The sequence below is a fragment of the Equus quagga genome, chromosome 22 (assembly GCF_021613505.1).
Source record: "Equus quagga isolate Etosha38 chromosome 22, UCLA_HA_Equagga_1.0, whole genome shotgun sequence".
Lineage (NCBI taxonomy): Eukaryota > Metazoa > Chordata > Mammalia > Perissodactyla > Equidae > Equus > Equus quagga.
The window spans coordinates 26,518,575-26,590,663 of NC_060288.1; positions in this window are offsets into that span (position 1 = coordinate 26,518,575).

Sequence of the window (72,089 nt, forward strand, 5' to 3'; positions counted from 1 at the left end):
AGGTGGAGACATTTAGTTTAGGGCTCCTGTCTGCCTAAATGATCTCTGACATTGTTTTTCAGATTGAAATCTGAACAATTGACTTTGGCCAAAATGCTAAAGTTATTAGGAAGCTTTGACATTGTGTGTCTTTGCAGGCTTTATCCTAGTCTTTACAAAGTCTTACATTCATTTTTTTTCTTAGCTGTTTAAAGGACGACTTCTACGTCCACCTCTAGTTAAACATAGTTCACAACAGTGTGGACCACACCAAGGTACGTCCCTACCACCTCCACAGTGGAAGTCATCTCACCCAACGTATTTTTGTTGCCCAGGCCACACTAGACTATTAATGGCAAAACCAAGACTAGAACTGAGAAATTCCAGTCTCTAGTCATCCCTGGTTCTTCAAGCAGATGTGCTCCTTTATATTTGACAGTCTCTAACCTCCTCTACAAACCCCTCTGTTCATTTATACCAGCACTCAAAACCCATAATTAGTCAGTCCATGTGTTTACTGCTGACCTGCTTATTGTCTTCCTGTGAGGGCGGGGACGTTGCCTATCTGGTTCTTTAATATTCGTCCAGTGTTTGTGCAGTTCCTGCAGTATAACAGGTGTTCAGTAATATGTGTTGCTATAGCTCTCTGTATTAACATATGTGTATATATATATATGCACGTGTGACAGATATATGTATGTGTGATTTATACATATGTATATACTCTACACATTTATACGTATATTCACATATATATACATACACATAGAGAAAAAATATATATCACACATATGTATACATATTTATACACACATATACACATATGTGTGTGTTTGTGCATGTGTGTGTATACTGCATATAAGTGTCTATATGGTATCAGGGAAGAGGAAGCATATAATGTTCCTTAATCCCAACTCCCACAAAAATGGCCCAGTGTGTTCTTTCCTGTCTGTGACCCCTCCCTTATGATGTTACCTCTCTGAGGATGTCTTAACTCCATCCACATGCCTATGTTATCACAGTGCTTTGCAATGGTTTTTTTTTTTTTTTTTTTTTAAAGCTCTAGAATCCTTTCTTCAGAGGAAATCCTACAAAGACTAATATACAAAACAGGTCAAAGGAGAATGGCTGCTCCAGCTTAAAGCAGAAGTGGTAAACCTTGGTCCCATCTGCTCCTGCCCACTCCACCCCGACAGACCCTAGAATCTCCCAAGGTAGGAGTTCACAGGCTCCCTGAGGCCAGTTTGAAAACCTCTGTGCTATGGAAGGAATCCCCCGGAGGGGCTGTGTGGGGAATGAGAACAGTGAAACTCGACGGCGGGTACCCACACTTCTGATGTAGGTAAGACCCTTGGGCACTGGATGCATCTCAGCAAAACAGCATTGAATCATTTCTCCTACCTCAGTATCAGCACAGATTGGGATAGCCTCATACACTCAACTTGATCAGTTGATGTAAATCGAGTCCTGATGTCCCCCATGAAGATGGATTAATTTTCAACCCCACCTTTAGATATGATTAGTAAATTAGTGTTTATTTTCACTGTGGAGTAAACAGTATATTTATAGCCAAAATTAGCTGAACTAGTATTAAGGCACAATATTAATTATGTAACAACTACAATAAAAAACTTACGTCACATTTACTTTTCAGCATTCTCCTTTGCTGTGCCCACATACATCCCTTCTGCTGATGCAGAGGAAATTTTGACGTGAAATCCCATCAGAATTAATGTGACTTACTCTCGTACCTCTCATGAGCACAAATACGAAATAAACAACCTTATTTCCAAAGATGACTCTCACAATATTTGTATGTCTGCTAGTAGAATACATATATTTTTCTTTCCTGATAAAGCCAATAGAAGATGAAAAAAGAGTGTTGAATAATAGGATAGATTTTTCACAAAAGGGTGCATGCAAGATATTTATTTTAAAGTATAACAAGTAACTTATTAATAAATTTCAAAAATGAAAATGGAAAATACTCTGGATATTCAGATTTTATGCTAAACAAAAAATTGTCAACAGCCATGACTAGATTGTTTTGTGAAAATCAGAGAAGATTCTAGTAACAAGATTCATTAAGGAAATGGCCATATTAATTTAAAGTGATTGAAATTTTGGTGTAAATTATGGATCATCCATTAGAGATGAGCAGAGGCTTTTAGCACATTAATCTGAAAGAGCAATAGAAGGATATCTTATTTCCTACGAGACTTACAATATATGTATCTTTAGCTTCCTCACAAGATCAATCATTTGGGGAGTACGGTACTAGCAACACAAAATACATAGGAAAACAGATAACATATGGTTTGCATTTGCAAGGTATGCTGTGTGAAAAAAAGCATTTCACACCTTTTCCCTCAATTATAAATGCTATAAAAGAAATAGCATTGCCAAAAAAATGAATTTAACAAAAGAATCAAACGGACATATATATTGAAAACAGATCCTTTGGAGAGACAGAATATTTTTCATAGGATTGAAAAGACAAGGCCACGTTTGTTACTTCAATATTTCTTATCCAGGGTGAACTTTCAAAGAGTAAATGGCAAATGTTTACAGCCCCATAAGGCCAGCGACGATAAAAGGGAAATTTACAGCTGGCAAAGGCAAATATGTAAATAAGGTTTATAGCTCCTCCAAACATCAGGCATTCTAAATTGTGACAAGATAGAATATCTGTTAACTGAATGTGATCATTGCCAAATGCTACCTACCATCAGCCTGGTAGACTGAGGCTATCAACGTGGCTGAACTGAAGAAGGAAGTCACTTTTTTCCCTTGAGAGCAAACCATAAATATGGAAAAAAGTAAAAGAAAAAAGATATTATCTACTTTCTCTGGCTTAAATGGTAGCATGACCTTAAATATAAACTAGCACATTGCATAAAGGAATTGACAAAGAACATTGGTTTGGTGCCTTGTAGAGGTTAACATAAACCAATTTAGCATCCCACAATGAAGAACTGCATGGTTTGCTGAACATGGTTGTAGGTGGGAAGAAAAGTTCCTGAACCAAATTTCTGTTCCATGTGTTAAAGCATCCCAGATATAAATTTCTGAAACCAATCCCAGAGCATCTTTGGAATCTCTTGAGAAAATGGAGATATTAAAAGTGCCTTCAGACGTTGGTTCTGAGTCTACAGAATCTCCTTTTCCCCCCAAAATCCACAAATAGTTGTAACTTCAAGCCCTGGACCAAACCAGATGAAGAGACACATTTTTTATGACCTCTGAACTATGATAATTTCATAACTATTATTTAGGGTTTAGGCTCCTTCCATTTCATCCTCCGGAAAAACACCAGAGACACTAATATTTCCGGAAGTATCTCCACTTTCAGGAGTGTGACTCCTCCAGGGACCTCATGTTTGCACCTGACTGTGGAAGAAGAGAAAAGTCAAAGTCAGGTGCAATATCACCCAGCCATATAAATGCTCAAGTCCACTGTAACTCATTTTCAGCCGAGATAAAAAATAGCTGCAAAATAGATTATTACCACAGACTATGCAAGCTCTCTTACCTTTGGTGGTTTCCCTTGAATAATTTGCCTTTGAATTTTTTAATACTAATCAGTGAATCAACGAAATTTGCTGTGAGTCCACCATGGTAAGAGTTTCTGAGGGGAATGCATAGAGAGAGAACTGCCAGGTCTTTGTCCTCAATGACCACACAAGATTAATAACCACACGGTGTAAATGGAATGGGTTCACTCTGAGGGTCTCCCCAGGGAAGAGGAAGTGGGCTAGTTCTTGAAGGATAATGAAGTTTCAGAGAGGAATCTGAAGGCACTTTCTGCGATGGAGAGAACCCTCATCTAATGTTATTTAGCACTCCAATTACCTCTTAAGTCAGAGAAAGAGAACAAACCCAAGACGACACTTAATCTAATCAGTTCTAGGAATATTACTGGAGATTTATCTTCCTGAAGTTGTTTGGTTTAAGATTTACATCCCAGAAGAGTGCCCGCTGGGGCACGATGTAGTCATGGCCTGAGCGGCTTCCTTTTAGATGAAGGAGGCCTCCGTTAGGCACCAGGCAGGGGATCAGGAAGGTAAAGTCCACAGATGAGGCAACCCAAAGATATTATACTACCCCAGATAAATGTCCACTAAAGTAGAGCTCAAGCATAATTTATCCTGGGGCACAGTCCCAGATCCTATGGAGACGATCCATTAAAAATCTTGGGACTCACGGATAAGTTCAAGAAAGATTCTGACTTTTCATAGGATATAGATCTCATTTCATTTTCCCATATTTCTGTACACCCAATGGAGTATTGAAAAACATTTTACTTCACATGCTCAAAGATCCTTGGAAGCTCCAGGCAGTTGATGTGGAATGCAACAGCCCATATTTATGTAAAATATACCCAGACCTCACCTTCAGCAAATGGTGGCAACTTAGATTTGGGTCATAATGAGAAGTTTCACTTATTCTGTAAAACAATGCATTTTTGTTCTCTAATTATTTTAGAATTTGCTTTTCTCCCCAACTCCTACCTGATCATAGAGATTAGATAGTAAGCTCTCAGAGACAGTTACCTAGTTTATACATGAAAGCAGAGAAGACTACACTTTTTTAATATTGCCCCCATGGTAGCCAGAATTCTGAGATGGCTGCCAAGATCCCTGCCCCTGGTGTGCGTACCAAGTACAATCCCATTCCCTTGACTGGGTGAGAGTGTGAACATGATGCTTACATTACATTATACAGCAAAGGTGAAGGGATTTTGCAGATGTGATTAAGGATACCAATTTAGTTGATTTTGAACTAATCAAACTGGAGACTTCTCTGGGGGGGCCAGAGCTAATCAAGTGAGCCTTTAAAAGGAACTGGGCCCATCCAAAGGAAGAGATTGCAAGTATGAGACAGCCTATGTGGGAGCTCAGAAAGGACTTAAGATTGGCCTCCAGGAGCTGAAAGTGGTCTTCTGCCATTTGCCAGCTGGACAAAGGACTGAGGACTGAGGTCTTCCATTCACAAGGACATGGACTCGGCCAACAACCTGAGGGAGCTTGGGAGTGAATCTTTCCCTCATTAAGCCTCTAGTTGAGGACACAGCAGGCTAACCCCTTGATTTCAGCCTGTTGAGGTCCTGATCAGAGAACCCAATTAACCTGTCCCTGGACTTCTGTCCTATGAAACTGTGAGCTAATAGACGGGTGTTGTTTTAAGCCACTGTGTCTACCGTAATTTGCTATGCAACAATAGAAAACTAATACAACACCCCATCCATAAAAAGTTTGTGAATACAGGGGCCAGCCCAGTGGTGCAGTGGTTAAGTGTGCACACTTTGTTTCAATGGCCCGGGGTTCGCCAGTTCGGATCCCAGGTGCAGACCTACACAGCACTTATTGAGCCACGCTGTGGCAGGCGTCCCACATATAAAGTAGAGGAAGATGGGCACGGTTGTTAGCTCAGGGGCAATCTTCCTCAGCAAAAAGAGGAGGATTGGCAGGGGATGTTAGCTTAGGACTAATCTTCCTCAAAAAATAAATAAATTAATTAATTAACTAAAAAAATTGTGAGTACACATTTCCGTACATTAGTATTTATAGCATATTACTATCAATCTTAATATTCAAGATTAAAAGATCTTGTTTTCTTATATTTTTAGTAAAATACAATAAATAATTGCTCTAATACTTTTTCTTGCATCCCAGTGTATTCAGCACTCTGGGGTGAAGACATCCCAATTTGTAAACCCTTTCACTACCTTAGAAGATTATGAATTTCCTCTCTCTTTAGAAAATTCCTCGTGCTTGGCCCTTCTTAAATACCCAATAAAATCAGAAACCTCCACGTTCCTCCTACAGGCAGTCATCCCTGAGATCTTCTCGTTCTCTCACCCCACATTTATTTGTTATAAAGTCCTGCAACTGCTGCCATTTGTCTAGTCCAGGCACCAACATCTCTCCCCTGGACTGTGGGAATAGACTCGCTCTGCTTCCATCTTGCCCTGGCCTCATCACTTTTTTGCACAACACTTATAGTGATCTGTAAATGCATATCTGATTATGTCACTTTCTAGCACAAATGTTTTCAGCATAAAATCTCAGGGTGAAATCCAAAACTTGTCTGAAAGGTCCCTATCTCTCTTACTATTTGCAGCTCCTGTCACTCTCATTGGCCCGTGCCCTCCAGCCACACTGGCCTCTCCTTTTATTTGACTGTGCTATGATGCTTCCTAACTGAGCATCTTGATGTATACCATGCCCTCTACCACTGCACTCTTCTCCCACTCCCTTTGCCTGGCTCTGCTCCTCCATCCTTCCAGTTTATTTTTCTATCATTTGCTCAGAAAAACTTCCTCTGATGCCCACTTCCAGATCTTACTTAGGTGTCCAAGTTAGCAGCTCTCATCTCACTCATTACTTGTGTTCAGAGAACTTTTCATAATTAATAATCCCATATTTATTTTCACCAGTAATTTATCCAATGGATGGAAGCTTCCAGGACAAAGGCTCTCTGTTCTGTTCAACCACTGTGACACTAGTGCCAGCAGGCTCCCAGGCACATCAAGGACTCTCAACCAATACTTGCCAAATGAATAAGTGAAACTGTCAATTATTAATTAACTGGTTATTTATTTGATATTGAATAACTGAAGTTTTCCAAAGATAAAAAGAAAGTCACATTAAAAAGTAAAGTTTACCAATCGTGACAGGACCAGGTGTGATCAGAAGATGGAATGAATTCAGTTGGCAAAGATCTGCAAAGACTGCTTTGACTTTCCTGTTTCTCTATCGCACAAAGTCAGAAAGATGAGTGTGGTTATTCCCATCTCTGCTGCTCATGTAGATCTTAGAAAAGAAGGAAACGCAGTAAAAATCCTCGAAATAGGTGGCTGATCACCGTACCAGTGGCGAAGATTATATTCACACTCTACTTTTACAAAATTTTTGACATGGTTTTGCCATAGGAAATAAATCCAATATCATTACAAAGGGAAAACAGAATAAGCAAAGGCCAAGGGCAGATGACTCATGCTCCAGGAGAAGGCGGTGGAGTTGCTGTGGTCTGATGGCAGGATGGATAAAAACAATCAAGTGAAAAGCTCCTCATTTCCCACCAAGAGAAGCTGCATTTTTCAGTTATTTCCCAGACTGCAGTCCCTTTGTAACAGAAACAAACCTGAAAAAGAGGAGATCAGTTACTGTTGCAGTCCTGAGGCTGGTCTCTAATTTTTCCAGTTCTTTCTCTTCTCTGCTTCTTCAAAGTTAGGTGTGGCTGTGGGATTCACTTTGGCCTTTGAAATTTGAGCGGAAGCCCTAAGAACTGTTGTGTATAGACACCGTTCACCCTTCTCTTTTCATATACACAGTGAGCCGCCAGGGTCCCGAGGGTGGTTCCATCTGCCTGGATTCTGTAGTGAACATAAGCCAGTCTCCAGCTGTCCGAGATGAACACGTAGCAGAAAGTGGGCTTGTTACTGTGGTGTGAACTCTCCCATCTTGCCAGATAGAGATGCTTGCTCACACAGTAGATCCTAGGCTGTTTATGTGTGATGGATATTTATTTTACCGGAAGTGTTGCCCCCCAAAATGTTGCCCAGAATTTTTAAGAGGCAAATTCATTCCTCTTTGAATGCTTATTCTCAAAAAGGAGAAAAGGCAATCGTTTTGTTGAAAAGAATAAAAGAACAACACTAAATTACAGGTATTTCATCACTCTGTCCTATGAAATCTTGCATAGATATTAAGACTGTAGACATTTTTCTGTGCATGATATTTCACTTTTAGGCTAACTTTATATCTCAAATATAAAATTGCTTAACATCTAAGTGAAGATTTCTGTATCCTGGAGTCATCAGAATTATTGCTTGTACATGAAATCTTCTTGCTGATAACTTCATATTTTAATATCTAAGGAATATAACAAATAACTGTTTACAAAGTATAAGAAAGCCCATAGCACTGAATAATTTTAACAATGGCTCCTAAACATGAGAGTTGGTGACTTGAAACTACGATTCTGCAGATGGTTAAGAATGATTTTCACATCAGGTGTCTTAATAAAGAGGCTGAGTTTCATGAGTCATTACTCTGAGGGGCCCTGTGAACCACTGCCTATTTTAGAAAGTGAGAACAGAATAGTTTTCTGAAACAGGAAAAAAGGCAAATACTTGATTTTCACACAAGCAAACATTAGCCTAACCTTCTTCCCTGCTCCTTTAGCTTTTGTCACTCCTCCTATTAGAGAACTACTCCCACTGTTCTATGAAATAAATCTGTTCCTCCATTTGACTGAGGGACCTTTCTGGGTATAAACACAGCCCATATGCTGCTAAGGACTTTTTATGTAATAACTTACAATTACATCGTGAACATATGAGGTAGATGTTATATTTCCCCATCTTACAGATGAGGCACAGAGAGGTTAAGTGGCTTTTCTAATGTCACATAATGTGTAAGAAGCAGAGCTGATATTCAAACCAAAGACTGGTGCTTTCCAGAGCCTGAATTTATTCATCAATGTGGTATAATTTAAGTGGCATCAGAAATGTTTTCTTTGCCTCCAAACATATACCCACAATGATTTATGAACCACAGTGCCTAAACTTTTACTATCAGAAATAAGTTCATTAGGATTTATCATTGTCCTTTCTATTGGTTCTTTTTAAGTAATGTAATGCTGCTGGAAGGAGTAACATATTGAGTTACTAATGTGTATTACATTATTAAAATCATTAAGGTGTACTTATTTATAGATTAATTTTGGGAGAGTTAGAGGCAGAAGAGGTCACAAGGTACCAAAAAGCCAGGACTCAACAAAATGGGAAAGTACCAGAGAATGGGCATGTGGAAGGCAGGCACCACAGGCTAACCTAATTTCTATGACCATTATCTCAGAGCTTGCTCTCTTTTTAAAGAAAACACCTCCTCCAATATCATAGAAGGGCCATATTTTCTATATTATTTATTATAAGTAGAAGGACTAAAGGAACACGTTTCGACTCTTGATATTTTACTGATTGAATGATTGTAGGGTTTTCTTTGGTAAGTGCAATCCAAGAGCAGCAAGAGTAAGGGAGAGAGAAATGAGCCAGGAAGGAGGGGACTGCACACACAGTGACCCTTCACCCTGTGGGCCACTATTGCATGGCTAGTTTCTAGATAGCCAGTGGACCATGTAAGACATCTCTGGAAAGGCTGATATGGAGAAATCACCATCTTAGAAAAGCCCCTTGGAGGCAGGAATGGAGAGAGAATTCATCCCAGGTCTAAAGCTGATCAAAGTTTACCTCAGAGGGGATATGATTCCCAGTGAGTGATATTTTTCATCCAGATAGATGCATTGTCGTTGCGATTTTACTGTAAATTCATGTCTACATATGCTAGCTGAATTAACTTGGAAGGTATTGAGTGTTTGATTGGAAATGTGAGAATGGGAGAAAAACCCGCTTGGTCTTTGGGGCTGCCTAACAGATGCTTGACTTTATAACCACAACTCACAGAACTTATAACCTTTGGCTCTCTTAGTTTAGTACCAACTTAGGAGTCAATGGAACATGCAGTTTGTTGCTTGGGCAATGAGAGTTCATTTTAGTGTTGTTGGATCCATTCCATTCTTGACTCCATGAGTCTCTCTTTAATATCCAGTTATAAATGATAAGATTCTGACTTTTGAGAATATTGGAGAAATGAGACAGCATACAGAATATACTAAATGATTTTTTTTGTGAGACCCTGGACAGAAATTGTAGAATGAGTTATAGACCTCGAGAGGTTTGCGCCATCAGGAGGCTATTCATAAAAGCACACAGCTTACAATGGCAGGTATCTGAGGACGCGAGCCAGAGGGTAATTAAAGTTAATTGATATGTTATTGTTCTCTGTGTTGTAGCATTAAAGTAGAGGAAAAAAATGAGTGTTAACTTGTCAAATGGCTCTTCTATGTAACAAAACTGGAAACGAACAAAGACAGTCATGAAGGAGGTATTAAATGAATATTTTCATTGACCTTGAACTTCGCCGCCTCCCCAAACAGAATGGCAAAGCATAAAGACAATTGTCTGTTCATCTAACATGCATTTTTAAAGGGTACAGATTTACTTAAAGGGTGGTTTCTGATTATGGAAGCAGTCATTTAATTGAAAAACATTTGCGTCTTTTGTTAATAATTTCATCCACATTAAGGTTCAACCATAGTTCCTTAACTATATTAGCAATTTGACCTCTTTGATTATTATGAATTGGGTTCATTTTTTTCTTCTCTCCACTCTTTCCATCTACCCAACATGCACACACAGAGAAAAATCTGCTTAAAATAATTCAAGTTTAGTCTATGCCAAAAGAGTTAACTAATTACAGAAATCAAGAGGACAGTTGAGTTCTATTTATTCTGCAGGTGCAACATCCATCCATAACTTACTAAGGCATCCCTACATGTTTTCTGCTTTCTCATAAATGGTAATATATAAATTTCCATTGGATAAATCAGTAAAATAATCAATTAGGGTAAACAACAGCAACTAACATTTACTGAAATATATGCGTCCCAGGCACACATTGCTCATTTTTCATTCTCATAATTTTATATTAGGAATTATCATTATTCCTACTTCAATGATGAAATTTAGTCTTAGACGTTCAGTTGCTATAAACTGTTTCTTTTCTCCTCAAGCATTATCTGTTTGATGTCAGGAATCTATTCCTGAAAAACAGACTTTCTGCATGGAAACAGTAAGAGCTCATTTTCACCTATTTTAAATGATAAAAATGGTAATGTGTTACGTCAAATCAAAACCTTGAATCAAGTTCCTCAACAGTAACTAAAACAAGTAAAATACTTAGAGATAGGTAAGAAAGTATCAGGTTAGGATGTCAAATGCCTAAAGCTTTATTTCCTGACCGACACAGTGAATACGGCTGTTGACAGTGATTTTGAATGAGTAATATGACTGCTCTTAGAGCCGGCAGTATCCAAGGTGGACATGCCCTAGGCTGGGGCTCCTCTCATTTTCCAAAGGACTCTCAGAGTCTACCAGTTGTATTTGGAACGTAACTTGAGGTGGACATGCACACTGATTTGTTTAAAATGACTACAGAGTTTTGAGGTTTTGAACATAAATTTTTTTCTTTGTAAAAATTAGCCACAGATTATTTTGATGAGAATTATCTATATACATGAGAAATACAAATAACACAAACAGTAATTGAAGAGTTTAATAAAGGACTATTCATAAAGGTATGGGGAGGGCTGAGGGAAACGCACCCTAGGCCTGAAAAGTTGAGGGGAGTCTTAGAGATACCTAGAGAAAGTAGCTACAAGTGTTGAAGAGGCCACCTGGAGGAAGCTGTGGCCTTAGCAGAGGGACAGTGCCACCCCACAGCTCACCTGGGAGGGCCCTTGGGAATAACTATCCCAACCACATTCTCCTCCTTTTCTCTGATCTCCTGCTGGTCTCCCATTGGCCAAACCCAAGTGGAAGCCAGAGACCAAGGGAGCCTGTTGATGGAGTCCATAAAGGTCAACCTTCCAGGGCATCAAGTAGGGTGTAGAAAGTGGATCTGAAGGGACAATTTGAAAATATCCATCACAACAAGCAGTTTTATTGTGCCTTGAATTCTCTGGCTTTATCCTCTTTGAGTTGGTATCTACAAACGATATCAACCCTCTCCTTTTCCCCTATCTGCCAGAAGCAAAACATTGAAGTGGGAACCTGGCTCACCCCAAAACCCATAACAAATTTCTTATTGTAGAGATTTCTCACGTAAAAATTGCATCCAAAAAACTCTAGTCAGACCAATGAGTAAATTATTACGTGTTCCAGACAAGGAAACCCCAAGAGATATAGGTTTTAGGCCTTTCCTTTGCAATGAAAATATTTGTAGATGGGGTCTATCTATAGAAATTGATTCAACTCAAATCCCCTGAATTTTCCAAATTGGCTTAGAAGCCTTAGGCCTTTCAAAACTACCACTGCCTCCAAAATCTTTGGCCAGAAATAGACTCCTACTTCAATACAGCAGCTGCAGACATCAGCAACTTGAAGGAAGTTAAAACCGACACTGCCAGAGAGCTAAATCACCCTCTGGTCAACAGCTGATGGGCAAACAGCCCCTAACCCCCTTTTCCAGCAGCATTCAAGCAGAGGGATGGTTATATCTGCCGATGAGTTCCATCTCCATGGAGCTCTTTCAGTCTTGGAAAGTTTTTGCCTCGTTACCTGAATGAAGTGCTGCTGAGAAGACACAGCTAATTGCTTGCTAGCTGTCTAAGTCAGTCAAAGATGCATGATGGAACCCAAATTGGAGTAAGTCATCACTGTTGATGACTTGGCTCCCAACTCACCCTACACCGCCTGCGGGAACTCATAAGTGTTACACTCAGGGGAAGTAAATGTCAAAACCAAGCCAGTGGCTACAAGCTTTATATTGTTGTACTCAGTTTTCAAAGGTGACACCACTGATGGTGATCATGCCGTGAATGTGTAGGGAGGCTGGAAACTCTGATACAGAACTTCAGATTCAATCATACTAGCTCTCTTAAAGGCTGCCCTTCAGCCTGGGGCTGCTGCCACTAGTTACAGAACCACAGAAGATTTATTTCCCCAGTCCACCAAATGAGCTATCGCTTGCTGATGTATATGTTTTCATAGACATCCTTTCCAATGGTGATATTGGCTTCTCTGATGGAAGTCTGCAGGGTATCTGGTTTACTCTTGATGGTTCCACAGGCCCACAAATAAGCTACAGGGTAGAAGGAGAGATTCCTCTTTAGAGTGATTAGTACAATTGTAATTAGGTGCTCCATATTTTTAATCATTGTTCACTAGCTCATTGACAATCATGTCACTCCCAGCTTAAACCTTTCAAAGACTTTTTATTGTAAACAGAATAAATCACCAACTCACAACCATGCAGATCAAGGTGAGGTCTTGTGTCTTTGACAGCTCTCACATTCTGTCCAGCCAGAGTTCTTTCCCATCCTGGCTCTATGCTCACTCTTCTCACTGCAGGAAGACATCCCCCTGATTCATTCTCAATCATCTAGTCTCTGCTGAAGTATCACCTCTTCAGAGCTAGTCTAGATTAATTGCCTGCCTCCCACTCACTCCGTGTTACACCACCCTATATATTTACTTCCTAACACCTACTAAAATTGAAATAAGCTTTAAAAAAATTTGTTTGTTTGTTATTGTCTACCACCACTATTTTGTTCCCTATAGAATCCCCAGTTCCTACGACAATTCTTAACAAATAGTAAGTATGGAATAAACATTTGTTGAATGAATTTCTCTAAATCTAAATTTCACTGGACCATCCAGCATCTGCCTATCAATCAGTTTGCAATACCTATGTGCAAAATTTTGTGAATATGGGTGCGTTAGTGTATGTGTGATGGTGGGTGCATGGGTAGCGAGATGATGGGAATATAGATAAAACATGTCCCTGTTTGCAGAAAGAGGGGTTCTACCACCTTCTCAGGTTTCAGAAATATTAGCATCTAAAATATACTGATTCCCCCTTAAGCACACGTATATACTCATTTTTAAATAAAGTGACATCATAGTAGATGTTACCTAAATGATTAAATCAACTTGGAAATTGTCACTAGGGATATTTCTTTTTCATGTTCTTATTTAGATTTAATTGCCAAAGGAAAAGGGGAAAACAAGTCTTCATTCTCTCTCTCACGCTCTCTCTTAGCCTAAATCAAGAAGACTTGCTCTAATAACCATGAAACTAACACAGGAAATGGGACTCTTAGTTACCATTGGTTATTAAAAAACCACTTAAAATTTTCCTGCCTCAATTTTCTCACAGTAAACTTCCTTCTTTATGTGGGGAATAAAATGACTTTCTAAAGTAAGAAGTATTAGTCCCTAGCAGATGGTAAAATATCTTCCCTACAGGCAGATTGATCAAAATTTCTCATTCTTGTGTCTTCTCATTGCCACAATCACTATGAACACAATCACCTAACATATTTGGCTCATGAGGTACCCTCTGACCTCATAGAATTAATGCTATATTTTAAAGTAGGGCAAAAATTCTCTCTAAGCCTTAGTGGGAGCATGGCTGGTATAGAAAGCCCTTATAATGTATTCTGAGCTGTTGGGAGTTCCTTATATTGGATGTTTGATGTACCCATTCTGTTTTGCTTTCCTCTGAAATAATTCATTTGCCTTCTAAATGGAATCATGAAAATACTTAATAAAAATGGTAATACATCCAAGGGCACATGGTTATAACTGAAGGATTGATGTAAAGAAAATTCCAGTGAGTGAAGGTAGGGGGTGGTGGGTGGCAGCTGAAGGAGGGGTGGGGGTATTCATTAAGAGACAGGAGGCATCAAGACATTTTTCTTCTGAAAGATATTGAGTTGTGGTCGGGACTCTTTTTGCAAATTTTACCTGGGGTTATTGTGTCTTTCTCTGGAGGATCATTCATGAGCAGTCACAAATCAGATTACAGTGAAGAACTGCTAGTTAGAAAATTAGACCAGAGAACAGTTTTGAAGGCATAGACTCTCACACCCCAGGTCTGGTGAGTCTTGAAAACATAAGCATTACAGATGAACCTCTCTGATCAGAGAGAAGTCATTTAAGGAAGATAAATATAAATTTCTACACATGATCAACAGTCAAAAAGCTGGGAACATGATCCCAGCAGCAAGCTTTGGATTCTATGTTTTCTTACCCCTGCCCTCCATCTCCAAAAGATAAATAAAAGTCTGATCAAGAGGACCTTAGGGCAGGAGCATGATTCAACTCTGTCTACAAGCTAGTTGAGTCCGTACTCACCTTTCCCCCACCCTTAGTCCATGGCCTGCCCTTTCTCAATAGCTTTACTTGCACTCCTATAATCCTTACAGTTTAATTAGCTCCTAGAAAATCACAATTGAAGGAGCTACTTATGGCCCCAAAGTTAATTATTGCTGAGCTATGCAGAGGCCTAGAAAACTGGTGAATAGTTTTTTCAACGCTCAAAGTTGCAAACCACCGCCAGGAGTCCGTGAGACACCCACTGATCATCTTGATGGCGTCTTACAGCCAGGAAGACCACAGATTCCGTTGACCTTCACTGAAAAAAAAGTGATAAGCCCACACAGGGAGAGGAAAAGCTGAAAGCGGAGACTGTGCTAAATTCGAGGACATTAAAAAGGAGTTCCTTGGGCAATATTGCCCTTAAAATGTGGTGACATTTCAGAATTACTTAGAGGTTAAACATCTGGATTCTTGGGTCTCACCCAACTTTTGGAATCAGAATTTCTTGAGGTGGGGCCCAGGAATCAGCATTGTAAATGAATTTGGTTGGTTGTGTCTAGTGATTGCCAAAAACAAACAAAAGAAATCATTCCAAAAAAAGAAGAAGGACAGCATTCCACTAGGCTCCAGGAGGTCTGCAGGCTAAAACCCAAGATGAAGAGGATGGGGAAGCTGATAGTAACGGTAGCTCATGTCAGTGGTTCTTAAATAGTTTGGTTTCAGAACTCCTTAAGTTGAAAAAAATTTAAAGACTCCAAAGAGCTTTTGTTTATGTGGGTTATATCCATCAATATCATATTAGAAATTTAAAATGAGAAACTTTAAAAAATTCATTTATGAATTCATTTAAAATAACAATAATTGACACATTATATGTTAACAAAAGTAACAAATTTTAATGAAAAATAACTATACTTTTCAAAGCAAAACTATAGTGACAAGAATGGCATCATTTTATATTTTTGTGAATCTCTACACTTACAAATTTGCAGGTGTAGCTTTCCAAAAGACAGAGATTCTCCTACCTGCTTCTGCATTCAATCTATTTTGAAATTGCAGGTCATGTGGCTTCTGTACACTCTTAGCTCACTCATGAGAGAATAAGAGTAAAGAAGTCAAATAATATCTTAGCATCATTATGAAAAGAATTTTGATCTAATGGACCCAAGGAAAGGATCTCAAGGATTCTCCTAGCATCCTCTTACCCTGACCACAGTTTGAGAACAGACAGCTTATGTTAATAAGCCAACACGGTTCTGAGCTCTTTATGTCATTTAACCCTCACAACAACCCTGTGAGGGACACACTATTATCATTATCCCCATTTTACAAGTGAGGAAATAGAGGCAGAGAATAACTATATGAAGCCAGTGGCACAGCTGGACTTACACTCAATAGTCTAATTCCAGCACCCTAGACCTTGACCCTGACACTATACTGCCTCCAGGTTTAGAAAGCTGAGGGCAGGCGTATTCCCAGGACCTTCGAAATAAGAATACAGACAATTAGCAAAGGGTTTGCAAGGTGGCTCTGGGACTTGAACAGCCAAGCTCCTCTGACCCTTCCATACGTCCCCAGCCCGTGGCTCCTGGGCTCCCAGTGGATCAGCTCAGCTTTGCTAGCGTGGCCTCAGCTCTGAGGTGAAGGGATCCTTTAAAAGACGGAAGCATGCCATAAATACTTAAAACAGGGAATTGCAAATCTGGGGACAACAAGGAGAGGTCCCTCTTCTATTTGTCAGTCAGGCTAGAGGCAGGGTGCTCTCCACAATTAATTTCTCTTTTTGCAATAGTGACCCTTCCTAGAGAAACAGAGCCCATCAGTAGACCAGCATCCACAAATACACGAATTCTCTCAGTCTTTCCCAACCTATCAAACAGCGCCATAGGAATTAGGACAACTCTACTTTTACAAAAAATAAAATGTCATAAACTTTTAAAAGTTGCTGTGCAGCAAAATTTAAAATTTATTAAAAATGTAATAAAATATATGGCTGTAATATTTTTGGATATAAATATTTTCTTGATCTTGACAAAATAGGATTTAACCTCCCTGAAATGGGTGTCTAAACAGTGTTCTTTTTTATTCAACCAAGTAATGTGCCGCTTGTTGCACAATATTTTTAAAAATCTTTATCTTTAGGATATCTAGGCTTAAACTGAAGTAATATTATGACTTTCAGCTAAGGAAAAATTAATTAGTGTGTTAGGCCTTTGAGCAAAGTCTTCTCTTCTTGCTATCCGGTGTTTTAACAGACTGCCCATTCTATCAAATAAGAAGAGAAAAAGAAAACACACACACACAAACTCCTTAAAGTTGGCAAGGACACAGTGAGGTACAGCCTGGCCATTGGTTGTAAAGACCCCATTGGCACTGAAGGAGTTAACTACTCTGATCTCTCTTCTCTCTGGCTCACTTCTTAACCAAAGAATCATTTCGATCTCTAAGCTGTTTCTAATTAGGTGTTAATGACCTCAGAGTTGTGTGAGTTTACCATGTTCTGTACCTCATTTGATTTCCCCCCTGGGCTAAAACAATACCAAGAGGATTGAAATGAAGATAAAATACACCTCTATGGTCCCCATGGTTATTGGATCAGAGATGTATAAATACAGAGAAGTCTGGAGGGAAAGATTATTATTAACACTAGTTCCATGACCTATGCTAACCAAGAAAGGAAAGTAATTACAGTGCTTTGGTGTGCTGGGTGAGGGGGTCCTCATACTCCGAAATCATGAATGAAACTAAGGTACAGAGTACCACTGGCACTTCAGAGTCCTAGAGGTCTGAGGACTAATGGCTACTCTGTACAGAAGGAATGTAACAAAATGACACACAGTCCCCGAGAAGGGTCAGAAAAAGAGCATTTTTTCCTGAGGTAAAAGAGCCACACTTATCATTCACCTCCTTAACAAGGACTAAGTCAATAAGAAAATAATCGAGTAGAAGAAAAATAGACGTATTATACATGGTGTCTGATAGCAAAAGGCAACACTATCAAGAGCTTTCCAGAGTGATTTTATACAGACTTTACAGTGAATGCCAAATGACAAAATTTGTCTTTTAATTGGTGAATTAAATGACTCTTACAGGCATATGTACCTGCCCTCTATCTACCGCAGCTTCCTGTTTGTGAATGAATGAGGATGAGGTAAATCTTTAGTCTCTACCCATCCTCAGTGCAACACTTTATTTATTTGCGTTTTAAAGTTTGCACTCATTATAACTCTGTAATTGGCAATGCCTCTTACTAAGGACTCATTCAGTTGTTAAAAAAAAAAATTCTCAACAGATTTTAGCCAAGGAATAAGAGGAAAAAGAGTTACCCAACAAAATTTCGAATGTTGTACAACAAGATGAGTCATTTTGAAGTGCTGTTAAGTCCATAAATCTTGAACAGACTCGAAAATATGCCTGAAAATAAAGTGACCAGGGTATTGTTTAAAGAGGAAAAAAGAAAAAAAAAGAAGAGAGTGGAAATAAAAGCTTGCCAAGGTGCCACTGCAGCATATTGACCGAGCTGGTAAAGTCACCATGATTAAAATGGAGTAATTCACTTTGAACTAACTCTAGTTGACTCATCTCACGTGCCTGAGGATTGTCTGTGGCGAGCCCAGACGAAAGCTTTTGTGCTTCGGTTAGCCATAAAGCTTGGAAATCATTATTCTTTCAAAGATGAACATGGATAACAGAGGAAACCAGAAATATCTGTGCTCTTGTATTGTCCTTTCAGCCTACAAGTAGTCTAGCTGTGCGGCTTCAACACGGGTGAGGTTGTTATAGGTGTACCAGTTTAAAGCTCATAAAACCTTCTTCACATCAAACCTCCATCAGTCAATGAATCGAGCTTATTAACACGGCAAAACACCTTGTTTAGGACGGGTACAAAATGTAATCAATAGTGATGAAGGTAACTCCCTGGCTCTTGAAACCTACAAATTTGGCTAAGATTATTGTTAGTAACCAAAGCATGAGATTGGTTGACCTTTTTGGACTTTTCTAGTGGGCTGGCCACATGACAGTGTAACCCATTTTGTTTTGTTTTGTAGAAAAACTGAACAATCTGTTAAGAACAGATGTTTTGCAATTTTTGGTGGGAGTGCAGTGGTGGGATTAAGAAACCCTTGTGACTGTTGCACTTCTTGCTCTGCCCTGAGAAACACGTAGCTTCCATTTCAGGGGCCGCTTGATGTCTGCATATCTGAGTACCTACAGTATATTATAATCCAAAAAAAAAAAGAAAAAAATCTGCTAAACACCCTGTTTTCCCTTCCCCTACAGTTATTTATGAGGCAAATTTACAACATATTTTTACGGGTTAGTTATAACGTCACATCACTCATTTCTACAATTTTTGATGCAGAAATGAATTGTCTCTCCTTTCTTCAGTGGGTTAAACACCTCTTTTTGGATGCTGTTATGCCACTGTGTAAAAGACAGTGAAGGGAGGTACAGGAAACTGGGTTAAAAAGCTTAATATAACCATACTAGGTTGACAAAGCTTAGGATTAAAATTCAGTCACGCATGCAAAAAATGTAATAAATGAATGAAAATGTATGTTATGGGTCATTTCTGCTTTAATAGTACCTTTGTGCTATGGAATCCAAATAGCAACAGTCATCTTATACACGCCTCACAAATGAAATGACATTAGGTTTCGAGGAACCTAATGACACACAGCTAGCACAGAATGAGGCTGGTGCCCACGGATTTATTTCGTGCAAACACGCAGGGCATGTAGAGACAACTTATCCGTCTAGGATAGGGCGCCATTTAAAGCTGCTGCAACATTCTTGTTGTGGTTCGTCTCCATTTTTCTGCTAAATAGAGGTTTTCTTTTTCACTCCACATGAAGTCTTCAACCATCTCAAGCCTTCTAATAAATTGCAAACTCTGTAACAATATATCTTCTATTATGCTGCTTGTTACTTTACTAAGACAGGAAATTAAAGCGATAAAACACTTTCAAAATGATAAGGTACACTCAGGCAGTCATTTTTCTTATGTTCCAGTATTATTCTTCAAAAGACCTTTTACGATACTAATATTAAATTCTTTGAAGTCTGAAGAATCTGTTGAAAGTGTTGAATTTCTAAGATATAGAGCTCAAATATTGCATCTACTCATGCATTTATTAAAATGGAATATGTGGGAGAAAAGTTTAAAAGACAAAATACAATACGGTTGAATAATATATGACCAGATACATTTCAAGTCCACATTAGAGAGTCCATTGTGTGGAACTTTGATTGAATGCTCAGGAAAATCTATTCTGCTTTTTCTCACCTTATGTGGCCAAATGCACAACATATGTGGTCATTCATAGGAAAGGCTGGTAAGCGAAAGCGAAGCATGGGAAACCAGACAAATACCATAATGGTCACTTATGCAGCATGTTCACATAAAGGAAATTGAATCAGGCTTATGAGGCTGTGCATTCTTTATTAACCTCCTAGAAAAAGGTCAGACAACTGTTCTTTTAATGGTAAGAACGCTGCGTGAAAAGGGCTAAAAGAGAAATGCAAAAAACTGCAATATATTCGAGGCAGTATATGAGGCAGTTGTATTAAAAAGCTTAGAGTAATGTGGAAAAAAGCCCTCTTCATTGACTATTATGAACAAAAGTGTCTTATTTTCTTTTCAGCAATAAGCATTTCCACTCAAACTTATGGAAAAAGAAGTAGAAAGAAGGTAAACGGAGACGAGGAAAACCGTTGAAAGTGTAAATTTAGAAGAAACAAGAGCTTATAGAAAAAGGAGTAAAGGGGCGTATGTGTATGGTGATGGATGAAAACTAGACTATTGGTGGGAAACACGATGCAGTCTATACAGAAACTGATACATAATAATGTACACCTGAATTTTACACCATGTTTTAAGCCAATATGATCTCAATAAAATAATTTTAAAAAATGATCGAATAAACAAAATTCTCCTCTCTCCTCTGCTTTCAGCACTTCATTCACACGCGCATTCCTAGCCACTTCCCTCCCTCCCTCCTTCCTTCCTCCTCTTTGCAAAGGTTTGCAAAAAAAGCAGGCTGAAGGATGAGCATTCTTTCCCCCAAGACGAGCAAAACCCCAACTTCCCATTAGGTAAATTTGCAGAGTTGCTTGAGCAGTGCGGGAATTTTCTTCTTCTTTGGAAACCCCAAAACGGCTGATCTCTTTCTCGATGTGTCATTTTAAACAACTGCTATTTAGCAGGTGTGAATGTTCCAATTAAATAGCAAATGCTTTTTTGAGGCTACCTAAGAGCCTTTGCCACGTCAGGCTCCATCCCAATCCACTACCTTTCCTCGCTCAGCTGATCAGGGTCAGCTCTTTAAAATAAGAAAATGAAGCCCTTGAACCCCTTGTCACGCAATATACACACTTGCCAACATTAAAGACTCTTCCACACACCAAAGGGAAGTCAAACTGGGCTGGCACGCTGCTAATTTGCTTCAGTTCTTTACCAATTCCTATTCCTGTCTCAGAAATATCTTTTTGATATTTTTTTGAAACATTGTCCTGAATTCCCAGTGATAAAATTAGCTGGTCCAATCGGAGGCATTAGTCCTCAATAACTTATGTTTCTCTTCTCATCTGACACAGTTCTTCTCGGCTGGAATTCCAAAGCAATCAACTACCTGGGGATACTTTCCCTCGAGACCTTTCTTAGCACACTATATCAATTAACGCGAAAGCAATTTTGGACCCCCTCCAATACACTGCACTACCATCTGGTCTCCCGGGGACCTTGTGGAGAGGGGAGATTTCAATTTGTCAAAACAATGCAAATTCCCCAAATTATTTTCAAATTATGCTTGTTTACTTTAATGTTGCACCCATTCATCTCTTAAAAGGTATTTTGCAAATTCCTCTAAATTGATTCTCCAGCTGGCATGCACTCTCTCTCTCTCTCTTAGGCAAGTAGAAATTGGGGTGATAAAGGCTAAAATTTAACTCAAAAGAAATAAGAGTGTAAAATCTAAGCAGCTTACTAACGAAGGGTAATAACAAATTATTTGATGTATTCACACCCCACAAGCCCGCTTGCCAGTTCCCCACTGATTAATTTGGGAATATAATTTTTAGGCAGCAAAACATCTGATATTATTTGAGAGGTACCAAGAAGACTTTTGCACCTAAGAAAAATGTTCCAAATGTCACCATTTGTCACTCTTTTCCTTTAAGACTTTGAAAATTCCTGATAGAATACAAGCAATTAATTTGAAGGTATTAATAAATTAAGTCATTTTTCACGCATTATAATGAATTGACTCGGCAGATTAGTTTGGCTGCTACCTTGAAAAATTTTGATGTGAGGACGGATGGCAGGAAAGATCTAGAGCTGTGCTAGCCAATGCAGTAGCCACTGGCCACATGTGGCTATTTAATTTTAAATGTAAATTAATTAAAACCCAATGCAATTTTAGAAACTCGGCTCCTCAGTCATACTAGCCACCTTTTAAGAGCTCAATAACCACATATGGCTAGCGACTACCTATTGGACCGTACAGATAGAGAACATCTCCATCATCGAAGAGTGTCCCATTGGATAGCACTGAGGTTCCAGAGCATGGGATGCTCCAAATGAAGGGGTGGCTGCTAGCATACATGCAGAAATATTCGTGGTATAAAAGATGGAAAATGGCTCCCAAAACAGGCATGACAAATGCCAAAAACCAAATTGCAACTGTTCTTACTTTTGCTGAGAGTAGGCCCTTTCCATTAGCATGAAGCATAAATGAAAGGCGAGAACATCTTTGTTTGCTTGGTTGTCTGTAATTGGACAGATTTATTTCATTTTATTCATGCTTTTGGATGACTACCATCCATTCTTCCTCTGCTGGTAGCAATCATCCTTCTACTGTGTCGAGCCAAGTGTTCTACGTCCAGCTGGTTCTCCCCCTGGCCCCCGGAAAGGACCCAGGGCAGGCCAACTAGAATCTCGCAACTCCCTAGCCACAGTAATAGATTAAAACTGTTCGCCCCCTGAAGCCTACCCAATCAGGTCTCATTTGAGGTCCTTCTGCTTGAGTTACTAGGAAGAAAATGCTCCTTCCCCCACTGCTAGAGTTGCTGAGAAGAAGACACATCAGATTAACTTGCTCCCTGTTACTACAGTGTGACCAATGGCTACAGAGAGGATGGCAGAGGAGGTGAGAAACAAGGTTCTGGGGATCACATGTCAAGTACTGGATCCATTCATGCTCAAAGCCAGGTTTTTACCAGATTACTACAATTCTCTCCATCTCCATATGGGCCAAATTCTCTCATCAGTGAGTATATATACACACACATAGACTTGCACACAGTACATAGCAGACATAGAGTAATATAGAGTGGATTAAAAAGCATTCCTGGCAGAGGGAGAAACATCTGTAAAGGCCCTGGGGCCAGACAGAGCCTGACAAATTGAAGGAACAAAAGAAAGGCAGTGTGACTGAAGCATCACAGGCTGGGTTGGTTGGAATGCAAGAGGCAGAGAGATGATGTGGAATGTGAGGTTTATTTCACAAGCAATGAGAGAACATTAAATGATGCTGTTTTGACAGGTGACATCCCTTTGGCTGCTCCAATAGATTGGAGAGAGACAAGACTGGAAACATAGTGTCTAGTTAGGAAACTCAGGTGGGAGATTGTGGTGCAACTGGACCAGGAGGATGACAGGAGGATGGGGAAAAGCCGGTAGACATGGGATGTAATTTGAGGGTGGAAAATCAAAAGGACTTGAAATCACCACTTTTGGCTGGAGCACCTGAGTGGGTGGTGATAGCATTTACCAAGATGAGGGACTGAGGAAGGAAGAGAAAAGAGTGAGTAGAACTCACAGCAGCAGCCCCCAAGTCATCGGATGAAAAGGATAATGTGGACTGTCCAAATGAAATCCAAACTTACAAATGAATTCTACACTCTTAGAGTCGGAAATTGCCCTGAGGAAACATCGAGTCAAAATTCAACTTATGCTTAAATCCCATAGGCCCAATACTATCAAAAGATTTAACTGCTAACTTGTTTTTGGACAATTAGGGTACCGCTTATTAGATTATAATAATGTTCCAAAAATACCATTTCTAAGATGAGAGTTGGATTCTATTCTAGTACTTTTTTAGCATTCTTGCTTTACATTCTTTCTTTTACGCTTAAGAAGATGAGTTGATTTTGCTATAATCGTCTTATATTGTGCTAATTTACTTGTTTTCTTATTTACTCGTTTGTGTATTTCTTGGCTGACCATATGACCTGGTAGGTTCACATACCATTGTACCTGAGTGCTGTATTTTTAATCTCAAGTGATGCCAAGCCACGTGGTGAATCTAAGATTACACAACTATGTTACACCATAGAAATAGTCACAGCCAACACTTAACAAACACGTTGTACAACAGCATGAATTAGATCACCCTCTGCAACAACAATATGAAGTAGTCTTATTGCTCTATTTTAAAGATGAAGAACTGAGATGCAGAGAGGTTCAGCAACTCCGCAAGGTCACAGAGAGCTCAAATTCGACCCAGGAAGTTTGCATCCAGAAGCCACAGCCTGATTCTCTGCTACTTCCTAGGTCATCTGACTAGAATTCATTCCACACCACCATGGCCAGAACCTTAATTAAAATGCAGGGCAATGAAATGCTATGCATAACTCCTTCTTACATTTCTACTTGAGAAAAAATATTGTTAGAGCAGAATTTCAAATCCTATGATAAAATTATATGTCATATACTACGATACATTGATTAAAAAAGTCTTGGGGAAAAATTTCCTTTTAACACCATTAGCCTGGGCCAGGGTAGGGGCACAAGGTGCTCTCTCTTTTCATTTCATGTTTAGTCTAAGAGGCAGGATAGCTGAGGAGGCAGTGATGCTGATCAGAATGGCCACTCAACGCTTGGACATTCAGGAATGGGGACGTTCTTCGGACTTGCCACTGTATGTGGTCTCCGGGTGCCAAAAGGAAATCCCACATGGGGCTCAAGGCAGAAAAACGGCATCTGAAGTGTGAGGATGAGGAATACTGAGGTGCCCTCCTGAGGAACAGTAAGGAGATAATTTATGTTTTGAAGAATATCATAGTGCCTCCTAAATTTTTTCTCTCTATGCAGTAAAATTTCCGATCAAGTGTCTTTTTCTTCTCCGTTTTTGAGGGCTTGTTTGTTAGTAGCAGAATCACTGCATTGATTAAAGATCCTTCAAATATCTAAGCAGACCTTCCCGTCTTTTAAGGGAGACTTCTCTTTTATGACAACCATGATAGGTTCAGGCAACTCAGAGCTTGAAGCACAGTAGAAATTTCTTTAGGCAAGTTGGAGTCATCTTTATCTCTAGCCTTCTTTCATGCAATTTATTACTGATGGCAGATTCTCTTCTGAAGCTGCTACTGAAAGTATCTTTTCTCTATAATTTTATTTCCAATGGGTTTTAAGATTTTTGAAGGCATGGATTATATCTGTACACTTTGTACTTATCAAAGCAGTTTCTCTTGGACCTTGCATGCAGGAGATACTAGTTGCATGGGAAGAAGCACTTTACTATTTAATTATTTCTATGATATTTCATATCATTTTTACTAAAACATTAGGGGGAACATTTAGGGACTAATTTTCCATGCCCACCGCAGCTGTATTTTCTTTCTTCCTTGAACCTAACTATTGCTCAGGATTATGAGGCACTGGAATGTGCTAACGGTATTGTTGCTTTTCTGTCTCTTATGTGAGTGTTGATTTCTCTGGTGCCAGCAAACCAGTCTTAACTAAAGTGGCCAATAATAACAATATTGAACATTTAAATTATGCTTTAAGGTTTACAATCCCCTTTCATATCCATCGCTTCACTTCCATAGACCCTCCAACAATACACTTATTGATATATTAGGATCTTTAGCTGGAGTTTCTACTCTCAAGTATCACACATGATATATGCAAGATCAGCTGATTGTCTCAACTGAAAATCAACAACTTTTACTGCTTCATATAGAGTCCGTAAGTGAATATTGCTGTAATTTCAACAACGATGGCATTTTGTCATTAAGAGCCTCTTCATTTCCTAGGAGTTTCATATTGAGTCATCCAGATAGCCTGGTTCCATCTCTAATAAACTTTGGGAGAGGAGCAGGAAATAGCCATTTCAGCAGGTGGCACCGCATATATTTGCAGTTTCGGATCCTCCTTTAGGCAACACAGTTGAAGGCTGCATGATGAATGAGCAACCGCTGATTGGTCCTATTGTGCATTCGTGATTCTTTTTTTTTATTTCTAACTTTAGTATGCAGAAGATGCTGTTGGTGGTCAAAAGCAGATATGTGGCATATGCACTAAGCTAAAATCTAACAACAACTGGTACAATTCTCTTAACTCCACCTCTTTTTTTTCCTTTTGAGAGGAACAGTTCTTGAGTGTGGATGACTTGACATCACACAAGATGTTTTCTGGCAGATATTAAGGATTTTTCAATTGCTGATGACTTAGAATTTTCATTTCAAGGTTAGGCTTAATATAAAACTTGTCACTGATGACAAAAAGTCTTGGCAAAAATCTTGTACAAATGATGATTTGCAGTACCTAATACTAACTACAAGGAAAAAATTAAAAAACTCTTCCAAAGCAATCTCCTCAGTAGGAAGCAGAAAAAAGCAAATCAATGCAACAATAAAATGCCATTTACCTCCATTTGATTGACAAAAATACTCCGGGAGGAACACTCCTTAGCGAGCTAGTGAGCATAGGACGTGGATCAACTGAATCTCTTTTATATTGTTGTGGGAGTAGAAATTGGTACATTCACTTTGGAAAACAATTTATCTTGTAAAGTTGAGCATTTATTTATCTTCCTACCGAAGAATTTCATTTTAAATATATTGTTTAGTTTTAGTTGTTTTTCACTTTTTTAAAAAAGGGCATTATAGTGGATTGAATTGTGGCTCCCACAAAATACGTACATTGGGAACCTAAAAATGTGAACTTATTTGAAAAAAGAGTCTTTGGGGATGTGACTAAGTTAAGAATCTCCAGATGAGATCGTCCTTCCAGGGTGTGCCCTAAACCCATAGACAAGTGTCTTTATAAGAGAAGAGAAGAGAAGAGAAGTCACACAGAGGAACAGGTGATGTGAAGACAAGGGAGAAACTGGAATGAGACGTCTAGAGTCAAGAAATGCCAAGCCTTGTGGACTGAATTCCCCTGAAATTCATATGCTGAAGTCCCAACTCCTGCTACCTCAGAATGTGAGTTTATTTGGAGATAGCGCCTTTAAAGAGGTGATTAACCTAAAATGAGGCCTTAGGGTGGGTCCTAATTCAGTCTAACTGGTGTCTATATAAGAAGAGATTAGGACATATGGAGAAAGACATCAGGAGTCTGCTGGCACAGAGGGACGTCCACATGGGAAAATACACCTCTGTAGTCTAAGTTGCCTAGTCTGGGGTATTTTGTTATGGCAGCCCCAGCAGATAAATACATCAAGGATTGCCAGTAACCACCAGAAGCTAGGAGAAGGCTATGGAAGGGAATGCCCTCTAGGGCCTCCAGAGGGAGCTTGGCCCTGTCAATGTCTGGATTTCAGACATTTTGCCTCCAGAACTGTGAGGGAATACATTTCTGTTGTTTTGAGGCCCTCAGTTTGTGGTAATTTGTTACAGCAGCCCTAGAAAACTGACACAGTCCTCATGCCCAAGAGAAATTCTTGCCCACATGCCCTTGTCCTGCTCCTAGACCAAGGTGAGTGGGACCCCTGCCTGGGCTCCACCTTTGGAAGGTCCTACAAATCACAAACATGGAAACACAAAGCCTTTTGTTTCCTTGTTTTTGGTAACTTAAGAAATCCTGAAAATCTGATAACTGAACTGATGAGAATTCCAGGTGAGGGACCCACCAGCCTGTCAGGGCCCCCTCCCCAAGTCAAGCATGCATGTCTGAGAGTGAGAGTGTGGGTGCGTGTATGTGGCAGCAGTGGGAGAGTCATAGCCACAGGCCTGCGAGACCAGAGAAAGAATGGCTGCCTCCTCAAATCCCAGCGCCGGGTGCAGGCAGGTCAGGCTTCCCTGTGCTCTCCCTCCTGTCTGCGGGGGTGGTGGAGTTTGGGGAGGTGCTTAGAACTACCTGGAAATCTCAAGTCAGAGAAGCCAGGAGCTGTGGAGAGGACTGCCCACCTCAGCTGCCAGGGAAGCTTCACTTTATCCCAACTTGGGTTCAGGTGGGTCCCATCACCTTCCAGGAGTGCTAGCCCAGGTGAGCTTGTGCTTACTCTGCCCCCCCCCCCCCCCCCCCCGAGATCACAAAGGCATGGTGGCCTAGGGGCCAGGATAGCTCCTTTAGCCTCTGGATTGGAGGTCAGTCCTGAGGACTAGGCTGTGGGTCCTTGGGTGGGACCAGGAGTTGGGGCAGTGGGTATAGCTGGATTTATAATGGTGAGTATTCTGAGATACAGTGTGTAGGCTTCCATTTGTGCTGTTATTCTGGAGCAGTACAAATTGTAGAGTGCTCAAATTTTAGAGGAGGACCTGTTTAAATAAGAATGTTCATAACAGCTTTAAGTGTATTAGCAAAAACTTGGAAACAACCCAAATGCCCATACTAGAAGAATGCATGAATTCATTGAGGGTGTATTCACACGACAGAAAATTACACAGCAATCTAAATGATTGAATCGCAGCAACAAGGAACAATGTGGGTTAATATTAGCAATAAAATATTCAGTGAAAAAAGTAAGTCACAAGAGATTACATACAGCATAACTATGAAATACGTTTAAAAACAACCTAAACTAAAAATACATGATTTTTAATGAGACACTTATTCTAGGATAGAGGAAAGAGGATGACACATACAAGATTCAGAAGAGGGGTTCCTCTGGTCTGGCGGACAGGACTCAGGATGGGGAAGGAACTCATGGGTAGATATCAGTTACTTAGAAAGGTTTAAGCCTGGATTTATGAGGTATGTGCATTAGAGTTAATATACTTTTGCAAAAAAATAAGTAAATAAAGGAATAAATTATAAAAGAGAGTCATAGATGGATAAATAATTGGGAGGAATAAGGAAGCAAGAGTTGTCTAATTTTATGCACATATGGTCAAAAAATTAAAATAAAAACAGCAATCATCTTTTTCCATCAGGTTTTCTCCACTCATAAATATGATCTTGTTTTTATGCAGATATTAATTGTCATAGCTTACAAAGAACCTTGTCCAAATGGTATGAGTACTGAGAGGGAGCTATATTAAGGAGCTATATTACTAAGGCTGGGCCAAATTATGTATCAAGAAACGAATATTCTTGGTTATGTATACAAATCTAGTTGTGCAGGAAAGAGTGCAGGAAATATTTCAGTGGTGGGAAAATGTGTGCCAATCATTTTACTCTTGGTAAGTTGTGCATCAGCACCATTCTTACTGTCTAACAATTTGCCTGTGACAAAAGACTGGACCATGCAATTTGTTGTGGCCTTTGAACAAGTTTCCCTGTTTGTCCCCCTTAACCATCGAGGTTACAGTATCCCACTGTTGCTTTTGTCCCATGTTTGAATGTGGCACTTACAATTATGGTGTGAATCACTGGAACCTTCTCTCTTTGTGCGATATCTCTGGTGTTTGCTCATAAAGAAGGGAATAACGCTACACTCATTCAATTGGGAAGCCTTGAGATAATGAGGCCTTTTATAAGACATCTCAGCTCAACATGATTCCTTCATTCTCTCTTAACTTGGTAGAAACATTCTACCTACGTGCTCGTTAGTGTTTGGGGATAACTAGATATTTTGCCCCTGCCTGGATGTTTACACAATCTTTCACCTTGTCAGTTTCAACCATGGTTGCTGAGAGAACAGAGTAAAATAAAAAGCTTCAGGTAGTTAAATTATCTGCTGGTTAACATAAGTGTTTTTTAAAAAGGGCAACGCATGTAAAAGAGACAAAAAATTTATTTTCATCTGAATTTGCACCACAGGTATAATGAGATTACTATATATATTTGAAAAACCTGCATGGTTGAAAACAGAGTCCTATAATCTCTTATTTTTATGATACTTGAAAAATGTCAAATTGTTCTTTGAATTAATAAGCAAATGATTACTCTCTTCATACTCATGTTTTCATTCTGGTCAGAATTTCATGGCTGTGTGATTATAGAATATAATCTTTTCCACTTTGATGGCTGCCTTCTTTTTTCTTCTTCACGCTTCATTAATAATAAACTCAAGATATGTTAAATATTGGCCTTTTGATGATGGAATAAATGTAACTTAGGAAATACTTAAAATCTTTTGCCTAAATTTCAGATCTTCACTTTTGTCAAAATATTTTTTCATTGTATCCTATAAAATGATCAAAAATTTATCCTTTTAAAAATATTCTTAACAGGAAAAATCCTTAAAGAGAAATATGTTGCCATTTCTTCTATTTAACAGTAGAGGAAAAACCTCTGCTAGTACCTTAGCAGAACATTTTGGTCGTACCTACTTTGTCACATGTCTGCTAGAAGCCTTCAGAGAAGAACTTTGCTGGGAGACAGCCAACAGAAAGATATCAAAATCACTGCTTGGGCCTGATCCCTGGAGATTATCAATATCGTTCTTAAGGTGATAACATTAGAAACAGGCTGGCAAAAATATAACTTTCCAGAACAGTTCTATACTTGGTGTTAGAATAGCAAAAGGAGTTTCCTCTACCCTTCTATGGCAACTCCAGAGCTGAATTATTGATTAATGGAAGCATTCAAAACGGAGAAACGTTTTGGACTTCTCTATGTTAATCAAAGCTACAGCTTTCGCTCTTCCCAGTGTGCATCCACACAACAGGGACACTGATTTATTGAGGGAGCCGACGGTAAGCTACTTTACAACGCTCTTTCTCTGGGGAGACCCAGTGGTATATCAATTAGGCAATATGTGACATGCTAAAATATTTTATCGACAACTGTTAAGCAATATTTAAATAGGATTAAAATATAGCCCTAGATATGCTAATACTTAAAAGAAAAATGTTCCCTCAACAGGCAGAAATTTAGTAAAAGATAATATATAGATATGTTACCAGATAAAAGATAAAGAGAAAGTTAAAATAAAAAGAAACACTGATGGGTTCTTCTGCTCCTGAACGTAGGAGCCCTGAGTTGTCAGGTGCTCTTGAGATTAAATCCAGCATCATGCGTATTGCCCTGTTGCAAATACAATTTAGGAAAGGCTTAACGTGAGTAAATTCGATTTACAGTGACTTCAATCACTAAACAGTAAAACTGGATCTAATGTTTTCCTAAAGAAATGGATACTTATTGTTTGTTGAAGAACTTACCATTCTTTAGCAGAAAGATCAATGTGGGTTTAATGTTAGACATGCCACCATGTAATAATATTTAAATGAAAGTTTCATAGGACAATGTTAGTATAACCATGTATATTGTATCTATGTGGCTCTGATTTAAAAAAATTTTTTTTTTAGCTACAAATGAAAAGGTTAATCATTGATTGGGATCAGGTGTCACAGACTTAAAAGTCAGATCTCATAAATGAGCAAAAGTCAAGTTAAGTGTAGGCTGAATACATGGTGTGGGTGGTAAGGACCTGTGAGCAGCTACTTAACTCTCCCCTATTACGACTCTGAGGAAACGCAGACCTACTGTTGTTAGAGGTTCAAGATTTTTAAAGAGGCCAGAAACTTGGATTTTAGGTAAAATCTTCCTGTTTTAAGTATTGGCTCATTAAGAAAACAAACGTGCGAGCTTGGCAAAACACATCTATAGACCAAATATCAGCGACTTCTATACTAGATTTAGAGAATATTTATGCCATGTTAGAGGTTTAGAAATAAATAGAAATCTATATTTTTTAACTAAAACAATACATGTATCTATTTTTGTAGTCTAAAAAATAAGCAGTCAGCCACTTCCAAATTTTTATTAAGCATCTGCTCTGGGTGCGGCTTAGTGGTTAAGTTCACGCGCTCCACTTTGGTGGCCCTGGTTCGCCAGTTCAATTCCTGGGCATGGACCTACGCACTTACCATCAAGCCATGCTGTGGCCGGTGCCCCCTGTATAAAGTAGAGGAAGATAGGCATGGATGTTATTAGCTCAGGGCCAATCTTCCTCAAAAAAAAAAAAAAAGTGTGTTCATTATTTAATTCTTAAACACAAATTGCAGATTTTTTTTTTTTTGGAAAAATAAAAACTAGTGAAAGAATTCCAACTGGGTAACTATGAAAAACTTAAATTATGGAATTGTGTAGATAATTCACATTTTATCTTATTCATCTGCTTAGTTACAGTTTGTAAAAAGAATGGTAAGTTCTCCTGTTTTCAAATTGTTACATGATTTCTCAGTCCAGAAGGAATTAATCAAAAGGATTCTTCTTATACCTGGAAACAGCTGCCTTGTTAGGTTGCTTATGACTTCTGTATTCACTGATAGATGCAGGCATCAAAGTGGCTACCTTCAATTTCATTATTTAGAAGCACAAACTTCCTGCAGAGTTTATCTATAACCCTTACATTTATTTTAATGACCATTGTGTTAAGCTGACTAGAAGATGGCTATCTCGTAATTAACCTGTATTCAGCCTTTAAGGATTTAACGTGATACCAATAAGAAAACTGGGAAGAAATCACTAGTTACTGTTAATAATATTTTTCTTGGCTTCAATGATCACATCAATATATACTTTTCCTCTCCTGTTTTCGTGTGAGCTCTCAATGGCTTACTGGCGGAGCTGGATCAAGAAAAGTTTACAATCCTCTTCCCATCTGTGTAATTCCAAATAAAACATTAAAATATGCAGTAGCAACAGAGTTCTGTTTTATTTCTGATTTTCAGTATTTTTTAGAACATATCACTTATTATATCCTTTTAAAATTTTTTTGATGTTAATGCTGAATTATTATTATTTTTTGTGAGGAAGATTCACCCTGAGCTAACATCCATTGCCAATCCTCCTCTTCTTTTGCTTCAGGAAGATTAGCCCCGAACTAACATCTGCGCCAATCTTCCTCTACTTTGTATGTGGGTCACCTCCACAGCATGGCTAATGAGTGGAGTAGGTCTGCACCCGGGATCCGAACCTGCGAAATATGGGCTGCCGAAGCTGAGTGCGTGGAACTTTAACCACAGGGCCCTGGGGCGGCCCCTAAAGAATTTTTTTATACAGTGATGTGCACTGCATGCTTCCATATTAAGATCTGGTCATCACTTCAAGTGTAACTTATCTGCAATTGTACTCATCAATTTTTCCCAACAAAATAATGCTGCTTTTAGACCAGAGGCTCTTTAACTATTTTGGGTTGAGTGTCTTTTTGAAAAGCTGATGAAGCCTATAGATCTCTAAAGAAATACACATAAATACATATGCAAGTATTTGCGACTGCTTTCTTTTCTTTCACTCTGTGTTCATTTCCACGATATAGCGAGATTATAACATCTTTTGAAGCATCAGGTCACGTTCGCTCTTGATTTTCATAATGATCACTTACTAATCGTAAAATGGAAATGGCTCCAAACTGTGCCACTACAACAAAATAAGCTTTAATTCTGCTCAAAACAACTTTTAATGAAGAGGCTTATTGTTTGGTTTGTATAAGAAATGATTGTGGCATAACTGGAAATGTGCAAATAATCTTTGAAAGCCAACTGATTGAGGATTTTGGCTTTGATTGAAAAAGTGAAGAAAATCTGTACTCACAAAGAAATGCAGTAGCGACTAAAATCGAACTCGCATGCCTCACTTTGTCATAGGAGCAGGTCTGTCAAAGAGCCCAGGGATCTCTCTCCCATCATTTCTTTTGTATCCACGTCAAAGAGGACATTGTGGTCAGGGCTGAATCACTGAGACCATCTGTGTTAACAGCAAAAGGATTACAATTCTGCGTTTCAATTTGAAAGGCTTCTGAGGAGAAGTAACCTTCAGGAAAGTTCTGCAGATTGCTACCTGCTGAGAAATTGAAAGGCTAGGTTCCTCTTGACGCCAGCCTCCAGAAATGTTTCCTCCACATTGAAAAGTTTACATTCTTCTCCACTGGCATTCTCTCCTTCCAGAGAGAGGCAGCTGGGACAAAAGAAAGCCGACTTTCTGCCGTCTCCAAAATAGTAACTTCAGAGACTTGAATCAGAAGTTTCTCTTCATTCTTATAGCTGAAAATATCAGCCAAATACCCAAGTCAGGAAGCAACTCTTTCCTGTCAGACAGTTCCAAGAAGGGCTTCTTTTTCTCTGAAAACAAACAGAGCTTGTGCCTGTTGCTCAGTCATGGGCTTGGAGATTTGTCCTCTGGAATGCAAGCTTGGACAATATTTCCAGATCAGACATTTGTGATCAGGCAAATTAAATGTGGAGTAAGTTCCAGCCTTTTCAAACTTAGTCTCATCAGAAAAGAAATAAAACAGAGAAAGAAAGAAAAAAAGAGCCCCATGGTTTGTTGTATTTGAGGAGGAGCAAATAAGATTCTTCTTGAGGTTTGTTAGCTCTGTGTGTGTATGTTTGTGTGTGTGTGTAAATAGCTTTATTGAGGTATAATTGACATACAATAAACTGCACCTATTTAAAGGGTTCCATTTGGTAAGTTTTGCCATATGTATGCACCCATGCAGCTGTCACCACATGAAGATAGTGTACACATCTATCACCTCTTAAAGCTGCCTCGTGCCCTTTCTTACTTCTTCCCTCCCATCCTTCACAGACCGCTCTTCCCAGGCAACCACTACTCTACTTTCTGTCACTATAGATTAGTTTGCGTTTCCCAGCTCTTAATACAAATGGAGTCATACAGAATGTACCTTCTTTTATGGCTTTTTTTCACTCAGCATAATTATTTTGCGATTCATCCATATTATTGTACGTATCAATAGGTCATTTCTTTTTATGGCTGAATATGTATGTGTACCATACTATACAATTAGGTTGTCCATTCACTTATTGCTGGACATTTGGGTTGTTTCCAGTTTGGGACTATTACAAATAGAGCTTCTATGAACCTTGGTATGTAAGTTTTTGTGTGGACACCTGCTCTCATTTTTCTGGGGTACCTTCCTAGGAGTAGAGTGGCTGGGTCATAGCATAGGTATATTTTTCAGTTTTTGTCAAACTGCCAAACTTTTTTCCAAAGTGCACATACCGTTTTACATTCTCATCAGCCATATCTGAGAGTTCCAGTTATTCTACATTCTTGCCAGCACTTGGTTTGATGAGTCTTTCTTTGTGTGTGTGTGGTGAGGAAGATTGGCCCTGAGCTAACATCTGTTGCCAATCTTCCTCTTTTTGCTTGAGGAAGATTGTTGCTGAGCTAACATCTGTGACCATCTTCCTCTACTTTATGTGGCACACTGCCATAGCGTAGCTTGATGAGCAGTGCTAGGTCCACGCCTGGGATCCGAACCTGAAAATCCCCAGCTATCAAGTGGAGTGCACCAACTTAACCATTATGCCACCGGGTCAGCCCCTGGTGAGTCTTTTTAGTATTAGACATTCTAATATATGGGTAGCAGAATCGTTGTAGTTTTAGTCTTTGGTTTGATGTTTTGATTAGCAGGAACCTCGTTAACAAGCCACATTGAAGCTTTGGTGTTCCAACATGCTTGTCAATGCACATTAGCCAAAGGTGCATAAGATTCATTGCAATTGTTTTTCCTTCACATTGCACCATATAATCCAGGCTCAACGTAAACTAAAGAGAAATGTCAATGATAATAAGAGTACATTATTTCTATTAAAGCATTTTAGACAACAGAGCATGGTGACCACGGTGCATATCACCTGCATTCCTATCCTGGTTTGGAGTAAAATAATTTCTTAATAACAAAATTGAACAAGGTTAATTTTTATCGTTGATGTTCTTTTCTTGTTTTCTCTCACGTAACTAATCTTCAAAGTATTAGAAAGAAAGAAAAGGAAATACTTCCTTGAAAATCCAGTTCAATATCTGAAATTCTTCTCTGGATATCCTGCTTAAGAATCCCTGACCTAGACTTTTATGTTTTTATGCGTTGGGAAGGGAATCCCTCTGTTTTTCTCATTTTTACTGGCTCCTCCCAAAGGAGGAGCTGTTAATCTGGTTGGTCAGAGACCAGGTCATTTATTGGATCACATTTTACCAGTCAGAAGGGTCCCTGTGTGTTAAAGGGCAGTGCCCACATACAATGCACCCTAGCTGCCTTTTCTTACTCTGCTGAGAGAAGCCCCCAGGCAGGGAGGGCCCGTTTCCCCAACACAGACCTGCCGTGCACTTTCTGTTCCAGAACGACCATATGTGCCTGGGTAGGTAAATCAGACAGGAATTTTTCTTTCTAGCTGGGAGAGCTGAAAGCATAGATTAAGAGGAGGGAGAAAGAAGCAGAAGGTCTGCTCCAGCTCTTTGTTTGAAGGTATATTTTTTACTGATGCTTTTTTTCAGGAAGCCCTTGTTTTGGGGGGTATTAGGCCCTTGATGAACTACTCATGAACTGACACTATATCCATTCTGTTTGGCACTGTGTTTATATACACAGTCTTGGTCAACAGCCCCGGAGGAAAGAAAAGTTGAATCAAAGGATTGGGGGATACAAATCAAAATGGCCTCTTTCAGTTACACTTTAAGGTTAGAATCAGATTTGATTAAATATCTCTTTCTTAGTCATAACATTGTATCCATTCCTTCCTTTCTATTTTTACTTTCATCTCCCCAGTCCAGGCCCTTATCTTACCAAACTTTGATTATCACAATTGGTTTCAAAACCTACTCACTTCCATAAAGTCTGTATCTTACACGTACCATGCAATATTCTCTAAAAAAAATTCAGATATCGAGCAATAATATTAAACATAAAACATAAGGAATGTAACAATTTCTGCTAAGATTATCTCTGAAGTAGTTTATGAACTAGAGTCATAAAACTGATATTGAGTTATGAGGCAGAACAGTTCACAATAAAAACATGAAGTACATGTACAGGGGAGGCCACCAAATTAGGGTCATGTCCAGAAAATTATTTACTTAATATTTCCCTATCAAGTTTATTTTGTCCAGTCTCTTTTTCCAAGACAGATTACCACCCAAATCATTGAAGACAGATGGTTGCCTCTATTTTTAAAATGTTCTAGAGTCGATAATTTCACGAGCTCCTTCGGTAGTCTGTTTCAGTGTTTAATCACTCTTACACTCAAGACATTCTTCCTTATGTCTAATACATGATGTCTAAATAATGAAATACACTGAGTGGAATAAGGAGGATAATTTTAACTCTCCCAGCTGCTAAGACTAGAGACCTAAACAATTTTTCAACGAGACACATGGTTCAATTATGCTCTATATGGGGTTGACATCTCCATCGCTGAACTTTCACCCTCTTTATAAGGCTATAATTCTTACTTTCCGCAGGATATTGTCTACCGAATCTCCCAGAGACATTTGGAAATTAAACTAATCAAAGTAGACTCATTTCACTTCTTAAAAATGCAATTTCCTTGAATTTGTACTTCTACGGTCTCCTTTTCCTTCTAAATTTATTTTTCCCCCTTTCTTCTCTATGTACAACACAAAATTCAGCAAACTGCTAAATCTGTATATTAATTATCCCATAGTATTTCTTAAAGCAACTTCACAGTCATAGTTTTGGTTAAGGATCTAGGGATTTCACACCTAAATGATTAGTGATGTAGGTCCTAGCTGGAATCTCTATGCTTCCCAATACCAGTGGTGACAGCCTTCCTCAACATAGGACTTAGGGTGACAATGACAGCATTCTGATCAAGGTCCATTGTTTTTCCTGCTCTCCACTGTCACCTTTCCTCCAGGCAGGGACATCTCCCCAGAAGCTAGGATTAAGTGTAAGGTTTTTTTCTTGTTTCTGTTAGGTGTCAGGGAATCCTTTCAAAAGGATTTAGAGATGATGAAATGTTAGGAGACACAGCTTAAGGAGTATCCCTTCCTGGAGTGTGTGAACTTGAAATGCCTTTGATGTCAGGGAAAGGACTGCCTTCCTGGAGCGTTGAGTTCACATTACACCACAGTGTGTTCTCTCAGGACAGTGACCAAAGGCAGCTCCCTCATGCCTGCGGGCTGCAAATGAGTGGCCACAGGGCAAGGTGGTTTGTTTCATCTAGAAAGCATATGTCTGCCTGAATGCTCCCTGCTTTCCTATCACCAAGTCAGACCATCCTTCACGTCCCCTGACCCCCAGAATGCACCTGTCCTCCCTCACAATCAACATGCCCAGTCTTCCTTCTGTCTCAAGACTGCCCAGAATGGTCGCTTAGCCCTGTCATTCAAAGTCACTGCAGTACGCCCCAGAGTGATTCCTTCCCCAGAATGCAGGGGTTCAAATACTTACAATAAAACAAAGATGAAGGTAGGTATCTTAAGAATGCTGTGTAGAGTCATTCTACTCATGGATTAGGAAGCTATATTGAAGTCACTGATGACATTGAAACAAGGCGGGAGCAAAGCCAGGTGCGAGAATTCTCAGCATTCGACTTGGCATTGAGGGGCAGTTTGTATGGCTTCTGGTTCACAGAGGGGTCCCAGGGCCAAAAGGACTGAGTTTGAATCCTTGTTCTTTCAGTTACTGGTAGGCAGAGTTGGGCATGTCACTCAACTTCTCTGCCTCGGTTTCTTCATCTGTAAAATGGGGATAGTACCAACTCATACATGGCTGTTAGGCTTAAATGTCAGGCACAAAGTTAGCATATAAAAGGTTAGTTGTGCTCATTGATTAGGGTTAAGAGGTAGTGGGTTGAAACTACATTTTCTAGACTTTTTGGCACTGAGGAGAAAGAGGATAGAGCAGGTCTTCTTCCAGAATAGGAGTGGCTTCAGCACACACAGAGCCTATGCAAGGGAGGCCTGGGTGAGGTGAAGGCAGACAATAGAAGCCATGGACAGAAGGTGCCCAGCAAGTGGCCCAGCACTTAAGAAATGGTGGTTGGATTTGTTAAATTGGTAAGCATCTGTTCTTCCTCAGCCACAGGAATAAGAAGAGGGCATAGGAGTACAGAAAGACTTTAGAGAAAGAAAGGAGAGAACTTGATGTTAACTGCATTGGCTTAGAAATCTTGTATTAAGTCAAAAGTTGTGGTTTGCTCACTGGGTAGGATGGAGATTGAGCTGAAAAGAATAACCAATATGGCGGGAGAGAGCAGAGAGAAGGTAGTGTTCACTTACCTTAGTAAATGCAGATAAGAAGAATAAAGAACAGTTGTAGAGGGTTCAGTTAATTAATGTGTTATTGATCAATAATAGTGTAACCTATCATTCTTCGTAAGATGCTTAAGAAATTTATTTTTAAGAAAAAGAATAGTTTTTGTCTGTATTTTAAGGAAACTTCATGACTTGGCCTTGGATTTGAGCAGGGATCCTTCCACAGTAATCCTCATTTCCTTGATTTATATTATCAGATTGCTCAATATTTGCACGTCCCCTAGGCCCCTTATTCACCTTTGACTTATTGTGTAGTTTCATTCTCGCAACAATTATGTGAAGTAGATATTATCATTATTTCTCTTTTACAGATAAGGAAATTGCCACAATTTGAATCAGAAGGAATGGGGAGATTTCCTCGGGTCTCTGGATGCATCCCTTTAAGTAAGTACTAAAGGATCTTCTACTGTGTTCTGTGGTCTTTGGCTGTGTGTGAACCAGCACTTACCATAGATGTTTGCCAGTCAGAGAGATCTTTGAAAAACCCATTCATCTTCACGGATCCTATATCAACTTGAAACTCTGGCGGGGGAGTGAGTTCAAGTCTTGCCCGTCCCTCTCCCCCACCCAGTTCACAGCAAAGAAATGATTCTTTTTTTGTCTCTTTTGATAAGTTCTCCATCGGAGGCTTGCATTCTCATGATTAAAGCCAAAGCTGGAAGCCAACATTTTTCTGAATTCTAATTCTTGCCCCTAACTCCCTGGGAGAGTGGAGCCTAGTCGTTGCCAATCCCGTGGTAAAACTGGACCCAAAATAGAACCTCGCCAGAAAAAATCTAAGCCAGGTTCTCTCTTGCATAAATGAATAGGGAAAAAGTACACAGAAGAAGCAGGATATATAAAAGAAGTGAATTAAAGCTTTCTAATGGTCTTAGGGTAGATTACAGAGACCACATACACTGTCCTGCTGACAATAATACTCGAATAAAGGAGTCCTGATTTGATTGAATGGGCTCATTTGCTGTTTAGTTTTCTAGACTTAATGACATTCGTTCTGCATTCCATTATTTTTTTTTCCTGTTTAAATAATAATTTCAAAAAGAAAAGAAATGAAAACATAGGACCACGTGCCCCTTCGCTTGCTGGAGGGAGAGAACAATGCTAAGTAGTCTCATTCTCAGTATATCATCACATTTAAAATAGAGTTTTCTCCCTACATTAAATTAACCCACAAGTCGCGGTAGTTCTATGAATATTCTTATTGGTCTTCATGATTCCCCTTCCCAAAACATTTTGCCTGACAGATAAAAGTACAAACAATGTCAAAAGCTTCAGGCTGTGATATACAAATAATAACAACGAGAGACAATGCAAACTAGAATTAAATTCAGAGACCGCATTGGTGTTCTCTGCATGCTATTAATATAGTCTTCGATTATTGAAAACTGTAGATAAGTGATTTTATTTTTTTAATTTGGTCCATCCATGAATCAAATACAAAGTGCTTTGTGTTTTCTAAAGCAGTAAATTTTTTTCAAAAAAATTGGAATACACACGTTTGATTAACAAAGTCTGCTTTTTTCCTAGTCACAAGGAAAGCTACAAAGGTAGATAGTGATCAAATCAGATGTAATGGAGATCCTTGTTTGGGTAAATAATTGGATGATTGAAAGGAGGAGGAATGTTTAGCCACTGGATATATTTGTTTTATGTCACTCCCTTCATTTAACTATATGAGAATTCACACTCCTTGGTTTTAAAGCATTTCTGTGGATTAATCAAATCCACAAACAATGCCAAAAGCAACCTATGATTCACACCCTTGCTCTCTGCTGATAACTATAAAGCCAGCTAATGCAAAGGAAAAATTTTTATTAGGCACCTGTTTGTGCATACTGTTTTCATTACTAATGAAAAAAGGAGATGTCATTGTAATTTTTAGCATTTTGATTTTAAATTTTAAGAATTTAAATTAAAATTGTTTTTAAATTTTAATTTTTGAAAGCATTTTATTTAAAAAACTGTATGGTTAATTTTGTCAGAGGAAGAAAAGTTTGGAGGGAATTCGGAGTCCTGGGGCGGGAGTCATCTAGACTTCCTTTATTTAGGGTCAAGACTGAAATAGAAATGTTAAGTTTTCTGTATTAACTTAAAGCATTTTTTTAAGTAGTTGGATATTCCAAAGGAGAAGGAAATTCTAACCACTGAGAGTATTTAGTTTATGTAATTCCCTTTATTTCAATGTGAGATGATTTATACAGCTATAAAATGGGAAGAATAATAATACCACTGAAAAATAACACCACTGTTGACATCAAAAACAGTTAGTTGAGGGTGAGAGGCATTTCACCACTCCATAATCACAGTCATTCCCACTTTGCCCCACCATTTACTATGGATAATTGTCCTCCCAAAGGACCTTTGAGTGTGGTATTTTCAGGTTGCCATTCCTAAAGCACATGGTGTTAAAAATATTAGAATAATTATTAGAACTGAATCAGATAAATGTTTATAAACTGATAAGGGGCTATGAGAGTGTAGGACTGGGGCAAGTGTTCTAGGCTCAGGGGACAGCGAAAGCTTCCTGACGGAAGGGGTTTTGAGTCGAAAACAAGAACAAAGTTGGTTTCTGAAATTCTGCATTAAATCTGTATTAGTGGTGGTAGGATATTATTAGAATGGGCTAGGAGTAAATGGAAAGAATTACGTGGCATTGGGGGCTTGCATGTGTCAACATTTAAAAGGACAGACATAGTCAATGACAGGGTATGCCTGAACTTCCGAAATTGGCAGGTAAGATTGTCAAAGTGTAAAGATCATGGGCAAGTTACCAAACCTCATTTTCTTTATTGTTAATATAATTTCATCCACCTCAAAAAGGCATTTGAGAATAAATTAAATAGTGTATATCAAGTACCTACCACAGTGACTAGTAATTGCTTATTTTTTAACCTAAAAAATTATTTTCGAAGGTGGATTAAATGCACCACGAAGAGCCCACATGACTCCCCATAACTAGACTGATTACAAAATTTATTGTCCAAATCACTTTTGAGCATAAAAGTGCCGGGATAAGAGGTGTGAACTGGAAAATGTGGTCACCCTATCTATAATTGAGTGCCTAGCAGAGATGATGTTGAGAAGCAGTTAGCAAAAATCCCTCTTTGGACACACAGGGCATGGCCAACTCCCTTCAAGACCATACTTTATAATATGGCCTGGCAGTACTCTGCCTTGAATATTCCTATATAATACAACTCTGAGAACACGGATCATTTTAAAGCAAATGGATACCAGAAGAGAAATCTCATGGCTATTATGGGTTTCCTGTTATTCCCAAAGTAATACCTGCACAATGTAAAATTTTCAACACTACAGACGGGTATAAAACAAAAAGTAAAAATCTCCCATCTCTTCTCTGGTCCCCTTGCCCAGGGGTAACCACCGCTAAGTGTTTCTTGAATATACATCCATGGATGTGTGTGTGTGTGTATGTGTGTGCATGTGCGTGGTGTGTAGATCTATTTATATATATGTAGCTAATACTACATATGTAGTAATATAGTTTATCTCTCTTGAGAAATAAGCATATTTAGAATGAATGGTTATTGCTCAGGACATAGAACTTTCTTCAAAGGTGAATTAACAAAATCTTTCCTACTTAAGACCAATGACCGCACCAAGATACTGGCAGCTTTCCTGCCCGGAATCCAAGGATGTGGCCACCAGTGTGGAGAGAGCCCTTGTGCAGCCTAGTTCAGTGACCTTGGGCTGCTACTTCAGGTCCTTTGTCACCAAGGACAGCAAAGGAGTTTTCTTTCACTCCCCTGACTATGAAATACTGTTCTGTGGTTTAAAGTCACAGCAACTTAGTCTTGATTAACCCAGTTCTACCTGCACCTGCCTGGACTCCAGCTCATTTGAGTGAAGTACATCGATAACAGGCAATTGAGACTCATTCCAGAGGCAGAGTGGGAGACTGCAAGCTAGCTTTTGTTCACACACCAATCACAAATGATTTTTTCCCTCTCCGCTCTCTCTCTTTTTTTTTTTGAAATGCAAAGCATGCACAACAGCTGTGAATGTGAGAGACAGGCCAGTGCCCTCTGCAGAGGAAAACAGTTACCGGTACTTGAAAAACATTATGGTCCCTGCCATCGTGAGCTTGTGAAACGAGGAAGAGTGAATACGTTTCGCCATTAACAACTTTATTTCAAAAGCAAACATATGTGCTTGCAATATGAGCCTGTGCTCATTGAGCATTAATTGCGGGGCAAAAGTAAATTAAGGCAGAGCATCGTTTGCAAAAGGGAAACACTGTGGAAATTCACAACAGATGACATAGGTAGAGGATTTTTCCACAGACCCTACTCGGGAGCCAGTGATTTGTTTTCTTAAATTTTTAATAAATGCACTGGTATTCTGAGAGTTGGAGAAAGGAAAAGTCTGGTCTCCTGTGATGTTTCTTACAAAAGACTTCTAAATGCAAGACAGTAGGGGAACTGGGATATTTGAAGGACTAACTGTGGCTTCTCTTGCTGGTAGCTTCTCATTCTTCTAATTATTTTTCTGGGGCTACGCTTTCCTTTCTTTGTTGCGTATACTATTTCCCCTATATGCCTTGGGCTGAGAAACACGTGCTGAGATGGTTGTGTGTTCCTGGTTGTATGCCCTGGGTTTTCAAGGAAAACAGAATGAATATAAGACAAATTGGCTGTCTGGATAGTTCTCCCTGTGGGATGCAACCAGACACACTTCCTGTCCCCTGACAGGCAACAGAGCAGAACCTCCTCATTCTTTGAGAAATTCTGAAACTACAGGGACTACCAGATTCAGCGAGAATCTAGAGTTTATCCAGAGGGGAAGCCAGTCTGGGTCATTCTTGCCTGGATGAGTTCTGAGCCAGATTTACTCTTTATTCTGGCACTGCACGAGACAAATGATGACAGTAAAGTATCTCTCTTTCTTCTCCTTCTTCTCCTTCATCTTTCTCTCTCATCATCCTAAAATTCTCTCCTCCAGGGGGTTTTGGGTTCCCATGTCTCCTCCTTCTCTTCTCCCCTAGAGAAAACAATCTGATAATCTCCATGTTAGGTACCGGGGTCCAATACACTCCTATCTGAACTATTGATAGGGATTATCTTTTTTTTTCTCCCTGGTAAGAATTTGTCCTGAGCTAAAATTTATTGCCAATCTTCCTCTCTCTTTCTTTGTTTTTTCCCTTCCTTAAAGCCCCAGTGCACAGTTGTATATTCTAGTTGAAGGTCTTTCTAGTTCTTCTATGTGAACCACCACCACAGCATGGCTACTGACAGGCGAGTGTGTGGTTCAACACCTGGGAACCCAACCTGGGCCACTGAAGTGGAGTGTGCCAAACTTTAAACACTAGGCCATCAGGGCTGGCCTGATAGGGATTATCTTATTTTCAAAACATTTACTTTTGAAAGACTTTAGGTGAGAGAGTAGTACTTTACATAGAAACTCTCCTCTCCCTCTCTCTGTCAAGGTTTGTGTGTGGAGGAGCTACTTGCTCCTCTGCAGACGGGGTTGTTGATGGTGAGTGGACGAGTGCTGGCTGTGTGACAAGCCTCTAAATGGGGAGAGGCCAGATGGTGTACTCCCCCTGAGCTTATGGGTATTTCTAGGAAGGAACCATGGTGGCAGCTTCCTAAACTTCTTCATCCTGCTGGAAAGACCCTCAGTCATGGGAACATTTGTAAGCACCTTTAACTTAACCCAAGTGGGCAGGAGATTGGCTAGGAGACAAGAAAACTTTTCCATTCTTGACAGACCTAGGCTTTTCTCCATGGCAGTGATCTATAGGAAAAAGCTACTCAGAAATTCGAGTTTAAGGATTCCCCTCAGCCTCAAACATTTCTTAAATCTGAAGGCTACTATTATTCTGGCCATCTATGTGTTTCTGGGAAAAGACGCTGAGTTGAAAGTTACTGCAAAGATTTTGAGATCATCTACATTTCAAAATTCACTGTTGACCAATTTGGTATAGTTATAAGGATTCACTGACAAACACGTATCTTATCACAGTTTCTCTAGACGTTAAGAAGGAATCCATTCAAACTTTCTGGCTGATTGCCGCTTACTTAACTCTACAAATAATATTATCTGTATAGAAGAGTTGGAAGCCTTTGGGAATATTCTAGATTTTCCATAATTTTCTCAGAAGGGATAGCATATCAAAGAATATTCTGGGGAAAAATAGAATGTTATTCCTAGGATTTCTGTATTGCCAGTTAGGTATTTTGAAGTGACTCATATGGCTGCAGTATGGAGAATAATTGGAAAGGGGTGAGAATAGATGTAGGGGGACCATCCAGGAGTCTCCTTGTATATAAAGAATATGTCCAGGTGGGTCATGGTAGGCATGCTCAGCCCGTCACTGCTCATGCTCACTTTCCTCTCCCCAGGCAGCTGGTGAGCAGGCTCCTGACTTGAACTTAGCAATAGTCTGCTTCTTCCTGGGCCTTCCATGTGGAAGAAATGACCACAAAGAATCAGAAACAGAGAAATCAGATGATAAAGCAACGTAGACAAAGGCAAGAGAAGAGAACCTGCTCCTTCCTGTTAATAGGAATATCTCACACTTCTGGGGAACTTGTTAAGTACAGAGACTTTCTCAGTAGTTTACATGCATTACGGGCTGATTTGCGGCCTCCCCAAATCCATAGGTTGGAGCCCTAACTGCCAGTACCTCAGAATGTGACTGTGTTTGGTGATAGGATCTTTAAAGAGGTAATTAAGGTAGAACAAGGTCTTACGGGTGGGCCTTAATCCAACATGACTCGTATCCTTATAAGGAGAGGAGATTATGACACAGACACACAGACATGAGCATGACAATGTAAGGACACAGCAAGAAAGTGGCCTTCTGCAAGCCAAGGAGAGATGCCCCCAAAGAAATTAACCCAGCCGACACCTTGACCTTGGACGTCTAGCCTCCAGAACTGTGAGACAATAAAATCCACCCGGCTCATGTCATCCTTAGCAAACTAATACAACAGGCATTAAGCGATTTACTCCGCAATGCAATCGTTGCATGTAGCTCCTGTGATCGTCCACTTTACAGACGCCAAGTCTGAAGCACAGGGAGATGAGTAAGGTGTGAAGGTCACATCCGTGGTAAGTGGCACAGTCCAGTCAGGTGCTGGCAGGCTGGCCCCGGGGCTTCTCCCTTCTCCCTTCTCTGAGGCTGACTGAGAGAGCAGGCAGAGGTCCCCTGGATACCCGGGGACTCACAGCAGAGCAGCCAGGCCCTTGTCACTCCTTGCTCCTGCTTGGGTTTGGGCTAGAAGCTGCTGCTTCTGCTGTCAGCTAAGCTGAAGGACTGTTCTCTCAGGGAGGTGGGTGAATTGCTTAGAAAGGAAGATTCATCAGAGGGTTTGAGATCTTAGGGAAAAGCAGCACAGACCTCTAGCTAAAGCTGGACTACGACATTAGGCCCAAGGGGAAGAAGACAAAAGAAAAGGCATGAATTCCCAGCACAGAAACCTGCTGGGTCACGTGAATGACTCGCCCAATTAGCGCCCAATTAGCAAGAACCCTGCCCCCACCCTTTCTGTGTCCAGGCTCATGGGGAAAATAGACCTTAAACTGCAGAGAAGTCCAACATATTTATTTATTAACAGCCTTGAAGGAACCATGAAGGGCTGTCAGACTCTTGAGAAAAACTGAAAGGATGGCGGATGAAAAAACAGAAAACTTCCTTTAGAGAAAACTGAGATATTTCTGGGAACTGAAGGGAAACTTTTTTAAAACTTAGAATTCTTAAACAGATTCCAGAGGAGAGTATATTTATTAAAAATAGATCCAATTACCATAAAAAAGGAGCAGTTAGAGTAGAAAGAAAGAGCTCCTGGATATTAAAAATGCGGTCACACTCCCTCTTTCCCACCAAAATGGACAGTGCATATAATAAAATTCAACAGTTAGAGACTTTGTTGGAGATCTTGAGGGTAAAGCTGAGGTAGTTGGTCCATCACAAAAACAGCAAAAAGATAATATAGGATAGAGGTATAGGATATTAGAGAAAGGTTTACGGGGATGGAGGCAAGTTTTGAGAAGGCCAACATTTATCTGATAAGAGTTCTAGAAGGGGAGAACAGTGATAATATTGGGAAAGAAAACGTAGAGAAAAAAAGAGCAGAAACGTAGCTTTCAAGTAATTAGACTGAAAGGACCCATGTCCTGATTAGGAAGCATGAAAATGCTCAAACTTAGACACATCCTGGTGATATTTCAGAACTCCAAGGACAAACAGGAAACCCTAAAAACTTCAGAGAAGAAAAGAAGAATGGTAGCTGCTGTAAAAATGTTCTGAAACCCCTTATAATTAGATGTTTATTTCTCACGTGCTTCACAGTTTAAAGCAGCATTCTATGTGGCTTTCCTTCACAGAGTGATTCAAGGAAGCACCGTCCTTCCATCTTGTCGCTCTGCCGTCTGCCATCCAGCTGGTTGAAAGGAACAAACGTGTGGAGACACCACAGTTGCTTCATGAAAGCCTTGGTCCCTAAAAGGACTACAGGGCTTCTGGTGTTGATACCTGGTCTAATGTGAAGGAGGCTGGGAAATGCAATCTATCTGTGTGTCCTTGGAGAAGAGAAGATTTTGTGAATAACCAGCTTCCTTTTCCTGTTACAGAATGGTAGACAGTCTAGCCACGGTCTGACATCTGGCTGCTGAAAAGGATCAGTGACGTAAGAAAACAATAGGGCCATATTTTCAAATTCCAAAGAAAAGAGGATTTGAACCCCCAATTTTATAGACAATACAGTTATCAATTAAGTGTAAAAGCAACAATTCAGAAAGTTTACTCATCTCTCAACCTATATGAAAAAAATCACTCTTCAAATTCACCAATTAAAAAAATAAAAAATTCCAAGAAAGGAGGCAACATGGTTTTCAAGAATCAGTACAGTTAATGACTCAGAAGAAGCTAGAAAGAAAATAACAGCAGATATAATATGCTGAGATGGTTTGTAATATCTTTCTAAAGTGGCACCGTTTGAATTATGCTTTCTATTTTATGGGTTCAATTATTCCATTTAGTTTTAGAACCAAAAAAATAAATTGACATTATCACAGAATTGTAAATGCTGTTTATTTTATTCCAGACCAACCTATAGGCAGAACATGGAATCATCAATTACAATGTAAATATAAAAAATAAGAATACAATTAATAGATCGGAAAGTAGAATCGATAAAAGAAATTCTTGAAATTTTTTTATTGGAGGCCAATAGATTCTTCCTAAATGTCATAAGTTAAGAAGTGAAAAAATATATAATGAAATATGATAGTAACCACAAGAGTCACTAGAAAGTTAGACTCTTACTGGTCTGTGGGGAGTGGAATTAAAGAAAAGGGGAATTGGGTGTGGTCAAGAATTTTACTTTACATTCAATGTATTTCTGCATTGCCAGCATTTTAAAAAACTATTTTTGTGGATTATTTCTATAATAAAAATTACCAGAGAAATCCATTCATTTCAAAAGTAATAACATTCTAAATGGTTGAAAAGCAAAACAGGACGTAGAATTTTCTGGGAACCTTAATAATATATTGGTATCTCCATGATTACTTGTCTAGTCTCTCAATTACATTGCAATTAGACATTTAGTCTAGTAAATTTTTACCTTGCCTAGTATGTTTTGACTTTTGTAAAATGAAGGTCTGATTTAAATCATCCCAAGTTTTCTCTCTCCAATTCTAAGTTCCTATGACTTCTATATTATGATGATGCTGTATTTAAAAACAAAATAACTCTCACTTTAACAAAGAGAAGCGATTAAGTTTACTTCTGTGGTGGTGTCATTGTGTGTTCTCCTTACATCTTTTCAGGTGGAGTTTGTCTGCTATAATCTTTATTGAACTCGTGTGCTTGTGAATCAATCATCATATTCAAATAAACGAGAAGACATTTACGTGGAGGTTAAGAGAGATTTTGTTTCCCTGATGGCCAAGACCTCAAGAAAAGTGTCTGAGCAGGAACTTTGAAAGAACTTTTCCTCAACAGAACAGAAGCTTATAAGCAGGTATCAGAGGCAGCTGTGGAATCACTCGTGCATTTCACAATATTAAATCTTTGGGGGGTTTCAATTTTATTAACGGCCTCTTTTCTGAGTCCTCAATTTCTGTAGGATTTATGAATACATTGCTGAGTTTTTCAGTGTGCAAACTATACCCATATGGTATCTTGGAGAATTTTCTTTTTTCCTGCTTCTGAAAGCACATTTCTTTGCTTTCTACCAGTTTACAATTTGAGATATTTGGGACAGTTTTGTTCTGAAGAATACACCTGTACCAGGAAGGGGACTTGTGCAGAAAGCAGAGGGACCAAATAAGGGTATAATTTTAATACTTCTTTACTTTAAAAGAACAAAATATTTTTAAGCACAAAACAAGTATCTATTACAAATTAAAGTATTTATTTTCTATTATAACCTGAGTTTGCTATTGGCTAGGTTCAAATTTTGGCAGTAAATTCTTTACACTCTAAGGCAAAAAACAAAAGAAAAGAGAGAGAGAAAAGAAATCTCTGCCAGGTATCACTTAATAAGTCTTGGTGCAAATCCTTAAACATTCATTTTCTATATTTCATGCTTTCACCAATTGATATCCTATTAGCAAGGATTTACAGTTTTATATCATTATTAGCACATTATTATTTCCTACTAGAATAAAATAGTAGTATTACTCATCTGGCTATATAAATTACTATAAAGATTCTTATTTCTTTAAGAAAAAATATTTAAGGAGTCTATTGATTCTATCAGAGTAGTAAGGCAGTCACATTTTTACAACATTCTTTCTTTTTCTGAACTGAATTTAGACATACTCTTGCTTAGTAAACTTTGGTTTATTATATTTTATATACATTTCTCTTTTTAATGTTTCCAAAAAGAAGTAATACATTAAAAATAAAAATCATATCCTACTGGTATTTTCTCCCTGGGCCACTGTAGGAAGTAGTAAACATCTCGACAGCTTACTTCTCGCGAGACTGTCAGCCCATTTGTTCAGTGCTTTCGTTTTTAGAAAGTTTTACTCAAGCATTCAAACTTTGGCAACTGCTGAACCAAATCTCTAAAACTGATAGACGTTTCTAAGTAGAAAAATGGTTGTAAACTTGTTAAATTTCATAGTTTATCAGAATAAGGGCTTGTCTATCGTTTGTGAATTCTTATAGCATCTCTAGGGATAAAATATTATAAGATAAACTCTGCTCTACAGCCATAGAAGTGGCTGCTTCTTATTTGAGCCATTATGTACTATGAAGACTCATAATCATGGTGGTCATACATAAATATATTTCCCTTTTTCTTCTTTTTTTTTCTCCAAAAGGAAAAGGAAGATAACAATAGTAAAATAACAAGGCACTGGAATTATTGGCAAGTCTGTGATGTCATAAACCTAGTTAAAGTTTTATATGGTATAAAGGATGGTTGGAACTAAAGACTTTGTAAGTTATGTCTAATAAAAATAGAGGTTGGTATTAGAAGGAACAGATGATTTGCTTCATTTTATCATTTTAATTGTTATTCAAGAATATATAGTTCCACTCACTGAAAAGCAATAATACAATTCCGAAAAATAAAATAATTTAAAAATTCAGTTGGATTTAACGAATGCCTACTATGTGCTGTTCACTGACTCAGTAATGATTTATCTAGTAAACGCATAGACTTCCTCTCCACTCTCTTCCCTTTCTGCTTTCCTACATCTAGGTTTCTTGAATTCTGAGGCCACAATGAAAATGTACCACTCAGAGATCCTGCTGTGACGAACACAAATTGACCAGCACCAACCACAGCCCCTCTCTATCCGCTACCTCCTTCGTGCGTGAGCTCGCAAATCCCAAGGATGCCCTCAGCCAGCACAGCAGGGGTACTCATGTAGGTGATCCCTAAAAGACACGGGACTCCTTAGCTATGCAACTTAGGCTCAAATTCCCCATCAGTCTGGCCATCAGAAGTGCACCACAAAGTAAGGCATTCTAACCCTGTGTCCCTGCCTTCCGTCTCCACTGCACAGGGACGGAACTTGAGGGAGGTCTGAAGACTCTCCTCACCTACTTTGGCTCTGTCTCCTTTTCCATTCACGCGTGTTCCCCCAATAAATCTCTTGCAGACCTCATGCTGTCTTGGATGTCTGCTTCAGGGAGGACCTCAATGACCACCAACCCTGTTTGGCATCTGCCTTAGGGAACTTGCTACTCTTCTCTGCTTTCCCTACCACTGCCCACCAGAAGCTTCCTTCTGATTATTTCTTACTCTCTGTTTCCCAGCCTCTTCTCATCTGTCTGCACTGCCTAACTCTATCATATCTCTCTTTCTTATTTAGGTCTGTAACTATCTATCTATCCCAATGTATCCTGAAGGCCTAAAACTGTGGCTGATACACAGTAGGTGCCCAATAAGTATTTATGGAAAAAATGAATGCCAGTTCTGAGAAAGACTAAAAAACATAGTTCTGGAATGTGGTTCTTTCTGATAATGTAGACGCATGCTGACTCTTATTGTTCCTGACATCTAGTGGCAGGAAGAAAAACTATCCTGAGACCGGAAGTAATTTCATTGGCTGGCTAAAGTCCAAACAATAGAAAAAGTCAAAAAGCCTACTTTTTAGGACATATAAAACTTTTATAGAGTTAGTATACCTTTTAGACATTTCACAGGTTATGTATTCATACGCGAGAACTCCAGTAAACTCTAGCATGCAGGACAGAAATCCAGTGAGAAAAGATTAACCAACCCCAGCTGCATAAATGAGTCAGAGAGCAAGCTGAATCTTAGCATCACAGAGCTTCTACAATCCTGACATCCTTTTCCATCCACCTATGGCAATAAAATGTACACTTGAAAACACACAAAAATTTCAGCAAGTTGCAGTGTAGCAGCAACAGAACTTAGAATATGGGTAATGAGTCAGGTTTTAATTCCCAGATTCACAACAGCTTAAACAAGGACCTGATGAACTATATCCACGTGGTGTTCTTACCTTAGGGGACAAGACAGCAAAGTGAGAAAGAGCCAGGCAGCAGGGACAACTCATTTCTATTACTTATCTCCCTTCTATTACTATGCATTCAGCAAATATATATTTTTAAGTGACAAATATGTGCCAGGCACTGTTCTAGGCTCTTGGGGCACATCAAGGAACAAAGAAGACAACAATCCTTGCCCTGAAGGGGCTGATCTCTTGTTCCTCTTATCTTCCAATGGGCTAGAACTCTACAGGTGCCTTAGCATGACAAGGATGTGCTGTTTGTGAAACAGGGAACTAAGGCTGCTCTTGGGAATGGCAAGATCTGTGATCACTCGGAAAGGAGTAGAGGAACAGGGTCTGTTTTCCTGGGAGGGACACTTTATTAAGCCAGCTACTCCAAAAGTTATCAGATTTTTGGTAAAGGCTCTACTGTCAGAAATAGATCAGAAAAAGATAGTTCCAGAAGGGAGGAAAAGTCTCTAAGTGTTGGAATTCCCTGAGAAGTTGGGTGGAGATAGACAGTGTCACACTGGCCCTGAGATGACAAGAGGAGGCATGAGGATGCTTGGAGCCAGAGATGGCAAGAGTAAAACCAGTAGTTGGCATAAACGACCATCCTTAACCCCTTCATGTGGGTAAAACATATGCCTTGAAAACTATCAGTTGTAAAATGAGATGAGAAAGACTGCAGATGCTCAATAATTCCTTTACTCAAATTTTAAGAAACCCAATGAATTTCTTACTTTGTAATGTGGTATATATGTATTTCTTCCTTTTCATCTCTTAGAGGAAAACATGTCTCTGATAAGTTGACTGAAGTCACTGTGGGTTTTGTCACCACATAGATGTGGTATAAACTCCACTAATTTAGAGTTTTACGATCCTGACAAGTTATTTCACCTTTCTGATCCTCAGTCTCTTTACATATAAAATAAGGAATAATAGGGCCTACCTAAATTCAACGCTATATGTAGAAATACCTGGTACGTAAGAGACACCCAAAACAATTAGTTCCTTTTATTCCATGGGTTTCTATCGACTTCTCGTTCATGAAGATGCTTGTACTGTGATTTTTCTGTTTTATTCTCAACCCTACCTAAAGAAGTGCAGTTAGAGAAACACAGGATGTCTCATTCTCTCATTGTTTGTTTGTTTTGCACCTAGATGAGAATTTTCTTTTGTAAATCACTTTTGCTGTTTAGGGAAACTTGTTTGCTTATTCACAAGGTTATCCATTCGATGACGTCTGCCAAATATAGTAATTAAATAACGTATGTTAGTGTTAATTAGGCTCCTCTTTTTTGCTTAAAGTATCTAAGTCAAGATAAAGTTTCTACATTTGCAAGAGCTAACTAAGAGAATACATGCCAGTATGTATTTGAAAAGTTGTTCTATAAACTGTAAATTGAATCTTTAGAATGTACTAAGGGCACAAAGCTGATGTTATGCTGATCCTCACCACTGATTTTAACAGTGATGAAGTAAAGATGTGCTTTTAGATACGTTCCACTGTACCCACAGGATCTGATAGTACTTCAGTTGAAAAGCACTGGATATATAGCCGCTCTCACTAATAAGAGTATGGTGTCTGAAGTGGGATCCTTTGCAATAACTATTCCCATCCCAACCTTCTGCCTCCAACACCCAGCTTTCCATTAAGAGGGTAGAATGGCTTAATGCCCAGGTAAGTTTGGGGATGCTAGCATAGAGGCTTCCTATCTGGAGCCTCGGGAGTCAGCATCTTTACAAGAAGTTCCTTGTATCAGTTAGCATGGGAACAACTGCAGGGCCAGAGATGGTCACAGGCAGCCTCAACAAACTTCCCACAATGATATGGTGGCACAGCCTAATTTTTCTACGGTTTTAAGAAAGGCCCAGGGATTAGCTAAGAGAGAGCTGGCTGACACGAAGGAGTCTTTCTGTCAAGAGGAGGTGACGTTGTAGTGGATGTGGTGTGGACATGTGGTTGGGGAGCCAGATGTACAGGCAGACATTTCAGAGAAGAATAACAACAACTGAGAACCAGACGGGACTGTGTAAACCACAGCTGGTAGCTGTGTGGACAGTTCCCAGATGAGAACCAGATGTCGAATCCCAAGGCTCAGATCCAACATAAGCTCCCTAGCGCTTTGATGCCCCACCGGGAAGGGTGGGGAAGAGGAAAATCTCAAACTGATGCTATTATAACCTGAAATTGAGTTTACCTGGAATTGACTCAATAAAAATCTCTTCAATCAAGTGGAATAGAAGTCCAGGATAGAGATTCAATTTAGTAATAGAAAAAGAGTATTTTTTCCCAAACATGTGTTTAGAGGATATTGAGATCATTGGCAACTATACACTTTACTTTCCTGAAATTTCTCCTGCATTCCTCATGTCAGTAGTTCCCAAACAGCGTTTTGTGAAACGCTAGTTCTGTGGTGTCTTACTAGATCTTCTGGCAAAAGTAACCATTTCCCTGATTAATAATTTCTGGGAAATCCTGCATTATATAATTAAGGCTCTAAAAAACCTTGCAGAGAAGAAATCTTCCCACTTTTGTTTCAGCTAGTATTTCCCCAAATCATTTCAATACAACGTATTTTTTATTTCCTGACCACTGATAAACATCTTAGAGAGAACCAGTGTTCTGTAGAAAAGCTTGGCAATACTGTTCTGCCAGTAGTAACATATAATTTCCATCCCTGTCTCTTTAATTTAAAACAGTGTGCTCATGATAGATTTTTGTCTCATTTTAAATGAACTGATTCGACAAGCATTTTGTGGTCTCCTACTGCGTACCACAGTTTACTACAGAATTTCAGAACTTCTCTAAGCATTGTTTTCCAGCTTTACCGAGATATGATTGATATATAACATCGTGGAAGTTAAGAGGTAATGTGATGATCTGATTCACTTACATATTGTGAAATGACTACCCACGCTATTCCAAAGCTGCTCTCATCCCCATGAGGCATGCACACAGGGAGCTAGCCACAGGGCAGGAGTATGTGGGTGAGTCCTGCAGAGCACAGGAGGTGTCTGTGGGCCAAGTTGCGGGGAATCTCTGGGCAAGGTGTTCCATCAGCTTGTGGGTGGGCCTCCTGATGGAGTTCGTGACAAAGTGAGTAGGATTCAGGTCTCTTTGATACATTCAGAGCCATAGCGACTGTTCTCAAAGCCACTCATTGGCCCCCAGTCGTGTAGCTCACGATTCAGTATTCTGGATGGAGGAGCGAGAACTGGGTTTCTTTGACAACTGGGGAATCCTACAGGGCTGGGGAAGCCGGCTACTCAGGCACATCCTCACTTCACCCATGGTGGAAATCATCGCAAGAAGGACTCTCTTTGTTGTGCGGCCTTGGGGAGGAGTGATGTGGGTAAAGTCAAGCTGTTCCTCTTACCCTCGCCAGGGAGTCCGGATTAGGATTTCTTGCTCCAACACGGTGCTGGAACGTCTCGGGTGGACTCCTGGACTTCTACAAGGCTTTCTCCTCTGTGAGTGATTGTCGAAGCAGTCTTCTCAGGGTCTCCTGAACCCCAGCGGAGAAGGGCTAGAGCGGGTTCATGGGCCGCTTCGGAGGAGTCCACAGCTGGCACCCAGGTCTGCGTACCTATCATGCTACACACAGGTGGGTGACCCTCCTCCCAGGTCCCTTAGCATATGGTGCAGGATCCCACAGCTCTCACCAAGGGACTTTTATCCATGGATGAAAACCAAATTGTTGTTGAGGGGGAATATGATGGGGCACATCTCATTCAGCCATCTTGCTCTCTTTAAGGATTTTTAATGGTTTCAATAATTCTTTCCTTAAAAATGTATAATGCTCCCCTTTTCAGTACAAGCTGAAATCATGGGCTTTTGTGTTTAAGAAAATAAATTGATTAAATGCAATTTGCTTTTCAGTATGATACTTTCCTAGATAATGTAGAAACAGACTAACAAATATGAGAATATCTAAATATAAAATATAAAAATGATAATATTTACAATTAAATATTATATAAAATATATACAGTAGTTGCCCTGTATCCACGGTGGATACATTCCAAGACCCCCAGTGGATGCCTGAAACTGTGGATAGTACCAAACCCTATATATACTGTGTTTTTTCCCATACCTACATATCTATGATGAAGTTTAATTGATAAATTAGGTACAGTAAGATAATAACAACTTCTCTGTGGCATATCTGAATTGCCAGCATCCTTACTCTTGTGCTTTGGGGCTATTATTAAGCAAAATAAGGGTGACTTGAACCAAGACTAAGCCACTGTGACAGTTGATGTGATAACTGAGATGGCTACTAAGTGACTAATGGGCAGGTGGCATCTATAGCGTGGATCGCTGGGCAAAGGGATGATTCACATCCTGGCCTGGATAGCGCTGGATGGTGCAAGATTTCACCACGCTGTGCAGAACGCTAGGCAATTTAAAACTTATGAATTGCGTATTTCTGAAACTTTTCATTTAATATTTTCAGACCATGGTTGACCTCGGGAAACTGAAACCACAAAAAATGAAACTGCAGATAAGAGGGGACCAATGCACATACTAAGCACATTTTTTATGATTTATTTCAGCCATCTCTTTCTATAGGAAGTCACCCTGATAACCACCCTCCATTCTATGACTTTGCTACATGCCTTTCTCTGTGTCCCTATAGTATCCTGTATACACTTGTATCATTACATTTATTGTATTGTGCTTATTGCTTTATATACTTATTTCCTGTGCTGCAAGGTTGCTTTTTGTTTTTTTCCTGGGGAAGATTTGCCCTGAGCTAACATCCATGCCAATCTTCCTCTACTTTTTAGTATGTGGGCCGCCAGCACAGCATGGCCACTAACAAAGAAGTACAGGTCTACACCTGGGAACAGAACCTGCTCTACCCAAGTGGAGCACATCAAACTCAACCACTAGGCCACTGAGGCTGGCCCTAGAAGGTTGCTTTTTGTTGGCTAAGATTGTCTTTTTCTTCAGTGTATTGCTAGGGCTTAGTGCAATACCTGGCATAAAGTAACCACTCAGTCAAACCATTCTCTAAACATGTTTCTTTTTATGAAGCCTGAGTTTAAATATGTACATGTAAGTTTGATTGATAATAGTAGATTGAAATTTTGCATAGTGTCCTGGACTAATGGAGAAAAGACTGTGAGTCTTAGATCCTCATACTCTCTTAGCCTGCAGTGTGCCCTCCAGTGGAGATCATGGAACAGTTTAGGAAGAAAGAACAGTAAGTAGTTAGGGAATCAGTTGATGAATAACAAAAATCCCTCTTTAGAAAAAGTGTTACAGTGTGAATAATATAAACAGCTGTTAATGCTCTTGTTATAAAGTGACATAGTCACAGAGAAATAAGCAAGTGGAAGCATTAGCTTGATATATACACTTGTGGTAATATTCGAGGGTTTGGAGGTCCTTGGATAAAAGGATATAGTACTGGACTAGACATATATTGATGAATTCCACCAATAGTTCCTTGAATGAGAGAATAGTTTGATCAAAAAGCCACAAAGCTGCCCACTGAGATATCACAGAGGAAAACGTGGAGATTCATTAATACCTTAAAGGTGAACCTGCCCGATGCTGATGACTTGCACAGCAGGAGACTCTGGCTTATGTAAATGGATGTCTTCATTAAAGATACAAAAATATTTTGCAAATTATGGGAGATCAGAGATAGTGATTGACTGGGTTTACCTATGAACTCTTCATTAACATTCCACACTTTCATACCAGAGAATTGATCTGACCACCGAGAAGGACGCAGTGGAGAACGATGCTGTTTGTATCGAGATTCCTATTACTGTGAAATACTCAGTGATGAGTTATATATACATTGCTTAATGAAAACCTTGTAAATAGATATTGTTGGTCTCATTTTATACTTGATCCCACTAGACATGAGATACATCATATGATCTTTAAAATCTTGGGTCCTGAAATTGCACGCCCCTGGATTTCAATCCACACTTCACTACATGTTTAACAGCTCTATGACTTTAGGTAGGTCACTCACCCTTTCTATGCCTCGTCATCCTCAACCCTTAAATAGAGAAAAAATAGTACCCAGTTTGTCACTTAGCTGTGAGCTAAGCCCGAATATGTGTGTTATTAATATTAAAATGAATGATTCAGTCCATTCTGAACTATTTCAAATATTTTTCTACATTATAAAGTTAAAATATGCAAAAATTGTGTGGTTCTAATGAATATTAGAAAAGATCAATAAGACAGAATAGAAAATGCAGGAAGTAAATGGATATTGTTAGTCTCATTTTATTGTTGAGCATACCAGATATGAGATATATCACATAGTGTTTAAGGGCTTGGATCTTATTTTGAATATAACCAAGATGGTATTTCAAATAATGAGAAAATTGGGGGTTATTAAATGATACTGAAAAATTGGTTTTAAGCATTAAATAAAAATAAAGTTATAGTTCTATCTTCAATGATATATTAAAATAAATTCAAGATGGATAAGACCAATAATCAGCTCATTAAGTCCTATATTCCCCCATTCTTCCCTTTGCCAAGTTAAAGATGGTATTTCCAAGTGTTATCAGTTTAATGGTGTCCCCCCAAATTCATATGCTGTTTTCCTAATGCCAGTACCTCAGAATGCGACCTTATTTGGGAATAGAGTCAGTGAAGATATAACTAAGTTAAGATGAGGTCATTAGGGTGGTCCTTAATCCAATATGACTGATGTCTTTATAAAAAGGGGAAATTTGGGCACAGAGACATGCACACGCAGAGACCACCATGTAAAGATGAAGTTAGAGATGAGGCTGATGCTTCTGCAAGCCAAGAAATGCTGAAGATTGCCACAAACCACCAGAAGCTAGAGGATGGCCTTGGAACAGATTCTCCCTCACAGCCCTCAGAAGGAACCAACGCTGCCGACACATTGATCTCAGACTTCTAACCCGTGAAACCTTGAGACAACACATTCCTGTTGTTTGAGCCACCCAGTCTATAATACTTTGTTACGGCAGCTCTAGCAGACTAATACACTCAGGTTGCATCGCAGCTGGTTGTGGTGATGTTTTCAACCAGTCCCAGCCCACACAACATGAGCAAAAGTATCATGCACAACTTCTGGATGGGCTTAAAAAAACAAGAGAAACTATTTATTTTCTTCTCTCCCTTTCTCCTTCTCCCAGACTGGAAAGTAGTTGTTTACTGGTGAGCTAGCTTTGATTCTGTGAGTCAGGTCAAAAAAAAAAAAAAAAAAAAAGAAAAGAAATGGGGAAGCAACATGATGGAAAATGCTTGGGTCCCTGGAAGAATGTATATGCCAAATTGCTCACCTGGTTTAGACCGCTGGTCTCCATCTAGAATGGTATGTGAGAAAGAAGTCATGTCTATCTCTTTTGAGTGACTGTATTTTGGCTTCTCATTGTTATACCAGTGTATTCTATTCCCTTGCTAATACAGTGGATTAAAACGATAAATGTGAAAAATAAAATCAAAAGAAACTAAAAATTAGTGTTTATCTTACGATGTGTATATGGAACTTTAAAGCTAAAAACCTATGAGTAGGAAGAGCTTTTAAACATAAAAACAAAGTAAAAACCATAAAAGGCAAGCTTTCTATATTTGACTACAAAGAAATTTAGATATTCTGTGTCTCCAAACAAAGAAACTAATTAAGCAACATAAAACTGGGGAAAATATTTTAAATATATGGTAGATGATAAATGTTAGCATATACACCATAGAAAGTACTCTTAACAAAGAATAGAGAAATTCATTCCACATGCCAACAAAATATAAAAGTGATCAACATCACAAAAGTTAGAATCACATGTCAAGTAGGAAAAGTGGAAAAAAAAATCCATAACTAGCAGAGATACAGCAAAATGTGCATATTCTCCCACTGTGGTTGTAGGAGGATAAATTGTTATCATCTCTCTGGGTGGTTATTTGAAAGTAAGCATCAAAAAGCTTAAAAGTGTTGTTCATACTCTTTGAACCAGAAATTGTACTTTGGGACATAATTTTAGAGTATTTATCTGAGAGTAATAAAAGATACATACTCACAACAGTGTTATTAACAATAGCAAAAATTAGAAATACAAAATCCAGGGGTACGTTTTATAAGTTGGTTATGCATAAAATGCTTAAGTGAATTATAGCACATTTCCAGGATGTTAAATTCAGGTTGTTAAAAAAACCTCCTGCCATAGAGTGTTTATGATGTTCTGCTAAGTGAAGTAGCAATGCATAAAGTAATAATGTATAGAAATGTTATGAGAGGTCAATGTTGATTATACCTGCTGGTGACATTATTAATTATCTTTAATTTTTTTGCTTTCGATTTTAATATGTTCAGATTTTGTAATCAGAAAAGAAAAATCTAACTGCTCACCAGAAGAATGTTACAGTCACCCCAATTTCAATTTTAACATCATTCTCAAGAAAGTTTTTGATTCACCTCGCATGTAGCTGAAATTCTCTTTGAACAATACACTTACAAATTGCATAAATTGAATTTTTTATATTAAGTAATAAAATTATTAACTTGTGGGTAGTCGCTGCCTTCCTCTTCCCTCTGTTGTTACTGATCATACTGAGCCTGAGATCAATTCTCCCTTATCTTCTTTCCTTTGCTCTGCACTCTGAGTAGAAAAAGAACTGACATCTATGTGGATGCTCCCGAGCTAAGCAGCCGGGTTGGAAAAGGCACTGCCTTCTTCAGGGGTCCTCCATCAGCCGACCTCCACTCTGTACAGTAGAACACAATACAGCTTGTACCATACAGCTGTTAACAAACTAAGGCAAATCTATTGTGCTACCAATGTGGAAAAGTTCCAATCTACATTGTTAAACACCAAAGAAAGATGAAACATACTGTATGCCCTGTGTCCTCATTTGCACAAAAAGCTGTGTGTGGCAGATGCAAGCATTCACACACACAAACTTGAATACGGAGAGTATATCTCTGGGAAGGGGGACTGGAGCTGGTACGTGGATGAAGAAGCAGTCTACTTTCACTGTACATCTTTCTCTAGTGTTTGAATATCCCCATGTGTATATAACTTTAAACTAAAAATAAATAAAACAAAGCAAACAACAATCTAATACCCGTTAAAAGAGAGAGATACAATATATCATTGCTATCCTTAAAAATGAGGGCCACAACATTTAAAAATTATATCCGTTTTAAGATTCAAAATCTTGAAGTTAATTAAATTAGAGGGCGTAACATTTGTCCATTCCTTCTTTCAGCAAACAAGGAAGCATGCGGTTTTTAAATGCCTCCTATATGTGACATTGGGCTTGTCATCTACAAGAAGCTCAGTGTCCAGTGGGAGGGATGGGTATGTAAGTAAATAATTCAAATATAAAGTTATTTTAAAAATAATAGAGGATTATATGAGGTAGAATGTAGGCACAGAAGAGATGGAGATAGGAGATAGGAGATAACTCCGTATGAATCAGAGATAGCTTAACCAAGAGTTGCCAGAGCTGCATCTTGAAGATGTAGTCCAACATTGGCTGGTAGACTATTGAGAAGGGGCTCCCAGGTGAAGGAAACAGCAGGTGCAAATGCACAGGGGCATGAAACAGAAGAACACAGGCAGCAAGTTGATGTTTAAGAATCAACACCATGATAGTCCTTATGTTAAATATACTAACAATAGCTAACATTTGTGGAAAACTTAGTATATGCCAGGCACTGTTCTAAATGTTTTACACAATACTAACTCATTTCATCTTCATAATAAAAAGGGACAATTAGTATCACAATTTTTTGAATGAGGAAACAGAGACTGTCAGAGCTTTAATTGTATCTCTCAGAGTCACAAAAATAGTAATTGGTAGTGTTGGGATTTGAACGTAGGTCTTCAGGGTCTGGAAATAATCTGAACCACTACTCCGTGCTGGTGCCTGTGTAAAACCTGATAGAAAAATACAGCCACAGTCTAAAACAGGCCAGAAAACAGATTAGATCAATTTGCCATTCTGGGTCCCTATATTCTTCCTTTATTGGACTATTTAAGAAAATAACATTCTTTTCTGGTCTCAGGACTATGTCTTTGAATATTTAGCAGATTATCAGAAAAAATCAGAAGAAACAAGTTTTCAATCCTTATATTTTTCCCTGTATCCTTAGTGAATAATTACTCCAATTACTTTTTAGGAAGCACTTCACTTATCTATACTCTGGATTTGTGGATTATTTCTTTAATTTGAAAAGCTAATCAAATCCTTAAAGGAAAGCCTTCAGTTCCACCCTCTGAGATATCAATGATGGAAGGTAAACTAAGGTTGGATGGTTCAATGTACCATCTACCAGAATGCTCTACTAACCAGCACTTCAAGATATTTACAGTAAAATAATAATCAAGATTCATAATTACATCCCTGAGGCTTTGTAAGCTCCCCAAGTGCTTTTGAAATTATCAACTATTAAGCCATGGTTAAAATACTTTTGCCATAAATCGGATTTTTGGTATTTTAATTCCTTAAAACTTGTCCATGCATACAGGGTATCTATTAACCATAAAATTTGATTAACTCAAATATCTTCTGCCTGACCCACACCACATTTCAGTGAACTGTACAGACCTGTTCTCTTATGCATCTGGAGAATTGCTGGGTGTTTCCATGTTCTTTGCAGAACACTGACTATTGATAAATGTGACATCTTCACGACACAGGCGTTGCTGCCACCATTAATGATCTAGAGCTGTTCTCCCAGGCATACCTATTACACCCTAAATGCATCCATTTAGACTGACAGAGAACTGTCTGCTTGGATTATAAAATGGTTTATGAAAGAGAGGATTCATAAGTGCTTGGCTAATAGTTTATAATCCTGTATTGAATAGTTCATATACTAATTTATTACCCATGTCATGATCCAAATTCATATCTTAGCAGAGCTCAGGATGAACTGTTTATTCATGGTCAGGAATCCTATCAGTCGTGGGTTTTACAAGCCCCTGGAATTTATTGTTGAACTCAATTGTGGAGGGATCAGACTTTGTAAGTTCAAATCTATATTTTTGTCCGCAAAGATCGAGTGTGTTGACAAATTTTTGGCATAGAACTTCTATATTCTGTGTCAAGTGAGACTCTTGTCTGATGCTTTTACAAAGTACTTGTGAAATTGATCTCCCATATAGATTTTCTCATACTCTTTCAATACCTGAACTTTCTCAATAGTTCTTAGGCATCAAAAATCAAATCCCTTCAAAGTCTCTGGAGGGTCACATCTCCCCACTGCCTTGGAAAGCACTAAAGACAACAAATTCATAGCCTCTCCTCTGAAGAGGAATACCGGTGGTGTTAGCAATCGCTGGAGGGATATACAAACCGCCATCTACCCTTTTCAGCTTCAGTAGACTTGGAAAGTTCCTTCAACTCTCTTAGAGTGCCTTTATTCCTGCAAATCCAGTGAGAATTTTTGTTTTAATTTTAGTTTCTAAATTTTAAATTTAATTTAATTTTTTAGAGAGGTGCATATTTTGCCCATCATATTCAATTTTTATGGAGTAACTTCAAAATTTTTATATGACAAAAATTCTAATATAGCTTTAGTATGTAGTTTTTCTTATATTTAACCATAGTCCAATATATAAAAGCTGAAAAGGGGTCTATTACTTTCAATCTGACGGCACATATAATGCAGTCACAAGGAAGGAATTGGCCTTAGGTGACTAAGCAAGGGTTATAGCCATCATCTTCTAAATACGGTTATTTTGGCCAAATGACCTTGTTTCCTGAACACACAGTGGAGTTGGTAATAAAGATTCACTGAATAACTTCTCCTAATTCTTATTTATTCATTAAGCAAATAATACCATGTGTCTACTATGTTCTGTGCAGGGCATAACACTATTTTTTTCCACTATTATTCTTTTGGCCACATATGTTTTAAATTTCCACTAAGAGGGTTAATGGGAAAAGAGTCCAGAATGTGGAATTTTTAACACTACTGTTAAATTTTCAGATGCATCTACGACTAAACCATCATTAGTAATGAGAATTTTTACATCAAGGCTGTAGGGGAAAGAGATAATATTATATGAAATCAAAGAGTTTTGGAGAGCTTTCACAGGGTAAAAAAGGTTACATTTTCTCATTATACTGAATTTGGTATACTATGCACTTGAGATGTTGCAAGTTATAAAGTCTCAACTTGGAAAATAAAGACAATGCAAAATTTCAAAGAAGAACAAATGAAAAATATTATGAAGTCTCATGGTAATGACCCATTGAGAAAAGAATAACATTAATTTAATCAAAAATGCATCAACACTTCAGGAAAAATAATCTATGAGAATAAAGTAAAGAATTGAAATGGGGTGGAAAAACAAAGAAAGTAGCATATCTATTCACGTTGGCTATCTTCATATACTAAGTATTGCCTTTTTACTAGGAATGCATATTAAAAATCAGCTGTGATAGAAAGTGTCCAGGGTATACAATAAAAAAACTAATGTAAGTCTTGAAACAATAATAAAAAAGCTGGATTTTTAACATCTAGTTTCTTAACTCACTGTTAGAACAACAGTATATGTGTGTGTATATTGTTAATTAAAGTTTATAAATTACTGTCAAATTTTCATAGTTATGTTGTAAAATTGATATACTAAACATTATTCACTATGGGAAAAAAATCACAAGTTAGAATCTACTGAACACCCAATTAGTATGCCATGAGGCATGAAATTCCATTTCAATTCCATACACCAGCCTCTTACAATATAAAAGAATATATTCTGTCAGGGACTGAAGATATATGTAAGGATAAAAGACATGGAAAGTTCTATAATTTTAAGGAAGAAAACGCAAAATAAATTTATAAAATATTCTTTGATTATTATCATCAGTCAAGCTATTGGCAATTCAATTACAGTGTCTACAGACTCAGGGCTGAGAGGAAATATGCTCAGGACCCACATATTAAGGATAAGTTATCCCTGACTTAACAGTGAACACACTAAAAACCTGAAATGTTTTTTGACCTGATGATTTTGGGATTTGCCAGTAAGTATACCTCAAGGTCTATAAAGGCATGGTAGACACCAGCTACTTAGTCACCAATATCCATGGTCTTTCTTCCAGCCCCATTGCCAAACTACATTACCCATTCTCCCCTGCAGTTACGTATGGTCTTATAACTGAGTTTTGACCAATAGTATGTGGACAGAAGCGACGTATGCCAATTCCTGATCTCTTCTAGCCTGATCCTCCACATTCTTTCTTTTCATTCAATGCCTGGCTAAATGCACAGGATGCAAGGAAGAATTTTCAGGATTTAGGAGATGGGAGGGGCACAGATGGAAGGAGCAAGCGTCTATTAAACACGTGGAACAGAGAATGGACTGATTTGCATCAGACTACGACCAGAACTTGGACTAATCATTGTTATATTTAGCCACTGAGATGTTAGGGATGTTTGTTACAAAGTTGGCTTAGCCTAAACAATACACAAGGAGAAGCTCAGGTTGAAAGTGGAGGTCCCTTTCTTTATGAAACCGTAAATCAATTAACTTGCTTCCATTGAATAATTTTATTTGTTTTAATTAAATACTGTTGCTTGTTGAGTTATTTAAATTTGATTTCAAATTTCTAGATACTGATTATATCTTAAATAAACCAGTCATAGGAATTAAGACAGCCTAAGTAGAACCTTAAGAGTAGTACTTTTCTGACCACTTAGAATGAGAAGCAACTAATTGTTAGTGGCTAAGATATTCTATTCTATTATTATTATTTTTTTTTTTGAGGAAGATTAGCCCTGAGCTAACTACTGCCAGTCCTCCTCTTTTATTGCTGAGGAAGCCTTGCCCTGAGTTAACATCGTGCCCAACTTCGTCTACTTTATACGTGGGACGCCTACCACAGCATGGTGTGCCAAGCAGTGCCATGTCTGCACCTGGGATCCGAACCAGCGAACCCCGGGCCACCGAGAAGCAGAACATGCGAACTTAACCGCTGTGCCATGGGGCTGGCCCCAGATATTATATTCTAGAACGAGACAGAACTTGATTAATATTTCAGCTCAAGCAGTTACTACATATGTGATCTTGGACCAGTTTCTGCACCTCTACAAATCTTAATTTTCTCATCAGGAAAGTGAGGAAAAGAATAGTACCTACTTCATGGTTATGAGGATTAAATGTGGCAATGCATTTAAAGTACTTAGTCTGCCTGCCACATAGGAATCACTCAATAAGTGTTAGCGTTTATTACTGTTATTACTAATAAAATCCAATATGTTAGAAAAGGTTCATACTTTAAAAAATATTCTACCATGCAAAGTGATAAAAATGTTACTCGTTAAATTCTGTCTTAGCAATTATAAGTCATGACTTTTAATCTGACAAATGCAGTGATAATGCAAAGCAAACTGACTTTATAAAAGATAACAATACAAGGTTATAAAGCCCTGAGAGCCAGATCAGCCATTCAGGACTTTTTTCTTAAAGAAACCTTCTTCCCTTCCGGCTAATACTTCAAAGTGATTATTCAACAGGTTGTTAACGTCTATAAGAACATTTTCCACTTTAAAAGTCTGAGAATTATTATTGCGCATCAGGCATTCTCCTCTCATTGACACACTGTTTTTCAAAAGAACTCAGGAGGCTAGATTGCCAAAGTAATGAAATAGTTACTGCGATAAATGGAAAATAGACATTGGAAAGGGACAATATGCCTGGTTCAGGACTATAGTCATACGATAATTTTTTTTTTAATTCTAGGGAGAATATTTCTTAGGTTTTAGGGATGAACTAGATTCTCCTGGATCCTCTTGATTTATGCTGTCATCATGAATATCAACCTTATAATTATTCTCCTCATCATCAAGGAATTATTATGCATGTAGTTGTGCGTGGAAACATGACCAATTTATAGAAGAAGCTCAGCTAAGTTACAAGCAGGAAGCAAGTGTATTCTTTCTCAGCCCTCTGCATTAAACTTACTCTGTCCATTTCCCTTCCCCCAAACATGAGTAACTTAACAAGCAGATCCCCATAGCTTTCCAGGTGATCTTTAGATAATAAAATTACAGATCAGAGTGATTCAGATTTCACTCTACTCTACTAGCTACATAAGTCCCAATATCTACCCAATTTAAAACTTCTACCTTTCTTCTTCTTTGTTTATTTTTTTGGTGAGGAAGATTCACCCTGAGCTAATATCTGTTGACAATTGTCCTCTCACCGCCCCCCCTTTTTTTTTTTTGCCTGGCGAAGATTAGCCCTGAGCTAACATCCATGGCAATCTTACTCTACTTTGTCTGTGGGATGTCTCCATAGCATGGCGGATGAATGATGTAGGTCCATGCCCAGGATTTGAACCCACAAACCTGGGCCACCGAAGCAGAGTACCTGGAAATTTAACCACTTGGCCACAGGGTCAGCCCCCTTCTTCTCTTCTTGAGCTGGCTTAAGGCTCTGTTTTCCCATATGTTGTACTAGTTACCTCTTCCTCCTCCTTCTCTTCCAAACACAAAATCACTAGACTGTTTCAAGTTTCTATATAGTTGGAGCAGCTTGAGGGAGAAGAGATGAAAAAAAGGAAGCAAGGTCATTAGCTGAAGGTGGGTAAGGGGGAGGCTGGAAGAGATGGAGAAAGGTATCAAATAGCCATCTAAGAAAGAGGGGGGATGTAGTGTGATTGCCAGGCAACATGGAGAGCCCACTTGAAGAGAGAAGTCATGGATTTAAGGCCAGTCAGCAGGGTTATAAGCTTTTCTCCAGCTTCAATTAGTTCTCTTTCATTAATTACTTGACAACAAGTCCTACTAAACTATAAAGTCCATGGGGACAAAGGCCATGTCTATCTCACTCTCCACCGAATTTCCAGGGCCTAGTACTGTGCCTGGACATAGTTTTCATGCAATAGATGTATCGAATGACTAACAGAGCAACAGGACTTCCCAGACTGAAGAGCCTAAATGTGCCCTCCAAGTCTCTAGATCTTCAGGATTGAGGATACAGAGAGCAGGCTAGTTGTCCCAAGGCCACTCATTAAAAACATGTCTTTTCCAGGTTGAAATGAACAACATAACTAACTTCAAACCAGAAGTTTTAAGCCGTAAATCATGTAAGTCTCAGTAATGTAAAAGTCAAACATGATTTGCATGGGGATACTTTTGTTCATCAGAGACAGAGAAGGGAAGTGAAGGAGAGCACCATTAATATACTTTGGCCTCATCTTGGATCACTAAAGATGTGTGCGTGTGTGTGTGTGTGTGCGCACGCATGAGCACATCTGTGTGCATGCACATACACATGTGGAGCTCCTTAAATTACGAAATCCAATGAACCAGCAAATTGGTTGTAAGCATGCCTGTTTGGGGAAGCCCAAATTTGAATATGGAAATATGTCCAGTACCTTCAGAATGTGCTCTAAGGAATTGATTTTGCTGCCCTTTTCTCTCCTGTTCCTACTATTCCTCTCCTTTAATCTCTTCCACAGTAAATCTTTCTCTTCTCAACCATCAAGAAGAACATCATCACAAAGTCCGTTTTTTTCCCCAGTGACTAAGAATGCAGAAAACATACCAAGCCAAAGCTACAGCCTGTGATATGGCACGTTCTGAAAATAATAACTCACAGAAGCTTTTGGTTTATAGAAAATCATTACAAGCTCTGACAGGCCTTTAGCGAGTGCTTTGAGGAAGCTCTTCTGGGAGGAACTAATGATGGCTCGGAATCAGGGATTAGAGCCTTTGCATTCATGAGTAAATCAGCTTTCTATTGCACCATTACTTTCAAAACAATAAAGAAAGAGATATTGGAAAGATACCACTAACAATAATGACACAGGAAATGCTTACAAGATGATGTGCTGTAATATATTTTAATCTGTTCTCCTCCATATACTTAATCATGCCATTCTCAACTAGGGAAAAATTAAGTGTAGTTTCCTGTCAAAGGATAAGTCTATCAATTTGACTATTTGAAAGATCTAGTATGACTCATGTCATAAGCATTTTTGAATAAATTTAGAAGAAGCGTCCTTATTTTCTCCCATATTTGTCAGAATATATTTGCTATCGTCTGGTATTTGACAAAAGGAATAAAATCAGTCTTTTTATGCTTTAAGGTATGCATTAAAGTTCTTTACAATCAAACACATTTTTTCTCTCTCACACACACATACTCATCTACACACCTACATATATACACACAAAGAATTTATGGCTTAAGTATTTGAAGCAAAAATCAGGAAAAGCATCTTAAATATTTTTTAGAAACTATTCTGTTATAATGTTTGCTGGAAAGAGTGTGAACCAAAACAGATATTAACAGCCTAATTAGTAAAAAAAAAAAAAAAACCCAGCAACTCCAGCTCAAGGGAAGTTTAGAGATTGACTACTGGATGTTTTTATTCACCATTTCCCAGCACAGTGTATTGACTATTTAGGCCATCTCTTTTCAAAGACTATTTGCGACAGCAATTGCCCTATATCACTGACAGTGACTATTCTCCATGAAGTTTTCTGGAGTGATTGAGATAAAAATAAAAATGTTCTGATATTTCCCCCCAGGAAAGTGCCAGTGGTTTCCGAAGCTCAAATAAGCTTTAACTACATCCCACAGAGCAACGCCTCATAGTGTATTATTAGTGTGATCAAAAAGGATCAAAACACGATTCCAGGAAAGAGAAGTACCAGCCCAAATATTATCACGTGAGCACGCTGCATGGTGTTTTCGGTTTCTGAGTGTGTATCTGCCGCAAATTGTGTAACGTTTATTTCAAGTAAGATCTTTATTAATTACAGCTATACAAACAAACGCTTACTCTCAAGAGGTGTTTTTACCTCCTTGGGAGTTTGTGTTAGGCCTTCAAGAAAGAGCAGAAACAAAATACAGGCTCACTTGGTCCAGTGATAATTGAGTTGAGGTGACAATATCTACGTTTAAGAATTCGTTTCTGTTTCTGTCAAAAGGGAATAGAAACATGCCACCATTACCTGCTTCCCGGGAAAAAGGAAAATTCCTCATTCCTGTTCAGTAATCTTGAAAAATCAAACAAGATTCTATATTATCAATTATGGAGAGATACTCTGCTTATTACTTTGTGACTCTGGGATTCTTGATAGCACTAATCATCAGAAAGAAGGACTGAGTTAACACATTTATAGGAGAAGGGACATTGCATACAAATTATAGTAATTATTAAATTATAGGTAGCTTATGGTAGAGCATGGACTTTTGTGTCAGATAGATCTGAATTCAAATCCTACCGCTACTTGTCACTATCCTTGCACCAATACAGAGGTAATTAGTCTCCCCAAACCTCCATGTATTTGTCTATGAAACTGAGATAATAACAAGTATTGCTTAGAGAAATACTGAGAAGTATATCTAATAACATAAAAAAAGCTCAGACGTACACTAGGCTGTCCTTATATATCTATTCTCTTCTTCCTTCTGTGATCTTGTGGCAGCATTAAGGTATATATTTTTTTGTTTTTATTATTTGCTGTGAAAGATTCGCCCTGAGCTAACATCTGTGCCTATCATCCTCTATTTCGTATGTGGGTCGCCACCACAGCATGGCTGGCGAGTGGTGTAGCTCCACACCCAGGATCTGAACCTGTGAACTCAGGCCACTGAAACAGAGCATGTGAACTTAACCACTAGACCATGGGGCAGGCCCCTAAAGCGTATTTTTAATATCAGTTTTTCAGGTTCCTCTGCCTTGTAAGTATCCAGTCTATAACCGTGTATCTGTGTGAGCATACACGGGACATCAGCAATAAGCAGTTTAGATAGAGCCAATAATTCACCATCATCAATTTATAGTATTCAATAACAAAAATACAGTTGCAGAGTGTTTTCTCATTTAATTCTTTTGGCACAGGATTTTTAATAATTCCCTTGTGGAAGATTCCAATTCAAAAATGTTAGAAGTTGATTTACGATTAATACCACCTTCGGTTGGGACCATTTTATTATTATCATTATTGTTATTTTGCTGCAAGTGGTTGGTCCTAGTCATTTGCTAGGATCAAATTAGAAAATCTTCATAAACTAGAATTTAGATTCCTCAAGAGAAAATTATTTTTTTAAATTCAGGAAAGTAATGTTATCATCAAAATCCCATGTTGGAGGAAAAAAATCCATTTTTTCTGAACTTACTGCAGCCCTTCTATGGATTTTATAATAAGATATTTTGTGACTTCAGTTAAAACATACCACCTCCCATTCGCTGTAAATCTTTTGTTTAGGTTACCACATTTCTTAGTCAATTGAAAGTGTTACCTAACGCTTTATTGGAAAACCAGAAGTGCAAAATGAACTCCAGGCCCTCTTGTCACCATGGGAAATGCTGACGAGACACATTATACGCATTATATCTTTAAGTTGTTAAAAGAAAAAAAGTGTGTGAGTTTCAAAAACCACATTTGGGTATTAGGTGTACCAGAATCCGAGAAATTCAATGCTGAAAAGATCTTTATAGAGCATCTAATCCAGCTTCCTTATTTTATAGATGGAGAAAACCAGGACAAGAATATTTCGCCCAAGGTTATATCAATAAGTTTCTGAATCTACCCACCCAGCATAGGGAATACTTTGAACTGGATTAATCAAAGTATGTTTTCTGAGAACCTAATAGAGGAAGTGAGGATTGGGGGAGCCTACCATATATTTTCCTGAAATAAGTCCCCTCATTATTTAAGAATTTGGGGTATGGCAAAAAGTGAAAGAATTTAAAACGTGAACATACCATATAATCTATGTTTAGAAAAAAAAATTCAGACAACCACAAAAACAAACTTATCCATATCCATATGTCTCGGAGAGCTGAGCACAGAGCCTGACACATGGCAAGTATTCCAAGAACCACAGACACGTGGAGAGAGAGGGCAGGAAGTCCTGGAAATGCTGATGCATCACTCCAGTCCCACAAGGTTGTCTTATTTGAAGAAGTATGTTTAAGCAAGCCAAAATATTAATAATGATAATCATGGTTGAAAACAACACCATTCTATGTTCCTGTCTTTAAGTTGGAGAATAAAGAGGATTTGAGTCATTCCTCCCAGTGGTATGAAAGGATTGCTTCCTTTATCTTTTCAGCTTTCTTGCTCCCCAGGCTGATCCTGGGTCCTGCAGTCCAGGTGATTTATCATCAACACCAGTTCTTATTGGTCAGACCCATTCAGGAACCTCTGGTTGAGTAGCATCTTGGGGTCGTGGGTGGAGGTGAAGGGTAGGGTACAGAAGCGAGGAGGGAGATGGAGGAAGTGTGTGTGTAGGGGAGAAGAATGAGGCTGAAGTACCAGGATGTTCAGTGTCACTCTTGGGAAGGATGGAAGTTTGGGAACATTCTTGTGTTAC